The 68,433-nt window shown below is 49.3% G+C and overlaps 5 protein-coding genes across 12 annotated transcripts in view; 2 read left to right on the plus strand and 3 right to left on the minus strand.

Moving 5' to 3' along the window:
• The first annotated feature begins 10,541 nt into the window (after positions 1-10,541).
• Positions 10,542-28,938, plus strand: mtif2 (mitochondrial translational initiation factor 2). Of its 2 annotated transcripts, none has more exons than XM_056410909.1 (14): positions 10,542-10,651; positions 14,632-14,792; positions 14,914-15,037; positions 19,378-19,549; positions 19,652-19,812; positions 21,147-21,323; positions 21,580-21,719; positions 21,861-21,985; positions 22,071-22,275; positions 23,271-23,523; positions 25,837-25,977; positions 26,060-26,224; positions 26,852-26,992; positions 28,683-28,938. In XM_056410909.1, exons 2-14 carry the CDS (start codon positions 14,634-14,636, stop codon positions 28,850-28,852), a joined length of 2,133 nt encoding a protein of 710 aa, XP_056266884.1. In that variant the 5' UTR covers positions 10,542-10,651; positions 14,632-14,633; the 3' UTR covers positions 28,853-28,938. The 2 variants fall into 2 exon arrangements, with proteins under 2 accessions (XP_056266884.1, XP_056266885.1); XM_056410910.1 differs by lacking the exon at positions 10,542-10,651 and adding an exon at positions 10,670-10,879.
• A 47-nt stretch (positions 28,939-28,985) lies between these two features.
• On the minus strand, positions 28,986-36,691 carry sde2 (SDE2 telomere maintenance homolog (S. pombe)). Of its 2 annotated transcripts, XM_056410913.1 has the most exons (9): positions 36,601-36,691; positions 33,373-33,588; positions 32,147-32,273; positions 31,947-32,058; positions 31,707-31,876; positions 31,547-31,646; positions 29,714-29,785; positions 29,457-29,640; positions 28,986-29,381 (listed from the first exon to the last, which is right to left on the minus strand). In XM_056410913.1, exons 2-9 carry the CDS (start codon positions 33,550-33,552, stop codon positions 29,124-29,126), a joined length of 1,203 nt encoding a protein of 400 aa, XP_056266888.1. In that variant the 5' UTR covers positions 33,553-33,588; positions 36,601-36,691; the 3' UTR covers positions 28,986-29,123. The 2 variants fall into 2 exon arrangements, with proteins under 2 accessions (XP_056266888.1, XP_056266887.1); XM_056410912.1 differs by having other exon boundaries at positions 31,547-31,876.
• mrps28 (mitochondrial ribosomal protein S28) lies at positions 36,612-37,362 on the plus strand. The gene has a single exon (XM_056410920.1). It carries the CDS (start codon positions 36,652-36,654, stop codon positions 37,186-37,188), a length of 537 nt encoding a protein of 178 aa, XP_056266895.1. The 5' UTR covers positions 36,612-36,651; the 3' UTR covers positions 37,189-37,362.
• A 104-nt stretch (positions 37,363-37,466) lies between these two features.
• capn1b (calpain 1, (mu/I) large subunit b) lies at positions 37,467-40,793 on the minus strand. Of its 6 annotated transcripts, XM_056410915.1 has the most exons (8): positions 39,856-40,793; positions 39,586-39,643; positions 39,458-39,510; positions 39,303-39,371; positions 38,668-38,746; positions 38,360-38,597; positions 38,071-38,126; positions 37,467-37,708 (listed from the first exon to the last, which is right to left on the minus strand). In XM_056410915.1, exons 1-8 carry the CDS (start codon positions 39,889-39,891, stop codon positions 37,545-37,547), a joined length of 753 nt encoding a protein of 250 aa, XP_056266890.1. In that variant the 5' UTR covers positions 39,892-40,793; the 3' UTR covers positions 37,467-37,544. The 6 variants fall into 6 exon arrangements, with proteins under 6 accessions (XP_056266890.1, XP_056266889.1, XP_056266892.1 ...); XM_056410914.1 differs by having other exon boundaries at positions 39,458-39,643; XM_056410916.1 differs by having other exon boundaries at positions 37,611-37,708; positions 38,055-38,126; positions 39,458-39,643.
• A 12,489-nt stretch (positions 40,794-53,282) lies between these two features.
• LOC130191246 (calpain-2 catalytic subunit-like) overlaps positions 53,283-68,433 on the minus strand; it is a 28,068-nt gene continuing 12,917 nt past the window's right edge. The window contains exons 5-21 of the mRNA XM_056410911.1: positions 66,543-66,711; positions 66,315-66,398; positions 66,148-66,233; positions 60,492-60,557; positions 60,253-60,413; positions 60,015-60,184; positions 56,700-56,711; positions 56,121-56,332; positions 55,097-55,133; positions 54,903-54,968; positions 54,781-54,838; positions 54,637-54,701; positions 54,460-54,528; positions 53,916-53,994; positions 53,712-53,828; positions 53,498-53,556; positions 53,283-53,401 (exon numbers count right to left, since the gene is read on the minus strand). Of these exons, the coding sequence (XP_056266886.1) occupies positions 53,378-53,401; positions 53,498-53,556; positions 53,712-53,828; positions 53,916-53,994; positions 54,460-54,528; positions 54,637-54,701; positions 54,781-54,838; positions 54,903-54,968; positions 55,097-55,133; positions 56,121-56,332; positions 56,700-56,711; positions 60,015-60,184; positions 60,253-60,413; positions 60,492-60,557; positions 66,148-66,233; positions 66,315-66,398; positions 66,543-66,711 (1,534 nt within the window). The 3' untranslated portion in view covers positions 53,283-53,377. The remainder of the gene's footprint in view (positions 53,402-53,497; positions 53,557-53,711; positions 53,829-53,915; positions 53,995-54,459; positions 54,529-54,636; positions 54,702-54,780; positions 54,839-54,902; positions 54,969-55,096; positions 55,134-56,120; positions 56,333-56,699; positions 56,712-60,014; positions 60,185-60,252; positions 60,414-60,491; positions 60,558-66,147; positions 66,234-66,314; positions 66,399-66,542; positions 66,712-68,433) is intronic.

A 68,433-nucleotide genomic window follows, 5' to 3' on the forward strand; every position in this document is an offset into this window, starting at 1 on the left:
TCCTCCTGGTTCCTTCACCCTTGTGGTTCCTCTTGGTTCCTTCACCCTTTGTGGTTCCTCCTGGTTCCTTCACCCCTCTTTGTGGTTCCTCTTGGTTCCTTCACCCTTTGTGGTTCCTCCTGGTTCCTTCACCCTCTTTGTGGTTCCTCCTGGTTCCTTCACCCTTTGTGGTTCCTCCTGGTTCCTTCACCCTCTTGTGGTTCCTCCTGGTTCCTTCACCCTCTTTGTGTTCCTCTGGTTCCTTCACCCTCTTGTGGTTCCTCCTGTTCCTTCAAGTTTGTTCAGGTTCCTCCTGGTTCCTTCAACATTTGCAGAGTCTCCTCCACAGGTTCCTCAGAGTCCTTCACCTCTTTGTGGTTCCTCCAGAGTCCTCCACCTCTTGTGGTTCCTCCAGGTTCCTCCACCAGGTTCCTCCAGGAGTCCTCCACCCTCCTCCTCCAGAGTCCTCCACCCAGGTTCCTCCTCCTCCACCCTCCTCCTCCTCCACCAGAGTCCTCCTCCTCCACCAGAGTCCTCCTCCACCAGAGTCCTCCACCAGAGTCCTCCACCAGAGTCCTCCTCCACCAGAGTCCTCCACCAGAGTCCTCCACCAGAGTCCTCCACCAGAGTCCTCCTCCACCAGAGTCCTCCTCCTCCAGAGTCCTCCACCAGAGTCCTCCACCAGAGTCCTCCTCCAGAGTCCTCCTCCACCAGAGTCCTCCACCAGAGTCCTCCACCAGAGTCCTCCACCAGGACCAGAGTCCTCCTCCTCCAGAGTCCTCCTCCTCCAGAGTCCTCCTCCACCAGAGTCCTCCTCCAGAGTCCTCCTCCAGAGTCCTCCTCCACCAGAGTCCTCCTCCAGAGTCCTCCTCCACCAGAGTCGTCCTCCACCAGAGTCCTCCACCAGAGTCCTCCTCCACCAGAGTCCTCCACCAGGACCAGAGTCCTCCTCCAGAGTCCTCCTCCTCCAGAGTCCTCCTCCTCCAGAGTCCTCCTCCACCAGAGTCCTCCTCCTCCAGAGTCCTCCTCCTCCAGAGTCCTCCTCCTCCAGAGTCCTCCTCCACCAGAGTCCTCCACCAGAGTCCTCCACCAGAGTCCTCCTCCTCCAGAGTCCTCCTCCTCCAGAGTCCTCCTCCACCAGAGTCCTCCACCAGAGTCCTCCACCAGAGTCCTCCTCCTCCAGAGTCCTCCTCCTCCAGAGTCCTCCTCCACCAGAGTCGTCCTCCACCAGAGTCCTCCTCCACCAGAGTTCTCCACCAGGACCAGAGTCCTCCTCCACCAGAGTCCTCCACCAGAGTCCTCCACCAGAGTCCTCCTCCTCCAGAGTCCTCCTCCACCAGAGTCCTCCTCCTCCAGAGTCCTCCTCCACCAGAGTCCTCCTTCTCCAGAGTCCTCCACCAGAGTCCTCCTCCACCAGAGTTCTCCACCAGGACCAGAGTCCTCCTCCACCAGAGTCCTCCTCCACCAGAGTCCTCCTCCACCAGAGTCCTCCTTCTCCAGAGTCCTCCTCCACCAGAGTCCTCCTCCTCCAGAGTCCTCCTCCTCCAGAGTTCTCCTCCTCCGAAGCTGACGGTGCTGTTTTATTGTGACGTAGTTCTTTGTCATTTCATGTGAAACTGGTCAATATTTTGGGTCTTGAGTTCAGTTAGTGTCGTAGGCCGAAGTGTTCTAGTGGACCCGGTTTGAACCGGTTAGCTGTAGCCGTGTGATGAAGATGATGATGTGTGTGTTGGTCAGCAGCCTCTTCACCAATTGACCACACATTGATCTTTATAAAGGTGCTATGAACGTGATCGATTAGGGCTTTTACAGTGTCGTCGTTTTGTATCGTGTACTGTGATGAAGATGAAGTTCTGTATCCCCGAGGTGATGATGATGAAATTCTGTATCACTGAGGTGATGGAGTTCTGTATCACTGAAGTGATGAAGATGAAAGTCTTTCTACCTCAAAATAAAGTGAAGCTTCATTTTAATAAAAAAAGATTTACGGTAGAAAATATTAATTAGAATTCATTGAGCAGAACAGAACCATGTTCTCTCTGTTCTGTAAGGAACCTTTCTGTAACCCTGGTGGAACTGAAGAATAAATATATATATAGTTATATATATGTTATTTATAGTTATATATATATGTTCTATATATAAATAGTTATATAGTTATATATATAGTTATATATATGTTATACATATATATGTTCTATATATATATAGTTATATATATAGTTTCCATTGAAAGGAACCGCTGTCTTGATGAATTAGAACCTTACTGTTGGTACTGCAGGGCTCCGTGTTGGGTTCTAATGTTCTCTACTTCATTATTTACATGAACATGAGAACCGCTCACGCATTTCAAACTTAAGGTAACCATGGCAACGTGACCTGTTCTAGATTTAATTATGAATGTCAGTAAAAGGAGAAAGACGTGTGATCTTTGTGTGTCTTTACTTTGTAGAATGAAAGATGGAAGCTGTGTTTAATAAAGTCTACTTTACATTGACGTGTATGGAGGACTCAAAATGACTTAAGTATAAATAAATTAATGCATGAATAAATATAGGAATAAATACATAAATGCTTAAATAAATAAATACAGGAATGAATAAATATAAGTTATAAATCAACAGGACATCATTAAATAAATATATTTCTACATTTCTGTATTTCTTCATTTATTTATTTCTCTATTTACGTGTCCACACGTATTTCTTCATTTATTTATGTGTGACATTTACGTGTCAGTATATTCAAATGAGCTGGGCGGTCCGAACCTCTGTCTGAAGCATGATTGGTCACAGGAGTGTGATGCACCTGGTGTGTTGTGCTCGACTACTTCTGCCTGGCACATGACGCTGAAGCTCGCTCAGCTAACCGTTAGCAGAAGTTAGCAGAGACAGCTTTCTGACTTCAGCCGTTTATCAATTCCAAGAACACTGAGTACAGACTCGTGATCTTCTGGAGTCTGGTCTTGAGAGTCCGGTCTTGGGGGTCCCATACCTGCAAACTTGTCACCTTTCGGTGAAATTCACCGTTTTGAACTCAAAATAGGTCATCCACGTGAATCGTGGAGATCCGAAGAGTTTTTGTTTTTTGGGGGGGGGGGTCACCTGGCCCGCTGCGGTTGAGATTGCAGTGAGACGCGGAGAGAAGTGTGAAGTGTTGCTCTTCGCAATAAAACATCTTTGATGGGCACGTGTCGCGTCTCGGCCAATCAGCGTTCAGATGTCTTCAGCGTTTGGGGGTTCAGGTTAGCTTGAATGTTAGCCCGCTACATCTGCTGCTGTCACGCTGCACGGTGTAGCGATGCTAACAAAGTACCCGTACGTTAAACACGATGTGATTTAGCATATGTTTAGTATCGATACTTCATTAAGAGAGCGATCAGAGCGCACGCGCTGCTCCGTGTCGAGCTGTCTGCGCACACTGCGCTGCGCAGCTCACAGCCAGAGAAGAGGCGGAGCTTAGAGACTTCGGCTTAAAAAATAAAAAGATGCCAGAAGGTAAATGTTTCAGTCTGTAAAGTTGTGTAACTCTCCAGCTGCTCATCCTGATGAACTGTGGATCATCTGGTCAGAGACTAACGGCCTCATAGTGTATCATCAATGCTCTGATGGAACCATGTAGTTTCATTCATATCTGGCTGTATTAATACTCATATTACTGACATTTGTTAAGTGTTGAAAAAGTTGGTAAAAAGTGAACCATACAGATGTTTTATTTATTACTATTATAGATAAATATACCAGTCTCGTAATTATGGTACCATATTGTTTGTATGGTGTATTGAATTCTGGTATCGGGTATCATGATATTTATGGCAGGTATGTAATATGTAAAGAAGTTATAATATGAGTATCGTGACAAACAGGTAGAGACAGAACAGATTCAGGGACAAGTCCATGAGGACTGTTCAGGCAAAAGGAAGTTGGTTCATGAATGACTTTAACCATATTATATATAATGACAATGTATATTTGTTATTACTATCATTATAGGGCTGAGTCAGAGCGGAGAACCTTTTGTTCTTAAACTGTTTATTATCATTATTTAGATTTGTGGTCAGAACAATAAAATGACTGTAGTTGTGATTCTAAAAGCTTTGAGGCTTCAAACAACGTGGATGTGGTGTGGTGACCTGCACCCCCGTTGTCACTTTTTTCACCCCTCATGAGTTTGCAGGTATGGGGTCCGGTCTTGGGAGTCTGGTCTTGTGAGTCTGGTCTTGTGAGTCTGGTCTTGAGAGTCTGGTCTTGTGAGTCTGGTCTTTGGAGTCTGGTCTTGAGAGTCTGGTCTTGTGAGTCTGGTCTTTGGAGTCTGGTCTTGAGAGTCTGGTCTTGAGAGTCTGGTCTTGAGAGTCTGGTCTTGTGAGTCTGGTCTTGTGAGTCTGGTCTTGTGAGTCTGGTCTTGAGAGTCTGGTCTTGGGGGTCTGGTCTTGTGAGTCTGGTCTTGTGAGTCTGGTCTTGAGAGTCTGGTCTTGAGAGTCTGGTCTTGAGAGTCTGGTCTTGTGAGTCTGGTCTTGTGAGTCTGGTCTTGTGAGTCTGGTCTTGTGAGTCTGGTCTTGTGAGTCTGGTCTTGTGAGTCTGGTCTTGTGAGTCTGGTCTTGTGAGTCTGGTCTTGGGGGTCTGGTCTTGTGAGTCTGGTCTTGTGAGTCTGGTCTTGTGAGTCTGGTCTTGTGAGTCTGGTCTTGGGGGTCTGGTCTTGTGAGTCTGGTCTTGTGAGTCTGGTCTTGTGAGTCTGGTCTTGAGAGTCTGGTCTTGTGAGTCTGGTCTTGTGAGTCTGGTCTTGGGGGTCTGGTCTTGTGAGTCTGGTCTTGTGAGTCTGGTCTTGGGGGTCTGGTCTTGGGAGTCTGGTCTTGTGAGTCTGGTCTTGTGAGTCTGGTCTTGGGGGTCTGGTCTTGGGAGTCTGGTCTTGTGAGTCTGGTCTTGTGAGTCTGGTCTTGTGAGTCTGGTCTTGGGGGACTGGTCTTGGGGGTCTGGTCTTGGGAGTCTGGTCTTGTGAGTCTGGTCTTGTGAGTCTGGTCTTGTGAGTCTGGTCTTGTGAGTCTGGTCTTGGGGGTCTGGTCTTGGGGGTCTGGTCTTGGGAGTCTGGTCTTGGGGGTCTGGTCTTGTGAGTCTGGTCTTGTGAGTCTGGTCTTGGGGGTCTGGTCTTGGGAGTCTGGTCTTGGGAGTCTGGTCTTGTGAGTCTGGTCTTGTGAGTCTGGTCTTGGAGTCTGGTCTTGTGAGTCTGGTCTTGGGAGTCTGGTCTTGTGAGTCTGGTCTTGTGAGTCTGGTCTTGGGAGTCTGGTCTTGGGGGTCTGGTCTTGGGGGTCTGGTCTTGTGAGTCTGGTCTTGGTAGTCTGGTCTTGGGGGTCTGGTCTTGTGAGTCTGGTCTTGTGAGTCTGGTCTTGTGAGTCTGGTCTTGGGGGTCTGGTCTTGGGGGTCTGGTCTTGGGAGTCCAGACTCTCGAGGACGCAGGACGGTCTTTCTGGTCTTGTGACGTCACCACATCAACTGTTCTTGCTCATGAATTTCCTCCACTTATTCACTGTAACATACTTTACAGTGGAGTAGAATGTGTTGCGGTGTTCCCTGTTGTAATAAACGGTAATAACTATACAACGTCTCGTAGCTTCCTGACCCAGGGTCGCTACAATATGAAGCTATAAATCTTAACCCGCAGTCAAATTGACGTAACGTTATCTTTTAATAAATAATAAACTCTTTGTGCTCGTTAGATCCTCCAAAACCTAATTATATCTCATGTTTAGCCGCTACGGAGACGTCAGAGCCAGCGGAGCAATTCAAAAAGTCCTGCCGAGATCAGGCTGCTCTATATATACATATCATATATATATACATATATATAATATAGATCAGGCTTCTCTCGGCGGCCACACAGCGCGCTGAGCGCCCGGAGCTCAGAGGTCCCGCGAGCAGGACCTCAAATCTCCGTCGCATATCCTTATTAGGCTGAATCTCGATAAACCGACCACAGATTTGATGCTTAAACTACTAATTTATCGGCTGAAAACATCCTTAAATTACATTCCGTGACTCAACAACAGTATTTAGAATGTACAGACAAGAATGCATAATAAACGCTGTTCGTCTACAGGGCCAAGTGCTAGGGATCGATTGCTTCTGTCTTGCTCCCTGACTTGACCAATCCTGTTCAACAATGAGGTTGGGACCGCCCAGCTCATTTGAATATACGGACACGTAAATGTCACACATAAATAAATGAAGAAATACGTGTGGACACAGAAATAGAGATATAAATAAATGAAGAAATACAGAAATGTAGCAATATATTTATTTAATGATGTCCTGTTGAGTTATAACTTATATTTATTCATTCCTGTATTTATTTCTGTATTTATACATTTATTCTTGTATTTATTTATACATTTATTTAAGCATTTATTTATTTATTCATGCATTTATTTATTTATTCATTTATACTTAAGTCATTTTAAGTCCTCCACAGACGTGAGTCCTTTATGAACGCTGTGCACAGGACAATTACCCACAATGCACTGCAGTGTGACGTTGAGCACGCAGTTACCATGTAAGTGGACACGTCAACATTAAAGATTAAAGATGAGGCGGGAACAACTATTATATACACATATATATATATATACGGCGCCTCGGTGTCTTGGTGCGCGATTCTTGCACCTTCCGCCAAAAAAAGTTCCTCGTTTGTTTGTGTTTTTTTAATATGAACATTCTTTGGCAATAAACCTGTTTCTGATTCTGATTCTGATATATATATATGTGTATATATATATATGTGTATATATATATGTCTATATATATATGTCTATATATATATATATATATATATATACACATATATATGTGTATATATATATAGATAGACACGCTCACGCTCCGCTGCCACAAGGACAGATACAGGAGAACCTGCCGACGGCTATGAGGCTCTACAACAGATCACCTCTTGCCAGATCATACTGCAATAACTACAATAATAACTTCATATCCACACTATGTTGATCTGCACTTCACACATTTCATTTGTTTGCACTACACACATACACACACATTTCATTTACACTACACACATACACACACATTTCATTTACACTACACACATACACACACTTTGCACATTGTCTATATTTAATATTTTTATATTTAATTTAATTTGTCATTAGTATTGTGTATTGTGAATGCATATATGTTATATATATACATATATATTTTATTTTATATTTTACTTTGTATACTTCTATATCTTTCATCCCTGTTTTTTATATTTTATTTTTTATTCTTGTGTGTTTAGTTTATTGGTGCTGCTACTGTGATGACAAATTTCCCCTTGGGGATTAATAAAGTATATAACTATCTATCTATCTATCATATATATACACATATATATATATAGACATATATATATATACACTACCGTTCAAAAGTTTGGGACCACCCAGACGATTTCGTGTTTTCCATGAAAACTCACACTTTTATTTATCAAATGAGTTGCAAAATGTATAGAAAATATAGTCAAGACATTGACAAGGTTAGAAATAATGATTAGTATTTGAAGTATTAATTTTGTTCTTCAAACTTTGCTTTCGTCAAAGAATGCTCCTTTTGCAGCAATTCCAGCATTGCAGACCTTTGGCATTCTAGCTGTTAATGTGTTGAGGTAATCTGTTGAAATGTCACCCCACGCTTCCTGAAGCACCTCCACCAGTTGGATTGGCTTGATGGGCACTTCTTGAGGACCATACGGTCAAGCTGCTCCCACAACAGCTCAATGGGTTGAGATCTGGTGACTGGCCACTCCATTACAGACAGCAAGCTGCCTGCTTCTTCCCTCAAGAGTTCTTCACAATGTGGAGGTGTGCTTTGGGTCATTGTCCTGTTGGAGGAGGACATTGGCTCCAATCAAGCGCTGCCCACAGGGTATGGCATGGCGTTGCCAAATGGAGTGATAGCCTTCCTTATTTAAAATCCCTTTTACCTGGTACAAATCTCCCACTTTCCCAGCACCAAAGCAGCCCCAGACCATCACATGACCTCCACCATGCTTGACAGATGGTGTCAGGCACTCTTCCAGCATCTTTTCACCTGTTCTGCCTCACAAATGTTCTTCTGTGTGATCCAAACACCTCAAACTTGGATTCATCTGTCCAGAACACCTTTTTCCAATCTTCCTCTGTCCAATGCCTGTGTTCTTTTGCCCATACCAATCTTTTCTTTTCATTGGCCAGTCTCAGATATGGCTTTTCTTTGCCACTCTGCCTAGAAGGCCAGCATCCCGGAGTCGCCTCTTCACTGTCGACGTTGACACTGGCGTTTTGGGTACCATTTAAAGAAGCTGCCAGTTGAGGACCTGTGAGGCGTCTATTTCTCAAACTAGAGACTCTAATGTACTTGTCTTCTTGCTGAGTTGTGCACGGGCCTCCACTTCTCTTTCTGCTCTGGTTAGAGCCCGTTGGTGCTGTTCTCTGAAGGGAGTAGTACACACCGCTGGAGGACATTTTCAGTTTCTTTGCAATTTCTCGCATGGAATAGCCTTCATTTCTAAGAACAAGAATAGACTGGCGAGTTTCACAGGAAACTTCTTTTTTTCTGGCCATTTTGAGAGTCTTATCGAACCCACAAATGTGATGCTCCAGATAATCAACTAGCTCAAAGGAAGGCCAGTTTTATAGCTTCTATCATCAGCAAAACTGTTTTCAGCTGTGCTAACATAATTGCACGGGTTTTCTAATCATCCATTAGTCTTCTAAGGCGATAACACAATGTACCATTAGAACACTGGAGTGATAGTTGCTGTAAAAGGGCCTCTATACACCTGGAGATATGTCATTAGAAACCAGACGTTTCACCTAGAAGAGTCATTTACCACATTAACAATGTAGAGAGGGTATTTCTGATTAATTTAATGTTATCTTTATTGAAAAAACAATGCTTTTCTTTGAAAAATAAAGACATTTCTAAGTGATCCCAAACTTTTGAACGGTAGTGTAGATATATACACATACACATAATATATATACACACTAGGAGCTAGTAAAGGAAGGACCTGTGTTTCCTATGCTAAAGGAGCTAGTAAAGGAAGGACCTGTGTTTCCTATGCTAAAGGAGCTAGCAAAGGAAGGACCTGTGTTTCCTATGCTAAAGGAGCTAGCAAAGGAAGGTCCTGTGTTTCCTATGCTAAAGGAGCTAGCAAAGGAAGGTCCTGTGTTTCCTATGCTAAAGGAGCTAGTAAAGGAAGGACCTGTGTTTCCTATGCTAAAGGAGCTAGCAAAGGAAGGACCTGTGTTTCCTATGCTAAAGGAGCTAGTAAAGGAAGGACCTGTGTTTCCTATGCTAAAGGAGCTAGCAAAGGAAGGACCTGTGTTTCCTATGCTAAAGGAGCTAGCAAAGGAAGGACCTGTGTTTCCTATGCTAAAGGAGCTAGCAAAGGAAGGACCTGTTTCCTATGCTAAAGGAGCTAGCAAAGGAAGGACCTGTGTTTCCTATGCTAAAGGAGCTAGCAAAGGAAGGACTTGTGTTTCCTATGCTAAAGGAGCTAGCAAAGGAAGGACCTGTTTCCTATGCTAAAGGAGCTAGTAAAGGAAGGACCTGTGTTTCCTATGCTAAAGGAGCTAGCAAAGGAAGGTCCTGTGTTTCCTATGCTAAAGGAGCTAGTAAAGGAAGGACCTGTGTTTCCTATGCTAAAGGAGCTAGTAAAGGAAGGACCTGTGTTTCCTATGCTAAAGGAGCTAGCAAAGGAAGGACTTGTGTTTCCTATGCTAAAGGAGCTAGCAAAGGAAGGACCTGTTTCCTATGCTAAAGGAGCTAGTAAAGGAAGGACCTGTGTTTCCTATGCTAAAGGAGCTAGCAAAGGAAGGACTTGTGTTTCCTATGCTAAAGGAGCTAGTAAAGGAAGCACCTGTGTTTCCTATGCTAAATGAGCTAGCAAAGGAAGGACCTGTGTTTCCTATGCTAAAGGAGCTAGCAAAGGAAGGACCTGTGTTTCCTATGCTAAAGGAGCTAGTAAAGGAAGGACCTGTTTCCTATGCTAAAGGAGCTAGTAAAGGAAGGACCTGTGTTTCCTATGCTAAAGGAGCTAGTAAAGGAATGACCTGTTTCCTATGCTAAAGGAGCTAGTAAAGGAAGGACCTGTGTTTCCTATGCTAAAGGAGCTAGTAAAGGAAGGACCTGTGTTTCCTATGCTAAAGGAGCTAGCAAAGGAAGGACCTGTGTTTCCTCTGCTAAAGGAGCTAGCAAAGGAAGGACCTGTGTTTCCTATGCTAAAGGAGCTAGTAAAGGAATGACCTGTTTCTTATGCTAAAGGAGCTAGTAAAGGAAGGACCTGTGTTTCCTATGCTAAAGGAGCTAGTAAAGGAATGACCTGTTTCTTATGCTAAAGGAGCTAGTAAAGGAAGGACCTGTGTTTCCTATGCTAAAGGAGCTAGTAAAGGAAGGACCTGTGTTTCCTATGCTAAAGGAGCTAGTAAAGGAAGGACCTGTTTCCTATGCTAAAGGAGCTAGCAAAGGAAGGACCAGCGCGTCAGGCGCCTCCAGACCAGCAGGGGGCGCTGTCGGACTGCAGCGGACCCGGTCCCGGAGAGCAGCTGTCATGGCGGCGCTGTGTCTGACTTCACGGTGAAACTGAAGCAGCAGATGAGCAGGAGCTCGTTTCAGGATGAGCTAACGGAGAAGCGCGTGACCGACAGGTGAGACCCCGTCACCTGCGAGCTGCTCCTGTCCGCGCGCCCTCTGACGCGTTCTGAGCCGAACAAACGTGTCCTCGCGCCAGACTCAATGACACAGAGCTGCCAACTTTTCAAAAAACCTTCGAGTGAGATTTTTTCGGGGGTGACCAACATTTCGGCCCGCTGGACGCCTATTGAAGAGCCCTGTTTTATAAATAATGCGCACCAGGCACCAGCGGTGATTGAGAAGTGGGTATACGCAATGCTGACTGAAAAATAAGTGGGTATACGCAGGTATACCGGCGTATACCCTGGACTACACCACTGGTTGTACCCATGTTGGACCCATGTTGTCCCCATGTTGTCCCTATGTTGTCCCCATGTTGTCCCCATGTTGTCCCCATGGTGTCCCCATGTTGTCCTCATGTTGTCCCCATGTTGTCCCCATGTTGTACCCATGTTGTACCCATGTTGTCCCCATGTTGTCCCCATGTTGCCCCCATGTTGTCCCCATGTTGGCCCCATGTTGTCCCCATGTTGGACCCATGTTGTCCCCATGTTGTCCCTATGTTGTCCCCATGTTGTCCCTATGTTGCCCCCATGTTGTCCTCATGTTGTCCCCATGTTGTCCCCATGTTGTCCTCATGTTGTACCCGTGTAGTACCCATGTTGTACCCATGTTGTACCCATGTTGTCCCATGTTGTACCCATGTTGTCCCCATGTTGTCCCCATGTTGTACCCATGTTGTACCCATGTTGTCCCCATGTTGTCTCCATGTTGTCCCCATGTTGCCCCCATGTTGTCCCCATGTTGTCCTCATGTTGTCCCCATGTTGTCCTCATGTTGTCCCCATGTTGTACCCATGTTGCCCCCATGTTGCACCCATGTTGTCCCCATGTTGTCCCCATGGTGTCCCCATGTTGCCCCATGTTGTACCCATGTTGCACCCATGTTGTCCCCATGTTGTCCCCATGGTGTCCCCATGTTGCCCCATGTTGTACCCATGTTGTCCCCATGTTGTCCCCATGTTGTCCCCATGGTGTCCCCATGTTGGACCCATGTTGTCCCCATGTTGTCCCTATGTTGTCCCCATGTTGGACCCATGTTGTCCCCATGTTGTCCCTATGTTGTCCCCATGTTGCCCCCATGTTGTCCCCATGTTGTCCTCATGTTGTCCCCATGGTGTCCCCATGTTGTACCCATGTTGGACCCATGTTGTCCCCATGTTGTCCCTATGTTGTCCCCATGTTGCCCCCATGTTGTCCCCATGTTGCCCCATGTTGTCCCCATGTTGTCCCCATGTTGTCCCCATGTTGTCCCCATGTTGTCCCCATGTTGTCCCATGTTGTCCCCATGTTGGCCCCATGTTGTCCCCATGTTGTCCCCATGTTGGACCCATGTTGTCCCTATGTTGTCCCCATGTTGTCCCTATGTTGCCCCCATGTTGTCCTCATGTTGTCCCCATGTTGCCCCATGTTGTCCCCATGTTGTCCTCATGTTGTACCCGTGTAGTACCCATGTTGTACCCATGTTGTACCCATGTTGTCCCCATGTTGTCCCCATGTTGTCCCCATGTTGTCCCCATGTTGTACCCATGTTGTACCCATGTTGTCCCCATGTTGTCTCCATGTTGTCCCCATGTTGCCCCCATGTTGTCCCCATGTTGTCCTCATGTTGTCCCCATGTTGTCCCCATGTTGTCCCCATGTTGTCCTCATGTTGTCCCCATGTTGTACCCATGTTGCCCCCATGGTGCCCCCATGTTGCCCCATGTTGTACCCATGTTGCACCCATGTTGTCCCCATGTTGTCCCCATGGTGTCCCCATGTTGCCCCATGTTGTACCCATGTTGTCCCCATGTTGTCTCCATGTTGTACCCATGTTGTCTCCATGTTGTCCCCATGTTGTCCCCATGTTGTACCCATGTTGTACCCATGTTGTACCCTGCATTCTGGCCTGGCAAATGTCTTTTACGAGGCATCTTTGCTACCTTAAAGAATTAAAATGTTTTTTAATAACTCTACTCTCATTTACAAAAACATGCCTAATTCTATTGCACAAATGTCTTGTCTTTATGTTAAATTCTTTATAATACATTTTACTTGTTCAAAGTGCTGTTTGGAAAATTGTTGAGAGGGTCCTTTTCCTAGGCCTGCAAATAAAGTGATAAATGCTCTGTGGGCAGCCTTAACAAACAATGCTCTGATGTGTTGAGCATGCAGGATACCAAGAGGTTAACAAGGTGCTCTCCTGCTGCTTGTTATGACAGCTGAGTTTACATCACCACACAAAATCACACGCACAAACACAACACATTATTTCAAGATTTAAAGTTTAAGAGAGTGAGAACTTAATTGAACCACGTGTCATTAACAGGGCTCTCAAGTTTTGAAGACAGGCAAGAGTGACATCTCTATCCAGGATGCTTTATTTTCATTGGTTGCTGGATTAAATCTTCCCAGATACAACAGATAAGTTTTTTTCTGATTGGATATTGTGTAGCCCCTTTCTTTTTTTTGATTGGCTGATAAGTGGCACCTCACAGCAGAACTCCAGGGGAGCGCTTGATTCCTCCACGGTGAGGGCAGCTCATGTTGGCGGCACATTAAAACATTAAATAGCCGAGAGTTTTTTCAGCGTGAGAAATACGATGTGTGGCGGGAGTGCGTGACGTAAGACCGAAATGCGTGACTGTCCCGCTCAATGCGTGAGACTTGAGAGCCCTGCATTCACACACCGTAGTCTCTGCTCGTTGTGTCGGTTTGAAAATCTTCTTCTGTTGCTGACTCCGCGACTCTTTGGGGTAAATAGGATGTCTATGCAGCGAATAGGTTTATAGATGCGCTCCTTAGCGCCATCTATCGTCGCAGAGTTTGAAAAGAAACCAACGCGCCTCGGCCCAAAACCAGAATTTCTTTTGCCGTGAGAAATTGGTTGTGTGGCGTGAAAACATGCAAAAGCGTGTGTCACACGGCGAAACCGTGAGAGTTAGTAGCTCTGAATGACATGTTGCGTAGGTCCGGCAGGTAAGAGCACCTGCGGGAGCTCAACCTCCTGTGCTCCTACTAACTAATCAACCGGACACCTGTGTCTCAGGTGAGCAGGTGGAGGAGCTGCGTCACGTGGTTCACCTGTTGCAACCGAAGGTTGGTTGATATTGATTTGGCAGCTGCAGGTTAAACTGAACTGTGAGTCCCAAGATATCGTCACTCCACCTCAGTGTTGTTGTTGTTGTTGTTGCTGCTGTTGCTGCTCAGAGAGACTCGTGGAGACGTACCCATTCCGTGTTGGTGTTCTCCGTGATGACCCTCCACCAGGACCACTAATGTCCACTTCAAGGGTCTTGGGTTCCTCGACTCTGGGTTCACGGTCTACCTGGAGAAGGCCTCAGTGCTCCAGACATGAGGCTCCGCCCCCTGCGGTGGGCCTCAGTGCTCCAGACATGAGGCTCCGCCCACTGCGGTGTGCCTCAGTGCTCCAGACATGAGGCTCCGCCCCCTGCGGTGGGCCTCAGTGCTCCAGACATGAGGCTCCGCCCACTGCGGTGTGCCTCAGTGCTCCAGACATGAGGCTCCGCCCCCTGCGGTGTGCCTTAGTGCTCCAGACATGAGGCTCCGCCCCCTGCGGTGTGCCTCAGTGCTCCAGACGTGAGGCTCCGCCCACTGCGGTGTGCCTCAGTGCTCCAGACGTGAGGCTCCGCCCCCTGCGGTGTGCCTCAGTGCTCCAGACATGAGGCTCCGCCCCCTGCGGTGTGCCACAGGGCTCTGCACTCGGTCCACTTGGAGCTGCTGTGACTCGTGTTGTACCGAGGAGACGCCTGAAGCTCGTGAAGAGGGAAGAGGACTCGTCCTGGGACCACAGCGTCAACACGGACTGAACTTCCTGTCTTTTATTTTGAAAGGTCTCCCACGGAGATGTTTAGTCTTCACGTTGAGATTCTGGTGTTTGAGTTTGGTTGTTGTGGAGCACCAATCAGAGAGGGCCTCCCCTGTCCTCTGCAGGTATGAGTGTGATGTCATCAGTGATGCGGGGCGCTCGCCGGCTCCTCCACGCCGACCCGGCTCTGCTCAACAACTTCCTGTCTCTGCCCAGCCTCTGTCCTGCTCGAAGCTCCGCCCCCCAGCTCACCTGTCAACACAACAGGAAGTTCGCCTCCAAACAGGTGAGCTGACTTCTATTGGCCGATCTCAAACTGCCGGTGATGTCATCGAAAACATCTGTCGGATGAGATCTGAATGTCAAACGCATCAAACCAATGTCAACACGTTGGGACATGTCTTCAGGTCAAAGGTCAGAGGAAAGATCAGAAGAACCTGAAGGTCAAAGCCAAAGTGGACAAACAGGAAGTGGAGATCAGGCAGCGGATGACGGCGGCGGCCCTCGCCGCGGCCATGAACAAAGACTTCGGTAAGATCCGTTAAACTGTTGTCCTCGGGGAACAATGGCTGCCCGCCGCCTCCCGAAGCTCCGCCTCCTTAGATTTTCCATCATTTTGAATTTAATTACAAACACGTCGGTCCGATTCAGACCAAACTTGTTGTGGATCATAATTGAAGTTCCATCACCTCAAGTTCTCAAAAGCTTTGCGATATCTAATTGTTATTCGGAGATATCGACCAAGAAACCTCTGAGGGGCGTGTCTTGTTTTTGAATGCTCATCACTTCCAAACTATTGGGACTAATCACTCCGGACTGCATCCTGCATCCTGTAGCCTGCACACACTGAGTTCAAACACTAGGGGGCGCTACAGTAATTCGGCCAATTTGGGCTTTTTCGTACTTTTACTGGCTCCTCCCACAAAACGAATCGACTTCAAATCTGTTGAAGAACGAAGTGAAACCGATAAAGATGGAACGTTCTCAGAGGGCTGAAGAACACGCCGAGAGACGTATGAAGGCTCTGAGTCTTTGTATCTTAACGTGTATGAAGTCTCTGAGTCTTTGTAGCTTGATGTGTATGAAGGCTCTGAGTCTTTGTATCTTAACGTGTATGAAGTCTCTGAGTCTTTGTAGCTTGACGTGTATGAAGGCTCTGAGTCTTTGTATCTTAACGTGTATTAAGGCCCTGAGTCTTTGTATCTTAACGTGTATGAAGGCTCTGAGTCTTTGTATCTTAACGTGTATTAAGGTTCTGAGTCTTTGTATCTTAACGTGTATTAAGGCTCTGAGTCTTTGTAGCTTGACGTGTATGAAGGCTCTGAGTCTTTGTATCTTAACGTGTATGAAGGCTCTGAGTCTTTGTATCTTAACGTGTATTAAGGCTCTGAGTCTTTGTATCTTAATGTGTATGAAGGCTGAGTCTTTGTATCTTAACGTGTATGAAGGCTCTGAGTCTTTGTATCTTAATGTGTATGAAGGCTCTGAGTCTTTGTATCTTAACGTGTATGAAGGCTCTGAGTCTTTGTATCTTAACGTGTATGAAGTCTCTGAGTCTTTGTAGCTTGACGTGTATGAAGGCTCTGAGTCTTTGTATCTTAACGTGTATGAAGGCTCTGAGTCTTTGTATCTTAACGTGTATTAAGGCCCTGGGTCTTTGTATCTTAACGTGTATTAAGGCTCTGAGTCTTTGTATCTTAACGTGTATTAAGGCTCTGAGTCTTTGTATCTTAACGTGTATGAAGGCTCTGAGTCTTTGTAGCTTGACGTGTATGAAGGCTCTGAGTCTTTGTATCTTAACGTGTATGAAGGCTCTGAGTCTTTGTATCTTAATGTGTATGAAGGCTGAGTCTTTGTATCTTAACGTGTATGAAGGCTCTGAGTCTTTGTATCTTAATGTGTATGAAGGCTCTGAGTCTTTGTATCTTAACGTGTATGAAGGCTCTGAGTCTTTGTATCTTAACGTGTATGAAGTCTCTGAGTCTTTGTAGCTTGACGTGTATGAAGGCTCTGAGTCTTTGTATCTTAACGTGTATGAAGGCTCTGAGTCTTTGTATCTTAACGTGTATTAAGGCCCTGGGTCTTTGTATCTTAACGTGTATTAAGGCTCTGAGTCTTTGTATCTTAACGTGTATTAAGGCTCTGAGTCTTTGTATCTTAACGTGTATGAAGGCTCTGAGTCTTTGTAGCTTGACGTGTATGAAGGCTCTGAGTCTTTGTATCTTAACGTGTATGAAGGCTCTGAGTCTTTGTATCTTAACGTGTATGAAGGCTCTGAGTCTTTGTATCTTAACGTGTATGAAGTCTCTGAGTCTTTGCAGGGCTCCAGACTGCGACCAAATGGTCGCATTTTGCGCCTAAAATTAGACACAGTGCGAGTACATTTTTCATCAACTCGCGCATGCGCGACCAGTAAATTAGCAGATTTTGTTTGTTTGTTATTAAATATTTTTGTTGCTGACAAACTTGTTCTACACTTCAGCCCACTATAGTTAGCGGTAATGCCTGAATGACTGGTTTGCTAACCGACATTAACTCCAGAAGAAGAAGAAAGGAGACGAAAACCGAAGAAGAAGGCTGGCCTGTGTGTGAGGGGGGGTTATAGGCTAATGTGTTAAAAGAGGCGCATCGCAACAGAGACGATGCGCCCGGCGAGGGCCGCAGAGTGAGAGGTCCACGAGGGGATCCTCACCACCGAGCGGCGTCCCCGTCCCCCGAATTGAATCTCTGGGTCGACTCAGCCGACTCTCACATGTCTGCCCCTATAGACTGATGTTCACGGTAAACACATTCCATCGGGAGCGCGCGAGGGTTTTGATAAAGTTAGCGGAAGGATTTAAGTGACAACATCCGGTTTTGCAAAGTTAGCGGGAAAAACCACGTGAAACAACATCCGTTTTTCAAAATAAGATGTCGACAAATCATACACGAACATATAAAAGTAAACAATGAACTGATTTTGTATCTTTAGAGATCGTTTCTGAGATTTAGCTTAAATTATGCTAACATTAAAACATTTTTACTGTACCAAGGAAGAGTTTATAAAAATAAATCAGACTTTTGTATGTTAAGAAAAGTCCTGTATATAGATTTCCCCAAGAGTTCCAGGAAATGAATAATGCAGATGTGTTCCATACATATCTGAAATCCCCTACAATAGCAATCAAACTATTTTAATGTATCAATTAGGACATTTTTCAAAGTAAAAGTCCTAAATGTTTAAAGAAATCGGTAATTTCTTTAATGTTTGAGTTGCTTTATATATGTATTTCCTCATAGTCCTCATAGCAATAATGCTACACAATAAATAGAATGCTTCAATCGACACCGTGATCGGTGATCGGTATTATCGGATCGGCAGATACTGATTTCAGTGATCGGTGATCGGCACCAAAAACCTGATCGGTGCATCTCTAGAAACCAATAAATGTTTTGATTGGCCACATCGAAGTGCAACATGCACATGCTCAAGGTATGTTTTCTCTTAAAATATGTTTAAACTCAATACAGTAACTTCTGAAGAGTTCTCTGTTGTGAATGTTTTGCAGTTCATGAAGGCAAACAGGCATAAGATTGTATATTGTCAAATTATTTATCAGTAATACAGTAAAAATGATGGGAAAACTTTGCAAGTCGATTTATAGTGTGCGCTCCTAAATTTTCTGCTTGCGCCCCTAAAATTTTAAGTTAGGGGCCACTGTGCTCCTAGTTAAAAAAGTTAGTCTGGAGCCCTGCTTTGTAGCTTGACGTGTATGAAGGCTCTGAGTCTTTGTATCTTAACGTGTATGAAGGCTCTGAGTCTTTGTATCTTAACGTGTATGTAGGCTCTGAGTCTTTGTATCTTAACGTGTATGAAGGCTCTGAGTCTTTGTATCTTAACGTGTATGAAGGCTCTGAGTCTTTGTATCTTAACGTGTATGAAGTCTCTGAGTCTTTGTAGCTTGACGTGTATGAAGGCTCTGAGTCTTTGTATCTTAACGTGTATGAAGGCTCTGAGTCTTTGTAGCTTGACGTGTATGAAGGCGCTGAGTCTTTGTAGCTTGATGTGTATTAAGGCTCTGAGTCTTTGTATCTTGACGTGTATGAAGGCTCTGAGTCTTTGTATCTTGATGTGTATTAAGGCTCTGAGTCTTTGTATCTTAACGTGTATTAAGGCTCTGAGTCTTTGTATCTTAACGTGTATTAAGGCTCTGAGTCTTTGTATCTTAACGTGTATTAAGGCTCTGAGTCTTTGTATCTTAACGTGTATTAAGGCTCTGAGTCTTTGTAGCTTGACGTGTATGAAGGCTCTGAGTCTTTGTATCTTAACGTGTATGAAGGCTCTGAGTCTTTGTAGCTTGACGTGTATGAAGGCTCTGAGTCTTTGTATCTTAACGTGTATTAAGGCTCTGAGTCTTTGTATCTTAATGTGTATGAAGGCTGAGTCTTTGTATCTTAACGTGTATGAAGGTTCTGAGTCTTTGTATCTTAACGTGTATGAAGGCTCTGAGTCTTTGTATCTTAATGTGTATGAAGGCTGAGTCTTTGTATCTTAACGTGTATGAAGGTTCTGAGTCTTTGTATCTTAATGTGTATGAAGGCTGAGTCTGAGTCTTTGTATCTTAACGTGTATGAAGGCTCTGAGTCTTTGTATCTTGTATCTTCTTTTTTTTGTGTGTGGATATTGTATAGTTTATTCTCATTCTTATTCTTTTTTTAGTCTGCTACTGCTGTCGGGTGTTTTGCACATAAGAATTTCACGAACCGATTATACTTGTATAAAAGGGGATGTGACAATAAAAACTTGAAACTTGAAACTTGAAACTTGAAACGTGTATGAAGGCTCTGAGTCTTTGTAGCATGGCGTGTATGAATGTGTTTCCTGTCTCCAGACCACATCCTGGAGGCTCTGCTGAACACCTCCCTGGATGTGGACTCTCTGGAGCCGGACTCTGTTCTGGAGGAGAAGTGGGTCAAGGAGGTGGTGACCCGGTCGGGGATGAAGTTCAGGTGGGCCAAGCTGAGCGAGAGCCGAGTGAAACCCAACAGGGACGTCCACAGGAAGTAAGAAGACACGTCACGTGACCTAATGTCCATCCAATCAGGAGAGGACAGCAGAACATTTTGAGATCAAGAATAACAGACCTCTGACCTCTGACCCTTCAGACCTCTAGGAGACCCGTCTCTCCTGGCCCCACGCCCCCCAGTGGTCACCATCATGGGCCACGTGGACCACGGTAAGACCACCCTGCTGGACGGTCTGAGGAGGAGCCAGGTGGCCTCCACAGAGGCCGGAGGGATCACGCAGCACATCGGGGCCTTTCTGGGTAAGAGGGGGTCGAGTCCACGAGGTGTCTAGTCCACGAGGGGTCTAGTCTACGAGGGGTCTAGTCCACGAGGGGGTCTAGTCCACGAGGGGGTCGAGTCCACGAAGGGGTCGAGTCCACGAGGGGTCTAGTCCACGAGGGGTCGAGTCCACGAGGTGTCTAGTCCACGAGGGGGTCTAGTCCACGAGGGGGTCTAGTCCACGAGGGGGTCGAGTCCACGAGGGGTCGAGTCCACGAGGTGGTCTAGTCCACGAGGGGGTCTAGTCCACGAGGGGGTCGAGTCCACGAGGTGTCTAGTCCACGAGGGGTCTAGTCCACGAGGGGTCTAGTCCACGAGGGGGTCGAGTCCACGAGGGGGTCTAGTCCACGAGGGGGTCTAGTCCACGAGGGGTCTAGTCCACGAGGGGTCTAGTCCACGAGGGGTCTAGTCCACGAGGGGTCGAGTCCACGAGGGGTCTAGTCCACGAGGGGTCGAGTCCACGAGGGGGTCTAGTCCACGAGGGGGTCTAGTCCACGAGGGGGTCTAGTCCAGGTGAAGGGTCTAGTCCACGAGGGGTCTAGTCCACGAGGGGTCTAGTCCACGAGGGGGTCTAGTCCACGAGGGGTCTAGTCCACGAGGGGGTCTAGTCCAGGTGAAGGGTCTAGTCCACGAGGGGTCGAGTCCACGAGGGGGTCTAGTCCACAGGGGGTCGAGTCCACAGGGGGTCTAGTCCACGAGGGGTCGAGTCCACGAGGGGTCTAGTCCACGAGGGGGTCTAGTCCACGAGGGGTCTAGTCCACGAGGGGTCTAGTCCACGAGGGGGTCTAGTCCAGGTGAAGGGTCTAGTCCACGAGGGGTCTAGTCCACGAGGGGGTCTAGTCCACGAGGGGTCGAGTCCACGAGGGGGTCTAGTCCACGAGGGGTCTAGTCCACGAGGGGTCGAGTCCACGAGGGGTCTAGTCCACGAGGGGGTCTAGTCCACGAGGGGTCTAGTCCACGAGGGGTCGAGTCCACGAGGGGTCGAGTCCACGAGGGGGTCTAGTCCACGAGGGGTCTAGTCCACAGGGGGTCTAGTCCACGAGGGGTCTAGTCCACGAGGGGTCTAGTCCACGAGGGGGTCTAGTCCACGAGGGGTCGAGTCCACGAGGGGTCTAGTCCACGAGGGGTCGAGTCCACGAGGGGGTCTAGTCCACGAGGGGTCTAGTCCACAGGGGGTCTAGTCCACGAGGGGTCTAGTCCACGAGGGGGTCTAGTCCAGGTGAAGGGTCTAGTCCACCTGTAGGTTTTATAATAAGTTCTTGTCTGATGTTGTTGGTCTCGTGGTTCTGAAGGTCTCCCTGTGGTTCTGTCTCAGTCCAGCTGCCCTCAGGGGAGCGGATCACCTTCCTGGACACCCCGGGCCACGCTGCCTTCTCCTCCATGAGGGCCCGCGGAGTCAGCGCCACGGACATCGTGGTTCTGGTGGTGGCGGCGGACGACGGCGTGATGCCCCAGACGGTGGAGTCCATCCAGCACGCCAAGAGGGCCAACGGTAAGAACGCCACCCGCAGAAGCAGCGGCCCGCCCCCCAGGCCCCCGCCCCCTGGCCCCAGGCCCCTGGCCCCAGGCCCCCGCCCGCCCCAGGCCCCGCCCCTGGTCCCAGGCCCCTGGCCCCAGGCCCCTGCCCCCCAGGCCCGCCCCTGGCCTCCCGCCCCTGGTCCCGGCCCCGCCCCGGCCCCCGCCCCTGGTCCCCGGCCCCCGCCCCCTGGTCCCAGGCCCCCGCCCACGTCCTCTGCTCTGCGTTTCAGTCCCCATCATCGTGGCGGTCAACAAGTGCGACAAACCTCAAGCCGACGCCCACCGGGTCACACGGGAGCTGCTGGAGCACGACGTCGTCTGTGAGGAGTTCGGAGGAGACGTGCAGGCCATCCACATCTCCGCCCTCAAGGTGACCACCAGGGGGCGCCTCGTCTGGTTGTATAGAAGTCTCTGCTTCATGTGTTAGAGCTGCATTCTCTCTCCTGGCCACCAGGGGGCTCCTCTGGTTGTATAGAAGTCTGTTTTAGACGATGGCGTCGTTGTGTTCCAGGGTGACAACCTGCTGGCTCTGGCCGAGGCCACGGTGGCGCTCGCCGAGGTTCTGGAGCTGAAGGCAGAACCGAGCGGCGCCGTGGAGGGACTCATCATCGAGAGCCGCACGGACAAAGGCCAAGGGTGAGGACCTCTCCATGACCTCGAGGTACCATGTCCCTCTGGTTCTCCATGACCTCTGGAACTGGTCCTGTGGTTCTGCCCTCAGGCCCGTGACCTCGGTGATCGTGCAGCGCGGCACGTTGCGGCGCGGCTGCGTTCTGGTGGCGGGGACGAGTTGGGCCAAGGTCCGCTTCCTGTTCGACGAGAACGGGCGCGCCGTGCCGGAGGCCGGGCCGAGCGCCGCGGTGCAGGTGGTGGGCTGGAGGGAGCTGCCGTCAGCCGGAGAGGTGCTCCTGGAGGTGGAGTCAGAGGTGACCCGCTGACTGCCTGTCTGACTGACTGACTGACTGTCTGTGTGACTGACTGTCTGTCTGTCTGACTGTCTGACTGACTGACTGTCTGTCTGACTGTCTGTCTGACTGACTGACTGTCTGACTGACTGACTGACTGACTGACTGACTGTCTGACTGACTGTCTGACTGACTGACTGACTGTCTGTCTGTCTGACTGTCTGTCTGTCTGACTGTCTGTCTGACTGACTGACTGACTGTCTGTCTGACTGACTGACTGACTGTCTGACTGACTGACTGACTGTCTGACTGACTGTCTGTCTGACTGACTGACTGTCTGACTGACTGTCTGACTGACTGTCTGACTGACTGTCTGTCTGACTGACTGACTGTCTGCCTGCCTGTCTGACTGACTGACTGACTGTCTGTCTGACTGACTGTCTGTCTGTCTGACTGTCTGTCTGACTGACTGACTGACTGTCTGTCTGACTGACTGACTGTCTGTCTGTCTGTCTGACTGTCTGTCTGACTGACTGACTGTCTGACTGACTGACTGACTGACTGACTGTCTGACTGACTGTCTGACTGACTGACTGACTGACTGTCTGTCTGACTGTCTGTCTGTCTGACTGTCTGTCTGACTGACTGACTGACTGTCTGTCTGACTGACTGACTGACTGTCTGACTGACTGACTGACTGACTGTCTGACTGACTGTCTGACTGACTGACTGACTGTCTGACTGACTGACTGACTGACTGTCTGTTGTCTGTTTGTTTGTTGTTGTTGATGCCGTACCGTTTGTTGTGTTGATGCCGTACCGCCTGTTTGTTTGTTGTTGTTGTTGTGTTGATGCCGTACCGCCTGTTTGTTTGTTGTTGTTGTGTTGATGCCGTACCGCCTGTTTGTTTGTTTGTTGTTGTGTTGATGCCGTACCGCCTGTTTGTTTGTTGTTGTTGTGTTGATGCCGTACCATTTGTTTGTTGTTGTTGTTGTGTTGATGCCTGTGTGGAGCAGAAGCGGGCGAGGGAGGTGGTGGAGTGGAGGAGTTACCTGGAGGAGCAGGAGAAGCTGCAGGAGGAGCAGAGCGCCATCGAGCTGAAGCAGGCGCTGCACCTGGACGAGTACCGGGCGGAGAGGGCGGGGCTTACGCACCTGAGCTGGAGGCAGAGGAAGGCGGCGCTGTACCGAGCCAATAAGAACAGGTTCTCCTCCAGGCCGAGCGAGAGGACGCATAGAGACGGGCCGCACCTGCCGCTCGTCATCAAAGGTACGGCGAGACATCACAGGGCTCTGTGATGTAACACCTGTGATGTAACACCTGTCCTGTAACACCTGTCCTGTAACACCTGTGATGTAACACCTGTCCTGTAACACCTGTGATGTAACACCTGTGATGTAACACCTGTCCTGTAACACCTGTGATGTAACACCTGTCCTGTAACACCTGTGATGTAACACCTGTGATGTAACACCTGTCCTGTAACACCTGTCCTGTAACACCTGCCTGTAACACCTGTCCTGTAACACCTGTCCTGTAACACCTGTGATGTAACACCTGTCCTGTAACACCTGCCTGTAACACCTGTGATGTAACACCTGTCCTGTAACACCTGTGATGTAACACCTGTCCTGTAACACCTGTGATGTAACACCTGTGATGTAACACCTGCCTGTAACACCTGTCCTGTAACACCTGTCCTGTAACACCTGTCCTGTAACACCTGTCCTGTAACACCTGTGATGTAACACCTGTCCTGTAACACCTGTGATGTAACACCTGTCCTGTAACACCTGTGATGTAACACCTGCCTGTAACACCTGTCCTGTAACACCTGTCCTGTAACACCTGTGATGTAACACCTGTCCTGTAACACCTGTGATGTAACACCTGTCCTGTAACACCTGTCCTGTAACACCTGCCTGTAACACCTGTCCTGTAACACCTGTGATGTAACACCTGTCCTGTAACACCTGTCCTGTAACACCTGTGATGTAACACCTGTCCTGTAACACCTGTCCTGTAACACCTGTGATGTAACACCTGTCCTGTAACACCTGTGATGTAACACCTGCCTGTAACACCTGTCCTGTAACACCTGTGATGTAACACCTGTCCTGTAACACCTGTCCTGTAACACCTGCCTGTAACACCTGTCCTGTAACACCTGTCCTGTAACACCTGTGATGTAACACCTGCCTGTAACACCTGTGATGTAACACCTGCCTGTAACACCTGTCCTGTAACACCTGTCCTGTAACACCTGTCCTGTAACACCTGTCCTGTAACACCTGTGATGTAACACCTGTCCTGTAACACCTGTGATGTAACACCTGTGATGTAACACCTGCCTGTAACACCTGTCCTGTAACACCTGTCCTGTAACACCTGTGATGTAACACCTGTCCTGTAACACCTGTGATGTAACACCTGTCCTGTAACACCTGTCCTGTAACACCTGTGATGTAACACCTGCCTGTAACACCTGTCCTGTAACACCTGTGATGTAACACCTGTCCTGTAACACCTGTCCTGTAACACCTGTGATGTAACACCTGTCCTGTAACACCTGTGATGTAACACCTGTCCTGTAACACCTGTGATGTAACACCTGTCCTGTAACACCTGTGATGTAACACCTGTCCTGTAACACCTGTCCTGTAACACCTGCCTGTAACACCTGTCCTGTAACACCTGTGATGTAACACCTGTCCTGTAACACCTGTGATGTAACACCTGCCTGTAACACCTGTCCTGTAACACCTGTGATGTAACACCTGTCCTGTAACACCTGTCCTGTAACACCTGCCTGTAACACCTGTCCTGTAACACCTGTGATGTAACACCTGTCCTGTAACACCTGTGATGTAACACCTGTCCTGTAACACCTGTCCTGTAACACCTGCCTGTAACACCTGTCCTGTAACACCTGCCTGTAACACCTGTGATGTAACACCTGTCCTGTAACACCTGTCCTGTAACACCTGTGATGTAACACCTGTCCTGTAACACCTGTGATGTAACACCTGCCTGTAACACCTGTGATGTAACACCTGTCCTGTAACACCTGTGATGTAACACCTGTCCTGTAACACCTGTGATGTAACACCTGCCTGTAACACCTGTCCTGTAACACCTGTCCTGTAACACCTGTCCTGTAACACCTGTGATGTAACACCTGTCCTGTAACACCTGTCCTGTAACACCTGCCTGTAACACCTGTCCTGTAACACCTGCCTGTAACACCTGTGATGTAACACCTGTCCTGTAACACCTGTCCTGTAACACCTGTGATGTAACACCTGTCCTGTAACACCTGTGATGTAACACCTGCCTGTAACACCTGTGATGTAACACCTGTCCTGTAACACCTGTGATGTAACACCTGTCCTGTAACACCTGTGATGTAACACCTGTGATGTAACACCTGTCCTGTAACACCTGTAACACCTGTCCTGTAACACCTGTCCTGTAACACCTGTCCTGTAACACCTGTGATGTAACACCTGTGATGTAACACCTGTCCTGTAACACCTGTGATGTAACACCTGTCCTGTAACACCTGTCCTGTAACACCTGTAGGGGATGTGGACGGCTCTGTGGAGACGCTGCTGGCCGTCCTCGATGGCTACGACGCCCAGCAGCAGTGCGAGCTGGAGGTTCTACACTTCGGCATCGGGGACGTGTCGGAGAACGACGTGGACATGGCCGCCATGTTCACAGGTGAGCGGAGGCCACGAGCCTGATGGGAAGCCCTCTGACCCCCCGACCCCTCTGACCCCTCTGACCCCGCCTCCCTCCACAGGCTCCATCTACGGCTTCAACGTGGCCGCCAGCCGCGCGGTGCAGCAGCTGGCGGCGCGGCGCGGCGTGGCGCTGCGGCTGCACAGCGTCATCTACCGGCTGATCCACGAGCTGCAGGACGAGCTGAGCAGCCGGCTGCCGCCCCGCAGGGGGGAGCGCGTCGTGGGTGAGTCCACAGGAAGTGGTGTGAGTCCACAGGAAGTGGTGTGGGTCCGACAGGAAGTGGTGTGAGTCCCACAGGAAGTGGTGTGGGTCCCACAGGAAGTGGTGTGAGTCCACAGGAAGTGGTGTGAGTCCCACAGGAAGTGGTGTGAGTCCACAGGAAGTGGTGTGGGTCCCACAGGAAGTGGTGTGAGTCCACAGGAAGTGGTGTGAGTCCCACAGGAAGTGGTGTGGGTCCCACAGGAAGTGGTGTGAGTCCACAGGAAGTGGTGTGGGTCCACAGGAAGTGGTGTGAGTCCACAGGAAGTGGTGTGGGTCCGACAGGAAGTGGTGTGAGTCCCACAGGAAGTGGTGTGGGTCCCACAGGAAGTGGTGTGAGTCCACAGGAAGTGGTGTGAGTCCACAGGAAGTGGTGTGGGTCCCACAGGAAGTGGTGTGAGTCCACAGGAAGTGGTGTGAGTCCACAGGAAGTGGTGTGGGTCCCACAGGAAGTGGTGTGGGTCCACAGGAAGTGGTGTGGGTCCCACAGGAAGTGGTGTGGGTCCCACAGGAAGTGGTGTGAGTCCCACAGGAAGTGGTGCGAGTCCTTGGTGTCCAACAGGAAGTGGTGTCTAACAGGAAGTGTCCCCAGGGGAAGCGGCGGTCCTCTCCATGTTCCACGTCTCCGTGGGGAAGAAGAAGGTTCCGGTGGCCGGCTGCCGGGTCCAGAAGGGTCAGCTGGACCGGAGGCTCCGGTTCAGGCTGACCCGCGGCCCAGAGACCGTCTGGGAGGGTGAGCTGGACCAGGACCAGGACCAGGACCTGGACCTGGACCAGGACCAGGACCTGGACCTGGACCTGGTGTTCGTGTTCCTCTTCTTCTTCTCGTGTTCCTCTTCATCTTCTCCTCGTGTTCCTCTTCTTCTTCTCGTGTTCATCTTCTAATTCTCGTGTTCCTCTTCTTCTCCTCGTGTTCCTCTTCTTCTTCTCGTATTCCTCATCTTCTCCTTGTGTTCTTCTTCTTCTCCTCGTGTTCCTCTTCTTCTTCTCCTCGTGTTCTTCATCTTCTCCTCGTGTTCTTCATCTTCTCCTCGTGTTCATCTTCTAATTCTCGTGTTCCTCTTCTTCTCCTCGTGTTCCTCTTCTTCTTCTTCTCGTATTCCTCATCTTCTCCTTGTGTTCTTCTTCTTCTCCTCGTGTTCCTCTTCTTCTTCTTCTCGTGTTCCTCATCTTCTCCTCGTGTTCCTCTTCTCCTCGTGTTCCTCTTCTTCTTCTCGTGTTCCTCTTCTTCTTCTCGTGTTCCTCTTCTTCTCCTCGTGTTCCTCTTCTTCTCGTGTTCTTCTTCTCCTCGTGTTCCTCTTCTTCTCGTGTTCCTCTTCTTCTTCTCCTCGTGTTCCTCTTCTTCTCGTGTTCTTCATCTTCTCCTCATCTTCTCCTCGTGTTCTTCATCTTCTCCTCATGTTCATCTTCTTCTTCTCCTCGTGTTCTTCTTCTTGTGTTCCTCTTTTTCTCCTCGTGTTCCTCTTCTTCTCGTGTTCTTCTTCTTCTCCTCGTGTTCCTCTTCTTCTTCTCGTGTTCCTCTTCTTCTCCTCGTCTTCTTCTTCTTCTCGTATTCTTCTTCTTCTCCTCGTGTTCCTCTTCTTCTTCTCATGTTCCTCATCTTCTCCTCGTGTTCCTCTTCTTCTCGTGTTCCTCTTCTTCTCGTGTTCTTCTTCATCTTCTCCTCATGTTCATCTTCTTCTTCTCCTCGTGTTCTTCATCTTCTCCTCGTGTTCCTCTTCTTCTTCTCGTGTTCCTCTTCTTCTTCTTCTCGTGTTCCTCTTCTTCTCGTGTTCTTCTTCTTCTCCTCGTGTTCATCTTCTTCTCCTCGTGTTCCTCTTCTTCTCGTGTTCCTCTTCTTCTCGTGTTCTTCTTCTTCTTGTGTTCCTCTTCTTCTCGTGTTCCTCTTCTTCTCGTGTTCATCTTCTTCTCCTCGTGTTCATCTTCTTCTCGTGTTCCTCTTCTTCTCGTGTTCCTCTTCTTCTCGTGTTCTTCTTCTTCTTGTGTTCCTCTTCTTCTTGTGTTCCTCATCTTCTCCTCGTATTCTTCTTATTCTTGTGTTCTTCTTCTTCTCGTGTTCTTCTTCTCGTGTTCATCTTCTTCTCCTCGTGTTCTTCTTCTTCTCGTGTTCCTCTTCTTCTCGTGTTCTTCTTCTTCTTCTCGTGTTCCTCATCTTCTTCTCGTGTTCTTCTTCTTCTCCTCGTGTTCCTCTTCTTCTCGTGTTCTTCTTCTTCTCCTCGTGTTCCTCTTCTTCTTGTGTTCTTCTTCTTCTTGTGTTCTTCTTCTCCTCGTGTTCTTCTTCTCCTCGTGTTCCTCATCTTCTTCTCGTGTTCCTCTTGTTCTCGTGTTCCTCATCTTCTTGTGTCCTTCCTCTTCTCGTGTTCCTCATCTTCCTCGTGTCCTTATCTTCCTCTTCGTGTTCCTCATCTCCTCCTCTTCCTCAGGGTCTCTGTCCACGCTGAAGCACCACAGAGACGAGGTGCAGGTGGTGAGGTCGGGCATGGAGTGCGGCGTCTCGGCCGAGGGCGGCGTGGACTTCCGGGTCGGTGATGTCATCGTGTGCTTCGAGGAGCTGGAGGCGGCGCAGGTCACTTCCTGGGACCCCGGCTTCTGAACATTACCCAGCATCCTCTGCTTCCGGTGTAAACGTGATATTTAAGTGTAATCGTCTTTGTTGGACATAAATCATCTGCAACACGACTCGTCTGGTGTTCATGGGATGGAACAGATTCAACCAATCAGCAGCCTTCGTTTCAGAAACTTTAATGCAAATTGAACAGAACAACGAATAAACAGGTTTTACAATAAAAAGGGAAATCCTGCATTCTGATTGGCCGACGCCTCCTCCTGGAGCCGTGACCTCACTTTCTCCTGGAGCCGTGACCTCACTTCCTCCGTGGCTTGGCGAGCGCTGCCGGGTCGATCTGGTCCGGGGTCAGGCCTCTGACGGAGAACAGGCGCTGTGCGCGCTCCTTCAGCGTCCCCCCACACTTCAGCCCCCGAGACATCAGTTCCTCCTTCAGGACCTCCAGGCCCAGAGACTCCAGCTGGTCCACAGAGGCCCAGTCCACCGAGGCCAGGTCCACCAGAGGCCGGTCCACAGAGGCCCGGTCCACGGAGGCCAGGTCCACCAGAGGCCGGTCCTGAACGGAGGAGGTTTATGGTGGCCAACAGGTCCCTGGGGAACCAGGTTCAGGGTTCCATTTAAAACTACTGACCTGCTGCGGAGACACATCCTGGTCCTCTGAGGGTCTGCCGGTCTGGTCTGTGGGGGTTCCTGAGGGACCCTGGTCCTCTGAGGGTCTGGTGGGGTTTTCTGGGGGTCTGCTGGTCTGGTCTCTGGGGGTTTCTGGGGGACCCTGACCCCCTGCAGTTCTGCTGGTCTGGTGGTCTGAGGACGAGCTGGAGGAGACGGAGATTTCAGAGACTAATAATAAATATGTGTTTGTGGTCCTGAAGTGGATCTGGACTCTACCTGGTCTGCTCAGGCTGCTCCTCCTCCTCCTCGTCTTCCTCCTCTGAGCTCAGCATCTCGCCGACCCCCGTCCTGTAACCATGGCGACATGTCAAACTGAGCCCCCATAGACAGAACCTGGAGCACAAGATGAGCTACAAACTATTTATAAATCACCAAAAATATGTCTTGTTAGCACCGTGCTACAGGCAGCATCGCGCTACAGGCAGCACCGCGCTACAGGCAGCACCGCGCTACAGGCAGCACCGCGCTACAGGCAGCACCGCTACAGGCAGCACGCTACAGGCAGCACCGGGCTACAGGCAGCACCGGGCTACAGGCAGCACCGTGCTACAGGCAGCACCGGGCTACAGGCAGCACCGGGCTACAGGCAGCACCGGGCTACAGGCAGCACCGGGCTACAGGCAGCACCGGGCTACAGGCAGCACCGGGCTACAGGCAGCACCGGGCTACAGGCAGCACCGGGCTACAGGCAGCACCGGGCTACAGGCAGCACCGGGCTACAGGCAGCACAGGGCTACAGGCAGCACCGGGCTACAGGCAGCACCGGGCTACAGGCAGCACCGGGCTACAGGCAGCACCGGGCTACAGGCAGCACCGGGCTACAGGCAGCACCGGGCTGCAGGCAGCACCGGGCTACAGGCAGCACCGGGCTACAGGCAGCACCGGGCTACAGGCAGCACCGGGCTACAGGCAGCACCGGGCTACAGGCAGCACCGGGCTACAGGCAGCACCGTGCTACAGGCAGCACCGGGCTACAGGCAGCACCGGGCTACAGGCAGCACCGGGCTACAGGCAGCACCGGGCTACAGGCAGCATCGGGCTACAGGCAGCATCGGGCTACAGGCAGCATCGGGCTACAGGCAGCACCGTGCTACAGGCAGCACCGTGCTACAGGCAGCATCGGGCTACAGGCAGCATCGGGCTACAGGCAGCACCGTGCTACAGGCAGCACCGTGCTACAGGCAGCATCGTGCTACAGGCAGCATCGGGCTACAGGCAGCATCGGGCTACAGGCAGCATCGGGCTACAGGCAGCACCGTGCTACAGGCAGCATCGGGCTACAGGCAGCATCGGGCTACAGGCAGCATCGGGCTACAGGCAGCATCGGGCTACAGGCAGCACCGTGCTACAGGCAGCATCGTGCTACAGGCAGCATCGGGCTACAGGCAGCATCGGGCTACAGGCAGCATCGGGCTACAGGCAGCATCGGGCTACAGGCAGCATCGGGCTACAGGCAGCATCGGGCTACAGGCAGCATCGGGCTACAGGCAGCATCGGGCTACAGGCAGCATCGGGCTACAGGCAGCACCGTGCTACAGGCAGCATCGGGCTACAGGCAGCACCGTGCTACAGGCAGCATCGGGCTACAGGCAGCACAGGCAGCATCGGGCTACAGGCAGCATCGGGCTACAGGCAGCATCGTGCTACAGGCAGCATCGGGCTACAGGCAGCATCGGGCTACAGGCAGCATCGGGCTACAGGCAGCATCGTGCTACAGGCAGCATCGGGCTACAGGCAGCACCGTGCTACAGGCAGCATCGGGCTACAGGCAGCATCGGGCTACAGGCAGCACCGTGCTACAGGCAGCATCGGGCTACAGGCAGCATCGGGCTACAGGCAGCATCGGGCTACAGGCAGCATCGGGCTACAGGCAGCATCGGGCTACAGGCAGCATCGGGCTACAGGCAGCATCGGGCTACAGGCAGCACCGTGCTACAGGCAGCATCGGGCTACAGGCAGCATCGGGCTACAGGCACTACATATATAACTTCTTCGTTTGACCCCGTTGATGAAAACATTGAGAGAAGAAGAGCTCCTCCTCTTCCTCACCAGAAGCAGGCCGCCGTGTTCTTCTTCTTCTGCTTCTTCTTCTGCGGCGGCTCTCCGTCGGCGGCGCTCCGTCTCTTGGAGCCGTCCTCCACCTGCAGACCTGGAGCAGGGCACGCGGCCGTCAGCCCGCGGTCACGGCGCCGCGGCTCGTCTTCCTCACCCTTCATCACCGAGTCCTCCAGCCGCTCCGACAGGTCGTGGCACTGCCTCTGGTACTCGGGGTCGCTGAACTGGTGCTGGGGCGACGCCCGCTTCCTGTGGAGCCGCTCCACCCGCCGCTGCTCCTTCTCCGCCTCGCGCTCCGCCTGGTTCTTCAGCCACTCCGCCATCCTAACCACAGAAGAAGAAGGGTTGGTGCCTGTGGGGGGGGGGGGGGGGGGGGGGGGGCTCCCAGACTCACTCCTTCTCGTGGTTCACGTCCCTCAGTCTCCGCCCACTCAGGTCCCTGCAGGCCTCTCGGTTCGTCGTCTTCTCGATCTGAGCGCCCAGAGCTCGCAGCATGGAGCCGAACCCTGAACACCACAGAAGAAGAAGAAGAAGAAGGCGTTTCCCAGCATGCTCTTTGTTTGGGAGTCCGTTTGAGTGCTTCCTGGAACCCACCTCCCTTCCCCCCACAGAGGCGGGGCTCCAGGTGATAGACGGCTCCGGGCTGCAGAGGGTCCTCCAGCGGAGACAGGCGGCCATTACGCACCACGTAGAAACCTGCAGAAGAAGAAGAAGCTCCGCCCTGCAGACCAAGAGCACATCCATCACGCGCCGCAATGCATGCTGGGTAGAACGGTGTCCGACTTGCTCTGACGTCATGCACATCAACGATGACCTCATGATCACACACACACATGTACAAACACACATGTACACAAATATGAACAAACACACACACATGTACACATATGAACAAACACACACACATATGAACAAACACACACACATGTACACATATGAACAAACACACACATATGAACAAACACACACACATGTACACATATGAACACACACATATGTACAAACACATGTACACACACACATATATATATGAACACACACATATGAACAAACACACACACATATGAACACACACATATGAACACATATGTACACACATATGTACAAACACACATGTACACACACACATATATATATATGAACACACATATGTACAAACACACACGTACACACACATGAACAAACACACACACACATGTACACACACACATGTACACACACAAATATATATATGAACACACACATATGTACAAACACACACACATATGAACAAACACACACATGTACACACACACACATGTACACACATATGAACAAACACACACACACATATATATGAACACACACATGTACACACATGTGTACAAACACACACATGTACACACATGTGTACAAACACACACATGTACACACATGTGTATAAACACACACATGTGAACACATACATACACACATGTGAACACACACATGTACACAGACATATGAACACACACATGTACAAACACACACATGTACACAGACATATGAACACATACATACACACATATGAACACACACATGTATAAACACACATGTACAAACACACACATGTACACAGACATATGAACACATACATACACACATATGAACAGCTACGCACGTTTTTACATGAATTACATAAATAAGTAAACTTATAACTTCCTGTTTTATCGAATAAATAACAATACGGCCGTTTGTTGGTCAGCTAACGTTAGCATCACTGAGCTAACATCACGAGGCTCTAAATAGCTACATTGAGCCGTTAGTTCGGTTTCCCGCCTCTACCTGCCGGTGACACTCACCTGCTGCCGCACGAACCGGGTCAGAACATCCCGGACCAGAGACCCGTCCGGGAACACGGCGTTCGAGAAGCTGGACCCGGGAGAGCTCACGAACACCTCCATGTTGTTGCAGCACAGTGCGCATGCGCAGTGCGGCCGCTTATCTGCGCTCATGGCAGGCGAGGAGACGTCATACGTCATCACGTGACCACCACGCTACCTGCCGTCACATCTAATCTAATTAAACACAATTAAACAATTTAATGTGATGTGATTAAATACAATGTAATGGAATTAAATTCAATGAAATCTAATTTAAAATATAGTTTCTTGAGCCACCGTGGGCGGACTTCTATACCGGAAGTGACAGGTCTGAACTCTTTTATTTGCCGCGGTTGACTAGAGGCTCTCGGCGTTTCTCAATTCAAAGTCCACGAGTACAGACTTGTGTTCTTTTGGACTCTGGACTTGGGAGTCCAGACTCCGGAGAGGAAAGTACACAAGTAGAGGAAAGTACACAAGGAGAGGAAAGTACACAAGTACAGAGAAGTACACAAGTAGAGGAAAGTACACAAGGAGAGGAAAGTACACACAAGTACAGAGAAGTACACGAGGAGAGGAAAGTACACAAGGAGAGTACACAGAGAAGTACACAAGGAGAGGAAAGTACGCACAAGTACAGAGAAGTACACAAGAACAGAGAAGTACACAAGGAGAGAGAAGTACACAAGGAGAGGAAAGTACACACAAGAGAGAGAAGTACACAAGAGGAAAGTACACGAGGAAGTACACGAGGAGAAGTACACAAGGAGAGGAAAGTACACAGTGCAGGAGAGGTACACAAGCAGAGAGAAGTACACAAGGAGAGAGAAGGACACAAGGAGAGAGAAGTACACAAGGAGAGAGAAGGACACAAGGAGAGAGAAGTACACAAGGAGAGGAAAGTACACACAAGTAGAGGAAAGTACACAAGGAGAGGAAAGTACACAAGTAGAGGAAAGTAAACAGAGGAAAGTACACAAGGAGAGGAAAGTACACAAGTAGAGGAAAGTACACAAGGAGAGGAAAGTACACAAGTACAGAGAAGTACACAAGTAGAGGAAAGTACACAGAGGAAAGTACACAAGTAGAGGAAAGTACACAAGTAGAGGAAAGTACACACAAGTACAGAGAGGTACACAAGTAGAGGAAAGTACACAAGTAGAGGAAAGTACACAAGGAGAGGAAAGTACACAAGTACAGAGAAGTACACAAGTAGAGGAAAGTACACGAGTACAGGAGGAAAGTACACGAGTCGAGGAAAGTACACACAGAGGAGAGTACAAGTAGAGGAAAGTACACAAGTAGAGAGAAGTACACAAGGAGAGGAAAGTACACGGTGGGGAAGTACAGTGGAAAGTACACAAGGTAGAGGAAAGTACACAAGTAGAGAGAAGTACACGGAGGAGGAAAGTACACAGGAGAGGAAAGTACACAAGGAGAGGAAAGTACACAAGTAGAGGAAAGTACACAAGGGAGAGGAAAGTACAGTCAGGAAAGTACAGTGAGGAAAGTACACAAGGAGAGGAAAGTACAAGTAGAGGAAAGTACACAAGGAGAGGAAAGTACACAAGGAGAGGAAGGTACAGGAGAGGAAAGTACACGAGTAGAGGAAAGTACACGGTGAGAGAAAGTACACAAGGGAGAGGAAAGTACACAAGTAGAGAGAAGTACACGAGGAGAGGAAAGTACACAAGTAGAGGAAAGTACACAAGGGAGAGGAAAGTACACAAGGAGGAGAAGTACAAGGAGAGGAAAGTACACGAGGAGAGGAAAGTACAAGGAGAGGAAAGTACACAAGTGGAGAGGAAAGTACACAAGGAGGAAAGTACACAAGGAGAGGAAAGTACACAAGTAGAGGAAAGTACACAAGGGAGAGGAAAGTACACAAGGAGGAAAGTACACAAGGAGAGGAAAGTACACAAGGGAGAGGAAAGTACACAAGTAGAGGAAAGTACACAAGGAGGAAAGTACACAAGGGAGAGGAAAGTACACAAGGAGAGGAAAGTACACAAGAGAGGAAAGTACACAAGGAGAGGAAAGTACACAAGAGAGGAAAGTACAAGGGAGGAAAGTACACAAGGAAAGTACACGAGTAGAGGAAAGTACACGAGTAGAGGAAAGTACACGAGGAGAGGAAAGTACACAAGGAGAGGAAAGTAAACAGAGGAAAGTACACAAGTAGAGGAAAGTACACAAGGAGAGGAAAGTACACAAGGAGAGGAAAGTACACAAGTAGAGGAAAGTACACAAGTACAGAGAAGTACACAAGGAGAGGAAAGTACACAAGTACAGAGAAGTACACAAGGAGAGGAAAGTACACAAGGGAGAGAAGTACAAGGAGAGGAAAGTACACAAGTACAGAGAAGTACACAAGGAGAGGAAAGTACACAAGTACAGAGGAAAGTACACAAGGAGAGGAAAGTACACAAGTAGAGGAAAGTACACGAGGAGAGGAAAGTACACGAGTCGAGGAAAGTACACAAGTAGAGGAAAGTACACGAGGAGAGGAAAGTACACAAGGAGAGGAAAGTACACAAGTAGAGGAAAGTACACAAGGAGAGGAAAGTACACAAGGAGAGGAAAGTACACGAGTAGAGGAAAGTACACGAGTCGAGGAAAGTACACAAGTAGAGGAAAGTACACGAGAGGAAAGTACACAAGGAGGAAAGTACAAGTAGAGGAAAGTACACGAGGAGAGGAAAGTACACGAGTAGAGGAAAGTACACGAGGAGAGGAAAGTACACGAGTAGAGGAAAGTACACAAGTAGAGGAAAGTACACAAGGAGAGGAAAGTACACGAGTAGAGGAAAGTACACGAGGAGAGGAAAGTACACGAGAGGAAAGTACACAAGGAGAGGAAAGTACACAAGGAGAGGAAAGTACACGAGTAGAGGAAAGTACACAAGGAGAGGAAAGTACACGAGTAGAGGAAAGTACACGAGGAGAGGAAAGTACACGAGGAGAGGAAAGTACACGAGTCGAGGAAAGTACACAAGTAGAGGAAAGTACACAAGGAGAGGAAAGTATGCACAAGAACGCTGATTGAGAAACGCCTTCAGTGTTCGTGGAGCTGAAGGTTAATGGAGGAACGTGAGTGGGATGGACGGAGGTGGAGTTTAAAGGACCCGGATGCTACAGGGCAGGAGGATGAAGGTGGATGGTCAGGATGTCATGTAGCACTCCGGTACAGCAGGGGGCGCTACGCACCGAGGAGAGCTGGTTGCGATCCGCCATTAAAGCCCCAAAGAAGAAGACAACATGGCGGCCTTGAGGAAGGTTGTGTGCAGCTCGTGGTGTCGGGGTCGGTTCCCCTCCGGCAGGCCCTCCAGACCCTTCAGCTCAGCCGGCGGCAGCGACCAGTCCGCCGCGGACAGACCCCGATCCGGCTTCGCTGCGGCCTTCGACCTGCAGGCGGAGATCCGGCGGGAGGCGGAGAGCTCCGCGGCCGGCGGCAGCGCCTCCTCCTCCGGACGCGAGCAGAGCTTCGCCTCGCTGCTGCGCCGGTCCTCGCTGGTCCAGATGGGGCCGGCTAAAGACAAGGTGGTGGTCGGGAAGGTCGTCCACGTGGTCCAGGACGACCTGTACGTGGACTTCGGGGGGAAGTTCCACTGCGTGTGCCCGCGGCCGGCCGACGGAGAGCCGCTGCAGCGGGGCAGCAGGGTCCGGCTGCGGCTGCACGACCTGGAGCTCACGGCCCGCTTCCTGGGAGCCGAGGCCGACACCACGCTGCTGGAGGCCCGGGCCGCGCTGCTGGGCCCGCTGGAGGCCCGCGGGGGCCGCGGGGACCAGGCCTGAGGGGCCACTGCAGACCCTGGTGCTCCGAGACACTACCGCTCCGGTCCACACGGGGCGCCAGAGCGCCCTGAAGGGGGCTCGTTTGGACTCGTGTGAACTCTTCATGTGGTTCTAGTAAATGTTCTCTGCGTGGACCCGCTGAGCTCGTCCTCACTCATTAAACATGCGCGTGCACACAGGACTCCGACTCTCTGATTGGTTACCATCTGTTCTTTAATAAGAGAGAAACAGCCAATGGGGGTTTGACCGAGCTGACCCTGAACGCCTCCTCCGTCTTCTGGAGGTCTGAGTCATCAGGGTCCCGGGTCATTCATAAATACATCATTTATATCGATATATACACATCATATATATATTTATATATATATACAGGGACGTCCTAACTGAGCTACGGGCAGTTCATACATGAAGCAGCAGGAGAGGGTGTAGTAGTGTGTGTAGTACTGTGTACTGTAGTGTGTGTAGTACTCCTGAGTGTCGGTCTTCTGGCTCTTCACCCACTCATGGTCACCAGGAGCCACTGAGGAGACACCAGAGTCGTGGTTAGCAGGTTCCATGCCCGCCTGTCCTTGAGCAAGGCACTGGCTCAATGTTTGAGTGTTCAAGATAAATCCCTCTGATCAATAACCTTCACTCCCACCTCATTATCCATATGAGTCACGGTGTGTTATTGATGTTATAGTTTTGTTTTAGGACTACGTTCAAAGACAAAACGGGAACTAAACTTCTAAACATGAAGTATTACTGAGTTCTTCTGAAGATGTATTTATTTTAAAGCACAAATACATTTCAATAAAAGGAAGATGTAAAATATATAGAATGTATTTTAAAATTAAATACAAATACATCCACATCTTTTTACACACAGGGTCTTGTATATACTTCCGGTTTCCATCACAAACTTCCTGTCCCGTCTCGGTCCAGCGCCTGGAACGCCTCTGAGAAACACCACAGAAGAAGAAACAACGCGCTGCATTCAGGTCACCTGGTAGAAACCACCACTCTGAGCTTCAGTAGCTAAAGACACGAGTACCACAGTGTAGAAATACTCATATATACTCAGTAATTATCAGAATGTATATTAAATATTCATATTAATGAGTTAGTATTATATATTAAATACTTAATTATTTTCTAGTTGTAAAGTAACAAAGCAGTAAAATAACATTACTTATCCTCAGAGTGGAGTAGAAGTACTCCAGTAAAGTACAAGTGCCACAGTGACCAGAGGGCCTTGAACGCAGCAGCAGAGTGAACACAGGGCCCTGAACACTGGGCCCTGAACGCAGCACAGGACGTACTGAACATGGCCTCCAGCTTGACCAGGCAGCAGGTGAAGTTGTCGATGACCTCGTTGTCGGCGTATCGAGCCGCCAGCATCTGGTACAGCTTGTTGTTCGGTTTGAACCCTGAGGGCACCAGAGGTCAGAGGTCAGTTCAGATAAACTGACCGTTAACACCACGAGCGACAACACTCACCGCCGTTTTCCAGCGCCAGGCGCATCTCGTAGGAGCTCATGCAGCCGGACTTATCCAGATCGAAGTCCCGGAAGATTCCCTGGAGACACGAGGTGGCAGCTCCTCGTTAGCTTTGTTAGCTGTGTTAACTTACATGTTAGCGTTAGCTTGCGTGTTGGCTTTAGCCAGCAGCCCGGTCTGTTCTGCTCATGTGCCAAAGTGCCGACCCAGAATGCCTTGCAAGAAGACCAGACCCTACTGAATGCTAATGTTAGCCTAGCTGTGATGTGTTGAGCAAAATAGTTTAAAGACAATTTGAAATGTTCCTCATAAAATCATTAAAATAAGAATCATTCATGTCTCCGCAGACAGAAACAGGAGTTCAAAGGTGACGTATTATACGAGTCGTTGTTCCTTAGCTTAGCATCATAGCCAGGCTAATGTTAGCGCTAAGGGTTCTCCCACAGAGCAGAACTTGTTGATTGTGGAATGATCCAGAAGACAATGACATCATTCTATTGGCCGTGTGGAGGAACCATTGATGACGACTTCCTGTTGGACTTCATCGTCATCGGATACGTGAAATGCACCCTGGGAGTTGTGGTCTTTATGTTCTTTCACATGTCCTCGTCTTCACGAGGTTCCTCTGAACTCACCAGCCACTTCCGGATCTTGTTCCACAGAACCTGAAACTCCAGCAGACCGAGCCGGGCGCTGCCGTCTTTCTGAGCTCAAGTCAAGAAGAAGAAGTGATGAAGACGAGCCACTAACAGAACCACAAGAACCATTCGAACCAGCAGGTGGAGGATACGTCCATCAGGCTGACCCTGCCCCTGCTGAATCCATCCGTCTGGAGTTCTCTGTCTGTAAGCCACCACAGAAGAAGAAGAAGTGAACGAGTCCCAACGCCCGGGACCCGGCGGGAGCACCAGGACCTACGTTTGGACACGACCCGGTTGAGGATGGTCCGGAGCTCCCTCACGGAGATCTCCATGTCCTGGTGAGAGGCCACAGAGTTCACATGTGTTCAGGTGGAAGGAACGCCTCCCGACAGCTGGGCGAACATGGACCTGAAGGCCTCGTCCACGTCGTCCGCCGAGAGGAACCACAGCGAGGTCAAAGGTCAAAGGCCCTTCATGATCAGATCTGGGACCAGAGGACCAGAGGAGATGAATCTCCGGACTAGAAGAAGAGCCTTTCTGTCCTCACCTCCTCTTCAAAGTCGGCCACCACGTCGTCGTCCATCTCCCTGCAGAGCTGCGTCAGAGGTAATCAATAATCAATCGAGGATCATCACGGGTCGGCAGACTCACTCCGTCTCCGACTGTTTCTCGGTGAAGACCCTCAGGACGAAGTCGGCCTCCTTCGAGGGTTCGAAGGTCGACGGGACGATGAGGTACTCGCCGGGCGGGAGGCGGAGCCTAGCGCTCACCTCCCGCAGGTTGATGAAGGTCTCTGAGCGCGCAGGAGGAAGTCCTTCTTCAGGTGGACGCTGGGACAGCCGCGGAGGAGGCCACGCCTCACGCCGTGTGAACTCACTCACCTGCTCGGGAATCTGTGAGGAAGGCGAGGAACACAAAGCACAAGCCTCAAACTGATAGCATGCTAACATGCTAAGGTGCTAATCATGGATACAAACACTGCTGGGTAAACAGAGGCAGCAGAAGGCTAAGCTAACAGCTAACGGGGGTCAGGGGAAAGCTTTGTGTCACAACATCTGTGAAGGGAAGACTGGTATGAACAGGGAAGGGAGGAGGGGTCTCTACTGTGTGACCTCTGACCTCGTGGACGTGCGTGTCCTGTCCGTGGCGCCGCCGGTCTTTCTGCAGGAAGCCTCGCCGTCCTCGGGGTCGTCGTCCTCCTCCAGGAGCCAGGTCTTGTACTGGGGGTTGATCCAGAAGGTGTCTGCCAGGAGGCAGCAGTGCATCATGGGATATGTCGTGTGCAGAGAGGGTGGAATGTGTAGGTCTGGGTTCAGGTGTACATACATGTAGAACGTCTATTCTACATGTTAGGATGTGGATATGGTCTGAATGGTGACCCCGACAACTCCTTCACTAAGAGGCACCAGCAGCTTCAGCTCCTTCTGGGAGATACGAGCCCTCCTGCCCAGGGTCTCCTCCCATTGGACGAGCCTGGTAGACCTCTAAAGGGTCCAGGAGACCTGAACCAGCTCAGCTGACTCCACTACAGAGGAACCTCATCTCCTTCCTCTATCTCTGAGGCTCCTAGAGGAACCTCATCTCCTTCCTCTATCTCTAAGGCTCCTGGAGGAACCTCATCTCCTTCCTCTATCTCTAAGGCTCCTAGAGGAACCTCATCTCCTTCCTCTATCTCTAAGGCTCCTAGAGGAACCTCATCTCCTTCCTCTATCTCTAAGGCTCCTAGAGGAACCTCATCTCCTTCCTCTATCTCTAAGGCTCCTAGAGGAACCTCATCTCCTTCCTCTATCTCTAAGGCTCCTAGAGGAACCTCATCTCCTTCCTCTATCTCTAAGGCTCCTAGAGGAACCTCATCTCCTTCCTCTATCTCTAAGGCTCCTAGAGGAACCTCATCTCCTTCCTCTATCTCTAAGGCTCCTAGAGGAACCTCATCTCCTTCCTCTATCTCTAAGGCTCCTAGAGGAACCTCATCTCCTTCCTCTATCTCTAAGGCTCCTAGAGGAACCTCATCTCCTTCCTCTATCTCTAAGGCTCCTAGAGGAACCTCATCTCCTTCCTCTATCTCTAAGGCTCCTAGAGGAACCTCATCTCCTTCCTCTATCTCTAAGGCTCCTAGAGGAACCTCATCTCCTTCCTCTATCTCTAAGGCTCCTAGAGGAACCTCATCTCCTTCCTCTATCTCTAAGGCTCCTAGAGGAACCTCATCTCCTTCCTCTATCTCTAAGGCTCCTAGAGGAACCTCATCTCCTTCCTCTATCTCTAAGGCTCCTAGAGGAACCTCATCTCCTTCCTCTATCTCTAAGGCTCCTAGAGGAACCTCATCTCCTTCCTCTATCTCTAAGGCTCCTAGAGGAACCTCATCTCCTTCCTCTATCTCTAAGGCTCCTAGAGGAACCTCATCTCCTTCCTCTATCTCTAAGGCTCCTAGAGGAACCTCATCTCCTTCCTCTATCTCTAAGGCTCCTAGAGGAACCTCATCTCCTTCCTCTATCTCTAAGGCTCCTAGAGGAACCTCATCTCCTTCCTCTATCTCTAAGGCTCCTAGAGGAACCTCATCTCCTTCCTCTATCTCTAAGGCTCCTAGAGGAACCTCATCTCCTTCCTCTATCTCTAAGGCTCCTAGAGGAACCTCATCTCCTTCCTCTATCTCTAAGGCTCCTAGAGGAACCTCATCTCCTTCCTCTATCTCTAAGGCTCCTAGAGGAACCTCATCTCCTTCCTCTATCTCTAAGGCTCCTAGAGGAACCTCATCTCCTTCCTCTATCTCTAAGGCTCCTAGAGGAACCTCATCTCCTTCCTCTATCTCTAAGGCTCCTAGAGGAACCTCATCTCCTTCCTCTATCTCTAAGGCTCCTAGAGGAACCTCATCTCCTTCCTCTATCTCTAAGGCTCCTAGAGGAACCTCATCTCCTTCCTCTATCTCTAAGGCTCCTAGAGGAACCTCATCTCCTTCCTCTATCTCTAAGGCTCCTAGAGGAACCTCATCTCCTTCCTCTATCTCTAAGGCTCCTAGAGGAACCTCATCTCCTTCCTCTATCTCTAAGGCTCCTAGAGGAACCTCATCTCCTTCCTCTATCTCTAAGGCTCCTAGAGGAACCTCATCTCCTTCCTCTATCTCTAAGGCTCCTAGAGGAACCTCATCTCCTTCCTCTATCTCTAAGGCTCCTAGAGGAACCTCATCTCCTTCCTCTATCTCTAAGGCTCCTAGAGGAACCTCATCTCCTTCCTCTATCTCTAAGGCTCCTAGAGGAACCTCATCTCCTTCCTCTATCTCTAAGGCTCCTAGAGGAACCTCATCTCCTTCCTCTATCTCTAAGGCTCCTAGAGGAACCTCATCTCCTTCCTCTATCTCTAAGGCTCCTAGAGGAACCTCATCTCCTTCCTCTATCTCTAAGGCTCCTAGAGGAACCTCATCTCCTTCCTCTATCTCTAAGGCTCCTAGAGGAACCTCATCTCCTTCCTCTATCTCTAAGGCTCCTAGAGGAACCTCATCTCCTTCCTCTATCTCTAAGGCTCCTAGAGGAACCTCATCTCCTTCCTCTATCTCTAAGGCTCCTAGAGGAACCTCATCTCCTTCCTCTATCTCTAAGGCTCCTAGAGGAACCTCATCTCCTTCCTCTATCTCTAAGGCTCCTAGAGGAACCTCATCTCCTTCCTCTATCTCTAAGGCTCCTAGAGGAACCTCATCTCCTTCCTCTATCTCTAAGGCTCCTAGAGGAACCTCATCTCCTTCCTCTATCTAAGGCTCCTAGAGGAACCTCATCTCCTTCCTCTATCTCTAAGGCTCCTAGAGGAACCTCATCTCCTTCCTCTATCTCTAAGGCCCTAGAGGAACCACATCTCCTTCCTCTATCTCTAAGGCTCCTAGAGGAACCTCATCTCCTTCCTCTATCTCTAAGGCTCCTAGAGGAACCTCATCTCCTTCCTCTATCTCTAAGGCTCCTAGAGGAACCTCATCTCCTTCCTCTATCTCTAAGGCTCCTAGAGGAACCTCATCTCCTTCCTCTATCTCTAAGGCTCCTAGAGGAACCTCATCTCCTTCCTCTATCTCTAAGGCTCCTAGAGGAACCTCATCTCCTTCCTCTATCTCTAAGGCTCCTAGAGGAACCTCATCTCCTTCCTCTATCTCTAAGGCTCCTAGAGGAACCTCATCTCCTTCCTCTATCTCTAAGGCTCCTAGAGGAACCTCATCTCCTTCCTCTATCTCTAAGGCTCCTAGAGGAACCTCATCTCCTTCCTCTATCTCTAAGGCTCCTAGAGGAACCTCATCTCCTTCCTCTATCTCTAAGGCTCCTAGAGGAACCTCATCTCCTTCCTCTATCTCTAAGGCTCCTAGAGGAACCTCATCTCCTTCCTCTATCTCTAAGGCTCCTAGAGGAACCTCATCTCCTTCCTCTATCTCTAAGGCTCCTAGAGGAACCTCATCTCCTTCCTCTATCTCTAAGGCTCCTAGAGGAACCTCATCTCCTTCCTCTATCTCTAAGGCTCCTAGAGGAACCTCATCTCCTTCCTCTATCTCTAAGGCTCCTAGAGGAACCTCATCTCCTTCCTCTATCTCTAAGGCTCCTAGAGGAACCTCATCTCCTTCCTCTATCTCTAAGGCTCCTAGAGGAACCTCATCTCCTTCCTCTATCTCTAAGGCTCCTAGAGGAACCTCATCTCCTTCCTCTATCTCTAAGGCTCCTAGAGGAACCTCATCTCCTTCCTCTATCTCTAAGGCTCCTAGAGGAACCTCATCTCCTTCCTCTATCTCTAAGGCTCCTAGAGGAACCTCATCTCCTTCCTCTATCTCTAAGGCTCCTAGAGGAACCTCATCTCCTTCCTCTATCTCTAAGGCTCCTAGAGGAACCTCATCTCCTTCCTCTATCTCTAAGGCTCCTAGAGGAACCTCATCTCCTTCCTCTATCTCTAAGGCTCCTAGAGGAACCTCATCTCCTTCCTCTATCTCTAAGGCTCCTAGAGGAACCTCATCTCCTTACTCTATCTCTAAGGCTCCTAGAGGAACCTCATCTCCTTCCTCTATCTCTAAGGCTCCTAGAGGAACCTCATCTCCTTCCTCTATCTCTAAGGCTCCTAGAGGAACCTCATCTCCTTCCTCTATCTCTAAGGCTCCTAGAGGAACCTCATCTCCTTCCTCTATCTCTAAGGCTCCTAGAGGAACCTCATCTCCTTCCTCTATCTCTAAGGCTCCTAGAGGAACCTCATCTCCTTCCTCTATCTCTAAGGCTCCTAGAGGAACCTCATCTCCTTACTCTATCTCTAAGGCTCCTAGAGGAACCTCATCTCCTTCCTCTATCTCTAAGGCTCCTAGAGGAACCTCATCTCCTTCCTCTATCTCTAAGGCTCCTACAGAGGAACCTCATCTCCTTCCTCTATCTCTAAGGCTACCTGTCCACATGTTCTCCTACCTGTTCACATGTTCTCCTACCTGTTCACATGTTCTCCTACCTGTCCACATGTTCTCCTACCTGTTCACATGTTCTCCTACCTGTCCACATGTTCTCCTACCTGTCCACATGTTCTCCTTCCTGTCCACATGTTCTCCTTCCTGTCCACATGTTCTCCTACCTGTCCACATGTTCTCCTTCCTGTCCACATGTTCTACCTGTTCGAGAGGGTTAGGGTTAGCCTTAACGAGGGAGCAGGTCCACCTCCAGGGTTTTTCCTGCATAGAGAACATTTGGGCGCGCGCCTACGCCGTTTTCCCGAGCGCCTAAGGCAAAAAAAAGTCCGCGATGGAAAAAAAAAAAAAAAACTGTGTTCATCACGTGCATGTCAGCGAATATGTTCTCAATAGTATGTTTCAAGTCGGCTACAGCCGAACCCTCGTTCTGTTTGGATCAATAGTAATCGAGTTCAGTGTTTCCCCTGGTTTACAGCTTCAGGGGGCGGGACTAGTGCCGCTAGCCATGCTGGTGCCCTAAGCTTCATTTAACACTGAGGAGTGCTCACCTGTGTGCGAGGCGCGCGCCGGCATCGGAGCTCTGGGGCGCGCGCGAGCCGAGAAGAGTTGTTGACGGACGGACGGACGGGGGGGGACGGGGGGTAATTCTAGGGTGGCGGGCGGAGATTTCACCCTGTTATAATCAGGCATGAAAACGGGTCAGGGGTGAAAAAGGTGAGGAGGATGGGGCGCGCGGGGGGGGGTGGGGTGACTTCCACGAACATCGATGTTGGACGTTGTATGATAATCTATAGCAGCGGTTCCCAAACTCAAGAATGCCGCAGCCCAATTTGCGCAGCGCGCAACATTTTTTTTTGGGAGCACCGAAGACCCATTTTGACCCAGGAAAAACCCTGACCTCTCTGTAAACAGACGGCGTTTCTCAATATGCGTACTTGTGTACTTTCCTCTCCTTGTGTACTTTCCTCTCCTTGTGTACTTCTCTGTACTTGTGTACTTTCCTCTCCTTGTGTACTTTCCTCTCCTTGTGTACTTCCCTCTCCTTGTGTACTTTCCTCTCCTTGTGTACTTTCCTCTCCTTGTACTTTCCTCTCCTTGTGTACTTCCCTCTACTTGTGTACTTTCCTCTCCTTGTGTACTTTCCTCTACTTGTGTACTTTCCTCTCCTTGTGTACTTCTCTGTACTTGTGTACTTTCCTCTCCTTGTGTACTTTCCTCTCCTTGTGTACTTTCCTCTCCTTGTGTACTTTCCTCTCCTTGTGTACTTTCCTCTCCTTGTGTACTTTCCTCTCCTTGTGTACTTTCCTCTACTTGTGTACTTTCCTCTCCTTGTGTACTTCTCTGTACTTGTGTGTACTTTCCTCTCCTTGTGTACTTTCCTCTCCTTGTGTACTTTCCTCTCCTTGTGTACTTTCCTCTCCTTGTGTACTTTCCTCTACTTGTGTACTTTCCTCTCCTTGTGTACTTTCCTCTCCTTGTGTACTTTCCTCTACTTGTGTACTTTCCTCTCCTTGTGTACTTCTCTGTACTTGTGTGTACTTTCCTCTCCTTGTGTACTTTCCTCTCCTCGTGTACTTCTCTGTACTTGTGTGTACTTTCCTCTCCTTGTGTCTCGTCATCAGTCTCTAAGGACATGTTCACATTCAAAGTTCTCTTCTCTCGCTTCACGGTCAAAATGCCCGGATGTGACTTGATCCTCCCACTTTACCCAGAATGCATCAGATGAGACGTGTGCGTACTCTGGCCAGCAGATATCCCAGAATGCATTTCACCAGCAACCGGAAACAGTAGCGGAGGAGAAAATAAACTAGTGACAGATGACTTTTAATAAATACTGTTGTTGAGTCAGGAATGTCATGTTTGGATGTTTTGTTTATTTGACAGTAAAACATAATTTACAGTGAATAATTAGAGTAAAACTCAGGAGCAAGAACAGCTGATGTGGTGACGTCATCAAGTCAGCTGGGCCAATCCAGAAAGACCGTCTCCCCCTCCTCTCGTCCTCTCCTCCTCCCCTCCTCTTGTCCTCCCGTCCTCCCCTCCTCTCGTCCTCTTGTCCTCCTCTCTCCCTCCTCCTCCGTCCTCCTCCTCCCTCCTCGTCCTCCCTCCTCCTCCTCCCTCTCCCTCCTCTCCTCCTCTCTCCTCCTCCTCCCTCCCTCCTCTCCTCCTCCTCCTCCCTCCTCTCGTCCTCCTCCTCTCCTCCTCCTCCCTCCTCCTCTCTCCTCCCTCCTCTCGTCCCTCCTCTCCTCCTCCGTCCTCCCTCCTCCCTCCTCCTCCTCCTCGTCCTCTCCTCCTCTCGTCCTCTCGTCCTCTCCTCCTCTCGTCCTCCCCTCCTCCCGTCCTCTCGTCCTCCCCTCCTCTCGTCCCCTCCTCTCGTCCTCCCATCCTCTCGTCCCCTCCTCTCCTCCTCCCGTCCTCTCGTCCTCTCCTCCTCTCGTCCTCCCGTCCTCTCCTCCTCTCGTCCTCCCATCCTCTCCTCCTCCTCCCTCCTCTCCTCCTCCCGTCCTCCTCCCGTCCTCCCGTCCTCTCGTCCTCCCATCCTCTCGTCCCCTCCTCTCCTCCTCCTCTCCTCCTCTCGTCCTCTTGTCCTCCCCATATGATCAAGATGGCGCCGCAGATGGTAGCCTCGGTACTGCGCTCTCTCGTACTTTTCCTGTTTTTGTTTGTTTGTCTCGTCTCCAGCTCTCCCTCTCTGATCACATTCAGTAGGGAGGAACTTTTAAACTTCCGTGAATCCACTGGACAATTTTTTTCACCGGTCTTCAATGAACCGGATGACTTTACTGGGTTTTTGGTTGCAGGAGCAGCTGCTCTTCTCGGAATTCACCGGAGACGCCGGCGTGGGAAGCGTGCAGGAGCGCTTGTTAAAGTGCGTCAGCGGGGATTTCGAACTGCGCTCCCGTCAATTCATCTGGCGAACGTCCGCTCTCTGGCGAACAAGATTGATGAACTGCTGCTCCTGAACAAAACTAATAGGGACTTTAGCAGATCTGCCGCCCTGTGCTTCACCGGCTCGGTGCGCACATCCCGGACAGCGCACTGCATCTGTCGGGCTTCCAACTCCACCGAGCGGACCGCGTAACGGCTCTGTCGGGGAAAACGAGGGGAGGCGGAATCTGCTTTTATATCAATGAAGGTTGGTGCACAGATGTCACGGTGTTAAAGGAATCATGCAGCCCTCACCTAGAAACTCTTAATAAACTGCAAACCATTTTATTCACCGCGGGAGTTTTCCTCATTCATCCTGGTCGGTGTGTACATCCCACCTCAGGCCTGTGTGAGTGAGGCACTCCAACACCTGGCAGAGCAGATCACCACCATGGAGCACAAACACCCAGACTCCCTGCTCATTGTTCTTGGGGACTTTAACAGAGCAAACCTCAGCAAAGAACTGCCAAAATACAGACAGCACATTAAGTGTAGCACCAGGGACAAAAACACACTGGACCACTGCTACACTGTACTAAAGGACGCATATCGCTTTGGGACTCTCTGATCACTGTCTGGTTCATCTTCTCCCGTCCTACAGGCAGAAACTAAAATCTGCAAAGCCTGTGGTGAAGACTGTGAAGAGATGGACCAACGAGGCCAAGCTGGAGCTACAGTCCTGCTTTGCCTCCACTGATTGGAGTGTTTTTGAGGCTGCTGCTACAGACCTGGATGAGCTAACTGACACTGTGACATCATATATCAGCTTTTGTGAGGACATGTGTGTGCCGACAAAAACCTTCTGCACATACAACAATAAACCCTGGTTCACTGCAAGACTCAGGCAGCTTCGCCGGGCTAAAGAGGAGGCCTACAGAGGTGGGGACAGGATTCTGTACAACCAGGCCAGAAACACACTGACGAGGGAGATCAAGGTAGCTAAGAAGAGCTACACTGAAAAGCTGGAAAAAAAGTTTTCAGCCAACGACCCCTCGTCAGTTTGGAGAGGCCTGGAAGTACTCACCAACTACAAGAGACCATCCCCCCCCACTGAGGACAATCACCGACTGGCTGACGACCTGAATGTCTTCTATTGTAGGTTCGACAAGCCCACTTCCACCCCGCCCAACTGCTCCATCATCGAACAATCACCTCCACCTCTCCCATCCAACCCCCCACCGGCACTGAGGATCTGGGAAGAGGATGTGAGTCGGCTCTTTCAGAGGCAGAAGATCAGGAAGGCTCCGGGCCCAGACGGCGTGTCCCCCTCCTGCCTGAAAGTCTGTGCTGACCAGCTGTCCCCCATCTTCACGGAGATCTTCAACCGATCACTGGAGCTGTGCGAAGTCCCTTCCTGCTTCAAGCGCTCCTTGATCATCCCGGTGCCCAAGAAATCCTCCATCACAGGATTAAATGACTACAGACCCATCGCCCTGACGTCTGTGGTCATGAAGTCCTTTGAGAGGCTGGTGTTGACCCACCTGAAGGACATCACAGGGCCCCTGCTGGACCCCCTGCAGTTTGCCTACCGTGCAAACAGGTCGGTGGATGACGAATAAATATGGGACTGCACCATTTACTGCAACACCTCGACTCCCCAGGGACATATGCAAGGGTTCTGTTTGTGGACTTCAGCTCTGCATTCAACACGATCATCCCGGAGGTTCTACAACCCAAACTCTCCCAGCTCGCCGTGCCAGCCCCACCTGCCGGTGGATCACAAACTTCCTGACAGACAGGACGCAGCAGGTGAGGCTGGGAAAACCACATCCAGCACCCGGACCATAAGCACTGGCGCCCCCCAGGGATGTGTGCTCTCTCCACTGCTCTTCTCCCTCTACACCAACGACTGCACCTCAGAGGACCCGTCTGTTAAGCTCTTGAAGTTCGCAGACGACACAACGGTCATCGGCCTCATCAGGAACGGTGACGAGTCTGCGTACAGACGGGAGGTTGAACGGCTGGTCCTCTGGTGTGGACAGAACCACCTGGAGCTGAACAAGCTCAAGACTGTGGAGATGACAGTGGACTTCAGGAGGAGCCCCCCAACACTATCCCCGCTCACCATACTAAATAGCACTGTTCCTGCGGTGGAGACCTTCAAGTTTCTGGGATCCACAATCTCCCGGGACCTGAAGTGGGCCTCCAACATTAACACCATCCGCAAAAAGGCCCAGCAGAGGCTGTACTTTCTGCGCCAGCTCAGGAAGTTCAACCTGCCTCAGGAGCTGCTGATCCTTTTTTACTCCGCCATCATCCAGTCTGTCCTCTGCTCTTCCATCACTGTGTGGTTTGGATCGGCCACCAAACAGGACAGTCAGACTACAGCGGATCGTCAGGTCTGCAGAAAGAACCATTGGTTCCAGCCTCCCCTCCATTCTGGACTTGTACACCGCCAGTCAGGAAGCGGGCAGGAAAGATCACTGCAGACCCTTCACACCCTGGACACAAGCTGTTCCTACTTCTGCCCTCTGGTAGGCGCTACAGAGCACTGTACGCCAAAACCACCACACACAGAAATAGCTTCTTTCCACTGGCCGTCACCATGATGAACAATTAATCAGACTCTTCCATCTGCACTATCTGCACTTTTTGACTACTGTCTTTAATGTCTTTTTTATATTTATCCCGCTTATTGTATATTGTGTGTGTGTATAAGTACGGAAGAGCAAAGTGTAACCGGAGTCAAATTCCATGTATGTGCAAACCTACATGGCCATTAAAGCTGATTCTGATTCTGATTCTATTCCTCTTGTCCTCTCGTCCTCCCCTCCTCTTGTCCTCTCGTCCTCCCCTCCTCTCGTCCCCTCCCCTCCTCTCGTCCTCCCCTCCTCTCGTCCCCTCCTCTCGTCCTCCCCTCCTCTCGTCCTCTCCTCCTCCCCTGCTCCCATCCTCTCCTCTCGTCCTCCCCTCCTCTTGTCCTCCCCTCCTCCCGTCCTCCCTCCTCCTCTTGTCCTCCCTCCTCCGTCCTCCCTCCTCCTCTCGTCCTCCCTCCTCTCTCCTCTCCTCCTCTCCTCCTCCTCCTCTCCTCTCTCCTCCTCTCGCTCCCTCTCCTCCCTCCTCCCGGTCCTCCTCCCGGTCCTCCTCCCGGTCCTCCTCTCGTCCTCCCCTCCTCTCGTCCTCCCGTCCTCCCCTCCTCTCGTCCTCCCGTCCTCCCCTCCTCTCGTCCTCCCGTCCTCTCGTCCTCCTCCCGTCCTCCCCTCTCGTCCTCCCCTCCTCTCGTCCTCCTCCCGCGTCCTCCCCTCTCGTCCTCTCGTCCTCCCGTCCTCCGGGGTCTGGACTTAGAACACAAGTCTGTACTCGTGGACTTTGAATGGAGTTTCCTGCTGAAGGAAGCGAGGCCCCGCCCCCCTGAACGTCTTCAGCTTCATCTGAAGCAATGACGTCACCTCCACCTCCAGGGGGAGTTCTGCCTTCATGTTCTGCTTTCTTTTGAATGAAAAGTGCGTTACAAATAAAATGCGTTGTTATTGTTATTGTTATTATTAAACACATGAGGCCGCTGGTGACGCAGCAGGAGGACTTCTCTGATTGGTTCATAATCAGATCAAACAGCTGATCGAGGAGGATGACCACGCGCTCAGCGACCAGCTCACACACACCAGCACTCACCGGGTCTCGGTGCGGGTCCCGGTCCGGGTCTCGGTCCGGGTGCGGCTCCTGGACTCTCAGGGCGCAGTACTTCAGGTACTGGTCGTGGTGGCAGTCCTGGATGCTGCTGAGATGTTGTGGTGGATGCTCTGCTGCAGGACCAGCCCCGTCCGGCGGGAGGGGCGGGGCTACACCGTCATCATCTTCATCATCAAACGAGTTAAAGTGACCAAACATCGTCAAACATTATCATTTATTATTAAATAATTATTAATAATAATCATTATTATTTGTTCTAATCTGAACACAAATATAATGAAATTTATAATGTGCTGTTTTATTTCTAGTCCGACCAAAACAGCGATACACGAAGATGACGTCATCACTCTGATGTTTTCTGTTTCCTCTGACAAGGGAAACAGCGCTCAGTCAGGCCAAAGACGGTACTGCACCCTTAGTGAATAATATTAAATATAGTCTTAGCAGAGCTAAGAGCATAGCGGATAAAACATAACACAAATAGTACCAACAATAAGACTTACTAGACGGAGGAATTAAGAAGTATGTGGAGACACAGGATACGTGACTTGTCTGTTACACAGCCAATAGAGAACTGCCCTCACCCTCCAGTGAGGCTTTTTATTGACACTCAAATAAACAGTTCACGCCCACACACAGGTGGCTCAAATCAGGTTCATTGGTCACATCAATCAGTTCAAGTTGCCCAATGTCCAATCACACAATATGAGAGCATATCTCAACATATAGAATTAAACGTTTAGGTATGACCGTCTACTGACTGAGCATTATATTGGCAGCAAATATATATACATGTACATATATACATATATGTATTTATATATACGTATATATATTTATGTATATACATACATAAATATATGTATATACATATTTATACATATATATATATATATGTATGTATTTACATACATATATATGTATATATATGTATATACAGATACATATGTATATAATATATATTTATGTATATACATACATACATATATATACATATGTATATACAGGACTGTCTCAGAAAATTAGAATATTGTGATAAAGTTCTTTATTTTCTGTAATGCAATTAAAAAAACAAAAATGTCATGCATTCTGGATTCATTACAAATCAACTGAAATATTGCAAGCCTTTTATTCTTTTAATATTGCTGATTATGGCTTACAGCTTAAGAAAACTCTAAAATCCTATCTCATAAAATTTTAATATTTCCTCAGACCAAGTAAAAAAAAGATTTATAACAGCTGAGTGTTTGTCAAGGCTCAGGAAACCCTTGCAGGTGTTTCGAGTTCATTAGACAATTCAAGTGATTTGTTTAATACCCTACTAGTATACTTTTTCATGATATTCTAATATTTAGAGATAGGATATTTGAGTTTTCTTAAGCTGTAAGCCATAATCAGCAATAAATCAGAATAAAAGGCTTGCAATATTTCAGTTGATTTGTAATGAATCCAGAATGCATGACATTTTTGTTTTTTTAATTGCATTACAGAAAATAAAGAACTTCATCACAATATTCTAATTTTCTGAGACAGTCCTGTACATATATGTATATACATATATATATACATATATGTATATACATATATATATATATATACATATGTATATTTATGTATATACATACATATGTATATATATATACATATATATATACATGGTTATGAGTTTATGAGAATAAAAAGATAAATGGGAGAAGGCTGCTGGAGCTACGAAACAGACATTATTTATTATTATATCATAATATTATCATTATATAATATACAATAATATATATAATATATATTAAGATATAATAGTGCATATTATTATATCATATATTATTATATCATAATATATATTCATATATATAATATCATATAAGACATTCTATTCATTATTATTATATTATCTGATATTATTTACTGCCAGTCCGCGTTAGAACCAGAACGTGATCAATCTTAAAGTTGATATTCTAATATTGTCTTCAGTGATCAACGGCGGAACCAGAATGAAGGAGGACCACGGAGCAAAGGATTGTGGGTAACCTTTATTAAGTGCATTGATATAATTGATGCTCCATGTCTTCAGTCAGGAGGAGGATCAGGATGCTGGTCCTGAGCTCTGGACTCAGATCATGGAGAAGTTCAACCACTGCAGGAGGAACACAGAGAGACCGGTCACTGCTGGGTCCTGGTGGGACCAGGTCCTGGTCCTGGTTCCATGAATGTGCTGACAGAGCGTTCTCACCTGGTTGAAGTCGAGCTCGATGGAGCCGCTGTCGTGAGCGTCCAGCTTCTTAAAGATCTCTGAGGAGGAAGAGGAGGCACGTGATGAAGCTGCAGTTAGCCACGCTAGCTCGTTAGCTCGCTATAAAAAATAGAATTATTGACGCTTTGTGTGTCATCAGGTGGAGAACATGCAGAACGTAGAGAACAGAGAACATGCAGCAGGAGTCACTCACTGAACATCATCTCCAGCCTCATCAGACACCCCGTGAAGTTGTCGAAGTCGATGGTCATGTCGGGGTCGGAGTAACGAGCCACCAGCAGCTGGTAGATGGTGTTGTTGAGAGAGAACCCTGGAGGAGCACCACCACCATCATCATCATCATCATCATCACACAGCCTCTAGAGGAGGAAGAGGAGGAGGAGGAGGAGGGACTGACCTGCGTCTTTGAAGGCCACTCTCATCTCTGGAGTGCTCATCGTTCCTGAGTTATCAGAGTCATTCTTCTTGTAGATGGTCTGAAGACACACACACACACACACACACACACACACACACACACACACACACACACACACACACACACACACACACACACACACACACACACACACACACACACACACACACACACACACACACACACACACACACACACACACACACACACACACAGAGACACACACACAGAGACACACACACACACACAGAGACACACACAGAGACACACACACACACAGAGACACACACACAGAGACACACACACACACACAGAGACACACACACAGAGACACACACACACACAGAGACACACAGACACAGAGACACACACACAGACACAGAGACACACACACACACAGAGACACACACACACACACACACACACACACACACACACACACACACACACACACACACACACACACACGGCTCAGTGCTGGTCTCAGGCGTTCGGGGTAAAGGTCAAAGGTCACCGGTCCTACCAGGTATCTCTGCACCTTCTTCCACAGAGTGGCGAACTCCCCGAGGCCGAGCTTCCCGTTCCCGCTGTCCTGCTCGTGGTTAAGATGACGTGTCGAGTTTCATTTGTTTACAGGAAGAGACGTAGCTCATATGACTGACGACAACAACAACAACAACAACAAGCCGGAGCAGGATACGTCCATCAGGTTCACCATGACCCTGCAGGTCTCCAGGCTGAAGCCGTCCGTCTTGATGTCGGTTCCTGTGAACAAGTGACGGACAGGTAGGTCGACGACATCCGACCCACAATGCAACAGGGCACAGGGCAGCGGCGAGCTCACGTTTGCATACGATCTTGTTCATGATGGTCTTCAGCTCCGGGGCGGAGATCTCCATGTCCTGGAACACAGAGCGACGCTCAGCGGGCTCAGGCTCCGCCTCCAGGAAGTGATGTCATACTTACATCTCCGGCCAGTTTGGTGAAGAGGCCTCTGAACCCGGCGTCCACCTCTTCGTCGGACACGGTTTCCTGGAGATGATCACCATGGCAACGGGAACGTCACACAGAACTTTATTCACATTACTCTGTAAAGTATGGAAGACGCTCCACAAACTACGACAAATAAAGTGTGAACGCCTCGGCCTCCAAGTACTCACGTCTTCCAGCTCGGCGCTGACGGGGTCATCGCACGGCCTGAGGGCCAGAGGAGAACCCTTAGAACACAGGGAGAACCACCACTACAGGTCTCAGAAGGGTTAAGAGGCGTTTGAGGACCACAGGAGAGGAGAACCCGTAGAACACAGGGAGAACCACCACTACAGGTCTCAGAAGGGTTAAGAGGCGTTTGAGGACCACAGGAGAGGAGAACCCTTAGAACACAGGGAGAACCACCACTACAGGTCTCAGAAGGGTTAAGAGGCGTTTGAGGACCACAGGAGAGGAGAACCCGTAGAACACAGGGAGAACCACCACTACAGGTCTCAGAAGGGTTAAGAGGCGTTTGAGGACCACAGGACAGAGGAGAACCCTTAGAACACAGGGAGAACCACCACTACAGGTCTCAGAAGGGTTAAGAGGCGTTTGAGGACCACAGGACAGAGGAGAACCCTTAGAACACAGGGAGAACCACCACTACAGGTCTCAGAAGGGTTAAGAGGCGTTTGAGGACCACAGGACAGAGGAGAACCCGTAGAACACAGGGAGAACCACCACTACAGGTCTCAGAAGGGTTAAGAGGCGTTTGAGGACCACAGGACAGAGGAGAACCCTTAGAACACAGGGAGAACCACCACTACAGGTCTCAGAAGGGTTAAGAGGCGTTGAAGGACCACAGGACAGAGGAGAACCCGTAGAACACAGGGAGAACCACCACTACAGGTCTCAGAAGGGTTAAGAGGCGTTTGAGGACCACAGGACAGAGGAGAACCCGTAGAACACAGGGAGAACCACCACTACAGGTCTCAGAAGGGTTAAGAGGCGTTTGAGGACCACAGGACAGAGGAGAACCCGTAGAACACAGGGAGAACCACCACTACAGGTCTCAGAAGGGTTAAGAGGCGTTTGAGGACCACAGGACAGAGGAGAACCCGTAGAACACAGGGAGAACCACCACTACAGGTCTCAGAAGGGTTAAGAGGCGTTTGAGGACCACAGGACAGACTGTGGGCCTGAGGGTCTTACAGGGTCTCGCTCTGCTTCTCGGAGAACACCCGGATGCAGAAGTCCCCGTTGAGGTGCGGCTCGAAGGTGGAGGGCACCACCAGGTACTCGCCGGGCGGCAGCTTGAAGCGCGTGCTGACCTCACGCAGGTTGATGAAGGTTTCGGACTTGGCCGTCTGAGCGTGGGTCAGGAAGAAGTTCTTGTCCAGGTGGACATCCCTCTGCCCGTAGAACTGAGAGGACAACCAATCAGAGCCGGGGGCTCGGCCAATAGAAACGGCTTCACGCCCTGCTGGCGGTTTCTATCGATTGCTTTAGGAACGTTGAAACTGAACCAGGAGTTTCATATGAATGCACTAAGTCACTCTCTGATGGTGTGTTTAAGGACCCTCTGACGTCTGAGCTTTAACGGGTTGGCTGAGTAAAAGTGAGTTAGCTTAGCTTAGCTAAGATATTGATTATCGAGCGGTCTGAAGACCGCTGGAAGCTAAATGATAATGACATCATCACCACGGTAACACAGCATCATGAAAGAGATGGATTCAAAGTGGGAGGAGTTTGACCTTTGACCTGCGGGCGTTGTGGGCGGCCAGAACTCACCTGCTGTGGAACCTGAGGACAAACACAAGAAGAGGTTGTTGTTGTACCGGAGGCAGAACCTCGTGAAGTTACCAGAGGCAGAACCTTGTGAAGTTACCAGAGGCAGAACCTCGTGAAGTTACCGGGGGCAGAACCTCGTGAAGTTACCAGAGGCAGAACCTTGTGAAGTTACCAGAGGCAGAACCTCGTGAAGTTACCAGAGGCAGAACCTTGTGAAGTTACCAGAGGCAGAACCTCGTGAAGTTACCGGGGGCAGAACCTCGTGAAGTTACCAGAGGCAGAACCTCGTGAAGTTACCAGAGGCAGAACCTTGTGAAGTTACCAGAGGCAGAACCTCATGAAGTTACCGGAGGCAGAACCTCGTGAAGTTACCAGAGGCAGAACCTCATGAAGTTACCAGAGGCAGAACCTCGTGAAGTTACCAGAGGCAGAACCTCATGAAGTTACCAGAGGCAGAACCTCGTGAAGTTACCAGAGGCAGAACCTCATGAAGTTACCAGAGGCAGAACCTCGTGAAGTTACCAGAGGCAGAACCTCATGAAGTTACCAGAGGCAGAACCTCGTGAAGTTACCAGAGGCAGAACCTCGTGAAGTTACCAGAGGCAGAACCTCGTGAAGTTACCAGAGGCAGAACCTCGTGAAGTTACCAGAGGCAGAACCTCGTGAAGTTACCAGAGGCAGAACCTCGTGAAGTTACCAGAGGCAGAACCTCATGAAGTTACCAGAGGCAGAACCTAGTGAAGTTACCAGAGGCAGAACCTCGTGAAGTTACCAGAGGCAGAACCTCGTGAAGTTACCAGAGGCAGAACCTTGTGAAGTTACCAGAGGCAGAACCTCGTGAAGTTACCAGAGGCAGAACCTTGTGAAGTTACCAGAGGCAGAACCTCGTGAAGTTACCAGAGGCAGAACCTCGTGAAGTTACCAGAGGCAGAACCTCATGAAGTTACCAGAGGCAGAACCTCGTGAAGTTACCAGAGGCAGAACCTCGTGAAGTTACCAGAGGCAGAACCTCGTGAAGTTACCAGAGGCAGAACCTCATGAAGTTACCAGAGGCAGAACCTCGTGAAGTTACCAGAGGCAGAACCTCATGAAGTTACCAGAGGCAGAACCTCATGAAGTTACCAGAGGCAGAATGTCATGAAGTGACCAGAGGCAGAACCTCATGAAGTTACCAGAGGCAGAACCTCGTGAAGTTACCAGAGGCAGAACCTCATAAAGTTACCAGAGGCAGAACCTTGTGAAGTTACCAGAGGCAGAACCTCATGAAGTTACCAGAGGCAGAACCTCATGAAGTTACCAGAGGCAGAACCTCATGAAGTTACCAGAGGCAGAACCTCATGAAGTTACCAGAGGCAGAACCTCGTGAAGTTACCAGAGGCAGAACCTCATGAAGTTACCAGAGGCAGAACCTCATGAAGTTACCAGAGGCAGAACCTCGTGAAGTTACCAGAGGCAGAACCTCGTGAAGTTACCAGAGGCAGAACCTTGTGAAGTTACCAGAGGCAGAACCTCATGAAGTTACCAGAGGCAGAACCTCATGAAGTTACCAGAGGCAGAACGTCATGAAGTGACCAGAGGCAGAACCTCGTGAAGTTACCAGAGGCAGAACCTCATGAAGTTACCAGAGGCAGAACCTCGTGAAGTTACCAGAGGCAGAACCTCGTGAAGTTACCAGAGGCAGAACCTCGTGAAGTTACCAGAGGCAGAACCTCGTGAAGTTACCAGAGGCAGAACCTCGTGAAGTTACCAGAGGCAGAACCTCGTGAAGTTACCAGAGGCAGAACCTCGTGAAGTTACCAGAGGCAGAACCTCGTGAAGTTACCAGAGGCAGAACCTCGTGAAGTTACCAGAGGCAGAACCTTGTGAAGTTACCAGAGGCAGAACCTCGTGAAGTTACCAGAGGCAGAACCTCGTGAAGTTACCAGAGGCAGAACCTCATGAAGTTACCAGAGGCAGAACCTCGTGAAGTTACCAGAGGCAGAACCTCATGAAGTTACCAGAGGCAGAACCTCATGAAGTTACCAGAGGCAGAACCTCATGAAGTTACCAGAGGCAGAACCTCATGAAGTTACCAGAGGCAGAACCTCATGAAGTTACCAGAGGCAGAACGTCATGAAGTGACCAGAGGCAGAACCTCGTGAAGTTACCAGAGGCAGAACCTCGTGAAGTTACCAGAGGCAGAACCTCGTGAAGTTACCAGAGGCAGAACCTCGTGAAGTTACCAGAGGCAGAACCTCATGAAGTTACCAGAGGCAGAACCTCGTGAAGTTACCAGAGGCAGAACCTCGTGAAGTTACCAGAGGCAGAACCTCGTGAAGTTACCAGAGGCAGAACCTCATGAAGTTACCAGAGGCAGAACCTCGTGAAGTTACCAGAGGCAGAACCTCATGAAGTTACCAGAGGCAGAACCTCGTGAAGTTACCAGAGGCAGAACCTCGTGAAGTTACCAGAGGCAGAACCTTGTGAAGTTACCAGAGGCAGAACCTCATGAAGTTACCAGAGGCAGAACCTCGTGAAGTTACCAGAGGCAGAACCTCATGAAGTTACCAGAGGCAGAACCTCATGAAGTTACCAGAGGCAGAACCTTGTGAAGTTACCAGAGGCAGAACCTCATGAAGTTACCAGAGGCAGAACCTCATGAAGTTACCAGAGGCAGAACGTCATGAAGTGACCAGAGGCAGAACCTCATGAAGTTACCAGAGGCAGAACCTCGTGAAGTTACCAGAGGCAGAACCTCGTGAAGTTACCAGAGGCAGAACCTCGTGAAGTTACCAGAGGCAGAACCTCGTGAAGTTACCAGAGGCAGAACCTCGTGAAGTTACCAGAGGCAGAACCTCATGAAGTTACCAGAGGCAGAACCTCGTGAAGTTACCAGAGGCAGAACCTCGTGAAGTTACCAGAGGCAGAACCTTGTGAAGTTACCAGAGGCAGAACCTCATGAAGTTACCAGAGGCAGAACCTCATGAAGTTACCAGAGGCCAGGGTTTTTCCTGGGTCAAAATGGGTCTTCGGTGCTCCCAAACAAATTACTGTGATATGGCAAAACGGTCTGTTTTGCCATATCACAGTAATTAGCAGACATCGATGTATTTTTTTTCTTTTTTTCACATAAATAATGGAGGCAATGCTTGAGGAAATCATTTTGCTTCCACTTTAGATTAATAAAAATCGGCTAATAGATTGACAATTAGAGATGCACCGATCAGAACCTTGTGAAGGTACCGGAGGCAGAACCTCGGGAAGTTACCGGAGGCAGAACCTCGGGAAGTTACCGGGGTCAGAACCTCGGGAGGTCTCCTGTGGTCCGGTTCTCACCTCGTAGATGGCGAAGCCGACGGTGTGCATGTCCTCTCCTTGCTTACGCAGCTTACGCCGGTTCTTCTGGATCAGACCGACCACGAAGCTGCAGCCCACCTCGCCGTCGCCCGGGTCGTCATCCTCCTCCTCCAGCCGGATCACGAACTGAGGGTTCATCCAGAAGGTGTCTGCGGAGGGTCAGGTCTGATCAGAGGGGTCCCCCAGACCAGGTCTCGGGTCCCAGACCTGTACTTACAGGGGTTGTTCCGGCAGCCCCCGGCGGTGGACCCTCTCCTCCAGGTGCCGTCGAACTTGCTGACGCTCCAGTGTTTGACGGAGTCGTCGTCGATGGTGTCGGGGGTCAGAGTGCACACCTCCACCCGGTTGTAGTTACGCGAGAACTCGCTGAAGGACATCCTGCAGAGATAGTGAAGACAGGAGCTCTCACTCTGCAGCTGGCAGCAGCATCACCACGCCACTGGGGCTGCTACCCACCAGAACTCTCCGTCCTCTGCGTTGGCGTGGGGACAGTCTCCTTGCACAGAGCTCCACTCGGACGACCTGGACGAGCACACAAACACCAGCGGTCAGCGAGGAGACAGGAACCCACGAAAACCAGGTCTATGGTCCACGGGGAGACCAGCTGCCCCCTCTCTTCTGGTCTCAGTGGGTCTTCTTCTAATCTTGATTGTGACATCTTGAGTGTTCTGATTATGAAGAGGTTCCATGAGGAAGACCTTCGTGAGGAAGACATTTGTGAGGAAGACCTTCATGAGGAAGACCTTCATGAGAAAGACATTCATGAGGAAGACCTTCATGAGAAAGACATTCATGAGGAAGACCTTCATGATGAAGACCTTCGTGAGGAAGACATTCATAGATAGATATAGATATATACTTTATTAATCCCCAAGGGGAAATTTGGCGTTACAAGTAGCAGCACCAATAAACTAAACACACAAGAATAAAAACAAAAACAAAACACAAATATAAAAAAACAGTGATGAAAGATATAGAAGTATACAAAGTAAAATACAAAACAAAATATATATGTACATATACAACACACATGCATACACAACGCACAACATCAATGACAAATCAAATCAAATTCAAAAATATTAAATATAGACAGTGTGCAAAATGCAAAGTGTGTGTATGTGTGTAGTGTAAATGCAAAGTGTGTGTATGTGTGTAGTGCAAACAAATGAAATGTGTGAAGTGCAGATCAACATAGTGTGGATATATTCATCTCCTTGTTGGACTCGATTGGCTTCTGTCAGAGAGAACAGAAACCCACTCACAGCTTTGGCCACACGCTTGATCTTGTTCTTACTTATGGCGTTGACATTGAGCATCTGAAGGTCTTCCCACAGAATCCTCTTCTGTCAGACCACAACCTCATCACTTTTGAATTTATACTACCGGAGTGTACTCCGTTAGTCAAAAGTTTCTACACCAGATGTCTAACTGACAGTGCTGTAGCTAAATTTAAAGAAGCGATTCCTTCTGCATTTGATTCAATACCACGTCTCAATATAACAGAGGACTCCTGGTCTAACTTTAGTCCGTCCCAGATTGATCATCTTGTTGACAGTGCCACAGGCTCTCTGAGAATGACACTGGACTCGATAGCCCCTCTGAAGAAGAAGACAGTGAGGAAGAGGAGGTTTGCTCCCTGGTATAACCCTCAGACCCGCAAACTGAAGCAACGTCACAAAGCTTGAACGCATATATGCTCAACTAATCTGGAAGAATCCCGCTTAGTTTGGCGAGATAGCCTTAAAACTTATAAGAAGGCCCTCCGTAATGCCAGAGCAGCCTATTACTCATCAGTAATAGAGAAAAATAAAAACAACCCCAGGTTTCTCTTCAGCACTGTAGCCAGGCTGACAGAGAGTCACAGCTCTGTGGAGCCGAGCATTCCTATAAACCTCAGTGGTAATGACTTTATGAACTTCTTTAATGAAAAGATTTTAACTATTAGGGACAAGATTAATATTCTCTTGCCCATAACCAGTGATCTGTCCTCAAGTGGAATGGCCTTGGAAACCGCTGTATGCCCTGGTGTATATTTGGAGGGCTTTTCTCCCATCAACCGTGACCAATTATCTTCAACGGTTTCTACTTCAAACACGCCTACCTGTCTCTTGGACCCCATCCCGACGAGGCTGCTTAAAGACGTTTTGCCTTTAATTGGCGGCTCTCTATTAGATATTATCAATGTGTCTCTGCTAACAGGCCACGTACCACACTCCTTCAAAGTGGCTGTTATTAAACCTCTCCTGAAGAAGCCCACTCTGGATCCAGAGGTGTTGGCTAACTACAGACCGATCTCTAACCTCCCCTTCCTCTCCAAGATCCTTGAGAAAGTGGTCGCAAATCAGTTGTGCGACTTTCTACATCATAATAGTTTATTTGAGAAATTTCAATCAGGATTTAGAAAACACCACAGCACCGAGACAGCACTGGTGAAAATTACAAATGACCTCTTAATGGCAGCAGATAAAGGACTCCTCTCTGTCCTGGTCTATTAGACCTTAGTGCTGCATTCGACACCATTGACCATGACATCCTGTTACAAAGACTGGAGCAGTCGATTGGCATTTCAGGCACGGCACTAATTTGGTTTAAATCCTATTTATCAGATCGATCTCAATTTGTATTTGTAAACGATGACGCCTCGATAACCACCAACGTTAATCACGGAGTTCCACAAGGTTCTGTGCTTGGACCAATTTTATTTACCTTATACATGCTTCCTTTGGGCAATATTATCAGGAAACACTCCATAAACTTTCATTGTTATGCAGATGATACTCAACTATATTTATCGATAAAACCAGAGGAGAGCAACCAACTCGGTAAAATTCAAGCATGTCTTAAAGACATAAAACATGGATGACCTCCAACTTCTTGATGTTTTAAACTCAGACAAAACCAAGTAATTTTAATCGGCCCTGAGCACCTCAGAGATCAATTATCTGGTGATGTGGTTTCTGTAGACGGCATTGCCCTGGCATCCAACACCACTGTAAAGAATCTTGGCGTTATCTTTGATCGACTTGTCCTTTAACTCCCACGTAAAGCAAATCTCAAGGACTGCATTCTTTCATCTACGTAATATTTCAAAAATCAGGCACATCTTGTCTCAAAAGATGCAGAAAATTGGTTCACGTTGCTACTTGAGACTGGATTACTGCAACTCCTTATTATCAGGCTGCTCTAATAAGTCTCTTAGGTCCCTCCAGTTGATCCAGAATGCTGCAGCTCGTGTTCTCACTAAAACTAAGAAAAGATATCACATCACTCCTGCACTAGCTGCTCTGCACTGGCTCCCAGTAAAATCAAGAATCACTTTTAAAATTCTTCTCTTAACCTACAAAGCCTTGATTGGTGATGCACCATCATATCTTAAGGAGCTTGTAGTACCATATTGCCCAACTAGAGAGCTACGCTCACTAAATGTGGGACTACTTGTAGTTCCTAGAGTCTTAAAAAGTAGAATGGGAGCCAGAGCCTTCAGTTATCAAGCTCCTCTTCTATGGAACCAGCTTCCACCTTCAGTCCGGGAGGCAGACACAGTCACCTCATTTAAGAGTAGACTTAAGACCTTCCTCTTTGACAGAGTTTATAGTTAGGGCTGAATCAGGTTCACCTGGTCCAGCCCCTTGATATGCTGCTATAGGCTTATAGCTGCCGGGGGATGTTTAGGATGCACTGAGTACCTATCTCCTCTTTTTTCTCTCCTTAAGGATGAATGTTCATCTCTCCATCACACGTTACTAACTCTGCTTTCTCCCCGGAGTCCTTTTGATTTCACGTCTCATGGGGTCATCGGACCCTATGAGACGGCATAGATCCTATCTGCCTGATGGATCGTCTGGGTCGTGGAATTCCTGCTCCTGACTACGCCACTGTCCTGTTGAGACTCCGCCCACTGTTGAGACTCCGCCCACTCCTCCTCCCCACCGCCATCTGCCTGATGGATCGTGGAGGTCTCCATCGTGGAATATGCCTACTATGAACTATTCATCCACTCTGTCACATTCATTGAATGTATTTTAACTCTAATCTGTCCTTCTGGTCACATGACATCTATTGTTCTGTCCATCCTGGAGAGGGATCCTCCTCTGTTCTCTCCTGAAGGTTTCTTCCCTTTTTTTCCCCCTGAAGGGTTATTTGGGAGTTTTTCCTGGTCCGATGTGAGGTTTTGGGGCAGGGATGTCTATGTGTACAGATTGTAAAGCACTCCGAGACAAATTAGTAATTTGTGAAATTGGGCTATACAAATAAACTGAATTGAATTGAATATGAAGTTATTATTGTAGTTATTGCACTATGATCTGGCAAGAGGTGATCTGTTGTAGAGCCTCATAGCCGCCGGCAGGTTCTCCTGTATCTGTCCTTGTGGCAGCGTGAGGAGACGTCTGGAGAAAGTCCTCCTCTGTCCCTGTAGGAGGTGGTGGAGAGGGTGGTCCGGGTGGTCCGGGTGGTCCGGGTTGTCCAATATGGACACAAGTTTCTTCAACGTCCTCCTCTCCACCACCTGTTCCAGGTGCTCCAGCTGGCAGCCGATGATGGAGCCAGCCTTCCTAACCAGTTTGTTGAGACGGCTGGTGTCACCGGCTCCGATGCTGCTCCCCCAGCAGACAATGGCAAAGTGCAGCACACTGGCCACGCCCACTGGGAGAACATCTCCAGCATCTTGCTGCACACGTTGAAGGATCAAAGCTTCCTCAGGAAAAAGAGTCGAGTCCTCCCCTTCTTGTATACAGCGTTGGCCTTCCAGTTCAGTCGGCTGTCGATGGAGACGCCCAGGTACTGGTCCTCCTCCACCAGGTACTGGTCCTCCTCCACCATGTCCACGTCCACTCCCAGGACACTCAGAGGTGGAGGAGCTCTTCCTCCTGAAGTCCACCACCATCTCTCTGGTCTTGGCCACGTTCAGCTGCAGGTGGTTCTCATCGGCCCACTTTACAAAGTCACTCACCACTGCCCTGTACTCCTCCTCCCGTCCATCCCTAATACACCCGACCACTGCAGAGTCATCAGAGTACTTCTGCAGATGACTCCGTGTTGTACTGGAAGTCACTGGTGTACAGGGTGAAGAGTGTTGGAGGAGAAAATGTGTTCACAATTGTCTCCTCCCAAATGTCTATGGGGGGGGTAATCTAATCCTGTGTGGGGTCATGTGAAAAGGTCACAAACCGATGACTTGAGGTGATGGACCAACCGGAAAAGTCACTCAAATGTTGGGGGGTTGCAGAATAAACAGGGCCGTCAGGGGTCTTCACTTCTATTTTGGAGAAACAGATGGACTCTGGAATGTGTACATCTCGGCGAGGTCCTAGTTTGGAGAAACAGATGGACTCTGGAATGTGTACATCTCCGCGAGATGTGTATAAGAGGAGACAAATCCACGAAGAAGGCAGCATTAAGTCTGAGACTTCTCATTCGGAGGGTTCAGACTTTGCTCCACTCAGCTGGGTGTTTCCATGACTTGATTTGTGTGATTACTTATTGGTCTAGTTGACTCACTTGTCCACTTGTTTGTACCTGGCTCACATTCTGATCATTTGTGAACTTGTTACTATATAATAAAGTGTGATAAGACCACCGTGCTTAAAATACTCTTGATTTCTCACAAGACATCGGAACAGTTATTCCACCACAAAGAGGAAGGGAGACAGAACAGTTCCCTGTGGGGCTCCAGCATCACTGACCCCCGTTCCAGACAGCACATGGCCCATTCTGACAAACTGTGGTCTGTGAGGTAGTCAGTGATCCAGGAGATGGTGAAGACCTTCATGAGGAAGACCTTCGTGAGGAAGACCTTCATGAGGAAGACCTTCATGATGAAGACCTTCATGAGGAAGACCTTCGTGAGGAAGACCTTCATGATGAAGACCTTCGTGAGGAAGACCTTCATGAGGAAGACCTTCATGAGGAAGACCTTCATGATGAAGACCTTTGTGAGGAAGACCTTCATGAGGAAGACCTTCATGAGGAAGACCTTCGTGAGGAAGACCTTCTTGGTGATCGGTACTCATGGAACCTACGGTGACCACTGTGGGTCCAGATCCTCCTGGTCTTCTTTGGAGGAAGGATTCATACAGACGGTTAAACGTGTGTGTGTGTGTGTGTGTACCCATCGCTCCAGGCTCCGGTCCACTCCACCTGACCCCAGGGGTTCCTGATCCTCACCAGCTTCTCCATCCGGCCGCGGTAGTTCACCTGGACACAAACACAACGTGAACTCTTCTTCTTCTCCTCCGGTCGTCTGCAGGAAGTGACCTCATGACCTCATGACCTCACCTCCACGGCACCGGTCAGCGAGTAGGCGTGGCCTTTCACCAACTTCTGACGGGTGACGGCCTCCGAGTCCGCGGCGCTGGTGATCTGCAACAACAGGCGGCGGCTTAGTCCTGGTCATCAACGTCTAGCTCCCAAAACAGATCGGGTCTACGTGGTCCCGGGTCTACGTGGTCCCGGGTCTACGTGGTCCCGGGTCTACATGGTCCCGGGTCTCGGTGGAGGACTCACGTCGATGGAGCAGCCCAGCAGAGCTCCGGCCTCCAGGGCCTTCTTGATGATGTGGAAGAGGTTTGGCGGCGGCCGCTGGAGGTCAAAGTTCTCGGCGATGCCTCCGGTGAAGTCCTCGAAGCCCTCCGTGGTGGAGCCTCCAGACAGGGCCTCATAGCAGCCGTTGACTCTGAGGGACACAGAGGCCTTCAGGGGGGGCCACACAGGAGGAGCCACACAGGAGGGACCACACAGGAGGAGCCACACAGGAGGAGCCACACAGGAGGAGCCACACAGGAGGGGCCACACAGGAGGGGCCACACAGGAGGAGCCACACAGGAGGGGCCACACAGGACTCCCCTGTATGCAGACAACACACTTCTGTTCTCATGACTTCATCTATGAGCTCAAGGGGCGGAGTCTACCTGGCCAGGAGGTCACATGACCAGGAGGGAACCAACCGGTGAGAACATGTCAGGATCAGGAAAGTGACAAGTGAAGCCAGAACCATCTCCTCCTCCAGCAGGGGGCGGGTTGTATGTTTTATATATATATATATATATATATATTAGTGCTGTGAAAAATAACGCGTTAACTCAGTTAATTAAATTACAGGTTTAACTTCTTTTTTTTAACGCATTTAACGCATGCGCAGAATGAGCTTCCAATCCGTCTGTTGTTGGTCGTCTCGAACCAGCAGCATGTCATTCTGTCTCTACGTGTCACGTTAACACGACTCCGATCCCCGTCTCGCCGGATGCCGGCGTGTGCGCACATCGGGACGAAAAAGTCACTTGCACCAATGTTTTAATGCAGGGGTGCTCAATATGTCGATCGCGGTTGCCGCAGAGTTCAGATGCCGGTCTTCGCGCATGAAAAGTCACTAGCACCCCCCTAACTGTTACTCATAATGTAGTCAAACAAAAACGGAGCAAATCACCGTGTTCATGGCCCGGCAAAGACAGCGCGGTCTCCTGGCTTCAACACGTTACTGTCAGGAAGACACAGCGCACCAACAAAAAGTTTTTGTAAAACTTTTACCTTTTCTGATTCCGCTAGCTCTTTGCTAACTTCCGCTAGTACTTCCGCTAATACCTCCGCTAATACATCTACTTAGAAAGTGTATTCTGTACGTTTTCTCCGTCGAAATGTTGCAAGACCCGACTTGCTGCATTGATCGCGACTTTAGACATTGTGTGTTAGGGCTCCTCTTGTGAAAAATTATTACGAAATAAAAGAAAATGTATATGTTCTTTGCAAAGATGAGGATATGTTGAATGCTGGGATACCAAACATGCCCATGTTTATTGACGTGGTCTGCGTGAGCGAGCCGTTTAAAGGGAAGGGAGGGTCTTAAGGACGCCGGCGTCCTCAGTGGAGTGGAAGAGGTTAACCCTCCTTTACATTTACATTTACTAACATATTTTACCCTCGGGGTCAATTTGACCCCAGCAATTAAAACCTACAGAAAATTATTAGAATTAATATTGCTTCCCAAGTTTAAGTGTGAGGTACTTTATGTTTGTTTGTTGACTACCTAAATAGCCCATTAAATATATAAAAAAGTTGATATTTCTTATAAGTTTGACACAGTGAAAAACAGCCTGGGGTCAAATTGACCCCAAAGAGCACCGACATTAAACATTGAATGGGGTCAAATTGACCCGAAAGGTAACAGGAGGGTTAAACATTCTGTTTAGGATGAAGATGTATTAATGTTCCATATGGAAGAAAACTGCTAAATAACTGCTGAGTTGCAGCACCATTGTATAGAAGAATGTATAAATGTATATATCCGTCTTTTGTCATAAATCTCTATGTTCTCACAAAATATACCGAGAATATCGGTAATATGTGATTAATCATGATTAATCCACAAAAACCTGTGATTAACCCGATTAAAAATTGTAAT

Source organism: Pseudoliparis swirei, unplaced genomic scaffold (genome assembly GCF_029220125.1).
Source record: "Pseudoliparis swirei isolate HS2019 ecotype Mariana Trench unplaced genomic scaffold, NWPU_hadal_v1 hadal_29, whole genome shotgun sequence".
In the NCBI taxonomy this organism is placed as follows: domain Eukaryota; kingdom Metazoa; phylum Chordata; class Actinopteri; order Perciformes; family Liparidae; genus Pseudoliparis; species Pseudoliparis swirei.

What these genes read in the sequence shown, in the direction of transcription:
- mtif2 (XM_056410909.1), top strand. Translation starts at nt 14,634, where the DNA reads ATGAGTGTGATGTCATCAGTGATGCGGGGCGCTCGCCGGCTCCTCCAC. An exon ending in AACAGGGACGTCCACAGGAA is followed by an intron (nt 19,550 to 19,651) that starts GTAAGAAGACAC and finishes CTGACCCTTCAG; the next exon opens with ACCTCTAGGAGACCCGTCTC. An exon ending in CCTGCCGCTCGTCATCAAAG is followed by an intron (nt 23,524 to 25,836) that starts GTACGGCGAGAC and finishes TAACACCTGTAG; the next exon opens with GGGATGTGGACGGCTCTGTG.
- sde2 (XM_056410912.1), bottom strand. Translation starts at nt 33,552, where the DNA reads ATGACGTATGACGTCTCCTCGCCTGCCATGAGCGCAGATAAGCGGCCG. An exon ending in CCTCTGTGGGGGGAAGGGAG is followed by an intron (nt 32,059 to 32,146) that starts GTGGGTTCCAGG and finishes TGTGGTGTTCAG; the next exon opens with GGTTCGGCTCCATGCTGCGA. An exon ending in AGGATGTGTCTCCGCAGCAG is followed by an intron (nt 29,382 to 29,456) that starts GTCAGTAGTTTT and finishes TCCTCCGTTCAG; the next exon opens with GACCGGCCTCTGGTGGACCT.
- mrps28 (XM_056410920.1), top strand. Translation starts at nt 36,652, where the DNA reads ATGGCGGCCTTGAGGAAGGTTGTGTGCAGCTCGTGGTGTCGGGGTCGG.
- capn1b (XM_056410914.1), bottom strand. Translation starts at nt 39,891, where the DNA reads ATGGACGACGACGTGGTGGCCGACTTTGAAGAGGAG. An exon ending in CTACTCCACTCTGAGGATAA is followed by an intron (nt 38,127 to 38,359) that starts GTAATGTTATTT and finishes GGTGTTTCTCAG; the next exon opens with AGGCGTTCCAGGCGCTGGAC. An exon ending in GTTTGTGATGGAAACCGGAA is followed by an intron (nt 37,709 to 38,070) that starts GTATATACAAGA and finishes GTGTCTCCTCAG; the next exon opens with TGGCTCCTGGTGACCATGAG.